The sequence below is a fragment of the Polyodon spathula genome, chromosome 1 (genome assembly GCF_017654505.1).
Source record: "Polyodon spathula isolate WHYD16114869_AA chromosome 1, ASM1765450v1, whole genome shotgun sequence".
Taxonomy (NCBI): Eukaryota; Metazoa; Chordata; class Actinopteri; order Acipenseriformes; family Polyodontidae; genus Polyodon; species Polyodon spathula.
In genome coordinates this window covers 20,288,818-20,360,906 of record NC_054534.1, presented here as the reverse complement: position 1 = coordinate 20,360,906, position 72,089 = coordinate 20,288,818, and the positions used below count along the sequence as shown (strand labels likewise).

Here is a 72,089-nt window from a genome sequence, read left to right as displayed (position 1 = left end):
TAGCAGTGATAGCGGAGTACTTAGACAAATAAGAAAGTTGTAACAATGTGTTAAAGCAAATAAAAACAATAAAATCTGAGAACCATATGTATCAAATGCTTGCGTTATAAGTACTTTATTTGTGCAAAGATTTTTCAAATGATCTCTCATTGAGCCTTTGCACACACAATTGGTGCAATAAATCTCAATGCCACATGCCTTGCTTTGTTAAGTGATATTAGTGATATACATTTGTAGCTCAATAATCAACCATGAGGTAAACACCAGTTAAATATGTGGGGTGTTTAGTTAATTGCAATATTGATTGAAAGCTGTAGTTTTTGTTTTAAGACTGTAATGTTTTGTGCAACAAAAAATAAGTTAATACAATTATAGCGCTGATATATCTTTTCTTGTTGACAATAATACAGTGATTAACAGTTCTATGACCGGAACTGTAAAGTGGTAAGAGAAAAGCCCTTACAAAACATATTTCTAGTCCTTGGCCATCAGCTGAAATTGTTAGGATGGTCACCAACTGAGAAAAAGTTAATATATTGCCTTTTGCCTTTGTGACTAACCCTTTTGTTTAAAAACTTACACATTTTAATTATTACCTACATTCATGGATATAATTAGAACTTTGAACGATTCACCAAAATGTATCCTAACAACGATTAAATAATTATGTTACTTAGCAATTATCAGTGGCCAACTTGTTATGACAATGCAATTTGTTGCAGTGGGATCAGCAGAAACCAAGAGACAACACAGAAACCCTGACATGAACTGTTAGAAATCTATCAAACATAACATATGCTCTTCACAGACCAGTGCACTGTAACTGCAGCTTGTGTTCAGTCAGAGAAAAACCACTATCAGTCATGGAGCACAGACTTCAGGTTCAGCAACCTTATTGAAATAATCAATGTGCAGCACACACATCTTTCAGGTCAGACATTTAGAATGCACTGTACTAGGGGCCAGTGTAACATTTATTTTCAACACCACTAACCCCCGCCAATCCTTGCCACAAAGGAGACCTGAACTGAATTTCATGCCTCTCACACATCATCAGCAGAAACTGTCAGGCTTCAAAATTATTGCTAAAAGAAAAAGCAGTAAAATGAGATCTACAAAAATGGACAAGCAAGAATGGTTTCCCCATAACAGTTCATTTCACGCCATGCCAGCTCCTTTTTATAGTACAGCTAAGAATTTTTTAAAACAGTTTATAAAACTATAAAGCAAATAATGTAACTAATGAACAAGAATTATTCTTTTTAATTGTGATGACATAAAATTTTTCCTCTCGCATGCCAAATCAGTTTGTCTTTATTGTGCAGTTACACAGCGCTTCCTCCAGTTTCACCTGATGAAAATGCAGCCAAAACAAAGCGAATGAGACAAGCTAGGGTAATGGAACAGTTCATCAATAGACAGTTTTAGATACTGTGATGTTTTTTTTTTTTTTTTTTTTTTTTTTTTTTAATCTGCGACTTTAGTTGTTTTTGTTCATTTTCATTTGTAAGTGAACTGTGACATTAGGGCCTTATCAAGCACTATATTCTACAAATTTGAATACTGACTTTGGATACTGTTTTAATTCTGGAAATTCTTTTATTTTCAATCTTTTGCTAAATTGCATTGTCTTTTATGTTGTACGCCGTTCTGTGCATGGGCAACATTTTGAATTCATGTTGCTGTTGGGTCGTTAATGTGGAATTTTCCATACTGCTACAATACGTACTGGATTTAAAAGTATGTACTGTATTACAGCCCATGTGTCGTCTGTTTTGGCAAGTGATATTTTCAGAATCATATCGTTCTGAATTAAAATGATTTTTCTGTTGAAAACAAAACCAATACAGTACATCTAGGTGGAAGCCTGCCTTTTTTTTAAAGAACCATCCTTTCACAGCTATGTATCTTTTTATTTTTGATATTGTATCTTTTTTTTATCCCTGAAAAATGGACAAGGGTTGGAATGGGCCAAAACAAAATGATCAGATATGCGTCACACATGTTTAACCATCACTGAAGTCAAAATTTTATAGGGTCAGATATGTGAGTGCAGATGGTAGTCATGTTGGGATACGCCCCCTGTACTGTATATCTTCCATCCTTGATCTAATCTGTGTTAAATCTGCTAATACAAATATAAAAAAAAACAACCATTGTTTAGTTTTTTTCCCCAATTACTGTATTCCTTTTCTTCTTAAAAACAGCATGCATCTTAAATGAGAGGCCGAAAGAAGCCAGGAGAAGCCGAAAAAAAGGAGGCAGATCTGAACAATACACATAGTCCCTTCACCACAGACACAACACGAGCATAAACAAACAAGATAGTTGCTTCCACATCCAGTGCTCAAAGAATGTCACAGACATTTGCCAAGCATTTTGAGATGTTATATTAATAAAATAAAGACTTGGGTAGCATTATTGAGGAGTTTGGTGATAAATCGAGTGATCAGGGGATGATTTATCAGTATGCACTACTATGAAGTGATATGTGATATATACAGTGAACAAGAAATGGGGCAGGGCTGGAGATGCAGTACTGAGTGTCCTTTTGACATGCAGTGCCTTTTAAACCTGCTTTACTGTGAATAAAATTACATTTAAACAGTGAATGTAAAATAAACAGTACAGTACATTTGCACCTTTGTTATCTTTGTGTTTGGTCATCGATAGCTGATAGACTTTTCTGTCGCTTACTAATGATATGCAATTAATTGAACACTAGCCTTAGGCAGCATCTATCATGGGTACCTTACCAAGGGGAAAACAGTTCACGTTTGTACCATAAAATGTATTAAATTAGCAAAGCTGAGGGGTCCCCCGAGTGGCTCATCCAGCGCACGATGAGTCACACAGCTTGGACAGAACTTTGCTGGGGACTCTAAAGGGGGCGTCACATTGGCTCTGACACTCCAAGGGGTGGGGATACTGGATTGCTCAGCGTGAAAACGATTCTGGCTTAAGGCTTGTGAGATCCCGAGTGGCCCATCCAGCGCACGATGAGTCACACAGCTTGGACAGAACTTTGTTGGGGACTCTAAAGGGGGCGTCACATTGGCTCTGACACTCCAAGGGGTGGGGATACTGGATTGCTCAGCGTGAAAACGATTCTGGCTTAAGGCTTGTGAGATGGGAGGATGCTCATATGAATGTCTGTGCTGTGTAGGGACTCGCTGTGGTAAGGAGAGAAAAACATAACTCAACGTTTCAAATTGGGGGAAAATAAATAAACAAAAATAATAATTGGTCACCCTGAATAAAAAAAAAAAAAAGAATAGCTGGGAATTGGTGCCAGTGGTCTCCTGTATTATTGCTGCGGGTTACCAACTGCACCAGGCTTGAGCGACCACTTAAGGTTGAAGTAAAAAACAAAATATGGACTACCGGTATACAAGATCCTCAATAACAACAACAACAACAACAACAACAGAAATATATAACCACATTCTGGTGAGAGCCTTACACTGTCCCTGCAGAATTCAGATTCAGGTATTTATTATTATTATTATTATTATTAGAAGAAGAAGAAGAAGAAGAAGAAGAAGAAGAAGAAGAAGAAGAAGAAGAAGCATATAATATAGTGGGAAATGTGGAAGAGTATAGTAGCCTATAGTAGATTTACTACCATATTTAAAAAATGTACTGTACCAAACATGAAAAGTGCTAGGTATTTTAGCTCAATTTGTAGACTACCATAAAGATCAGAACTGCTAAAGATTTATTTAAATTTTTCCATGGAAACCGTGCCATTGGATTCTCATCAAAACAATCTTGACTGTTTTTTTTAGATTAAAGGCATTAGGTTCCACCGTATCTTTGCAAATGGACGATTTAAGTAAATAATTATACAAGCACTCAATGGTAGACAAAGTAGTCATGCTAAAAGATGCATATAAAATTGTTAGACAAATGTTTCAACCATGTTTTTCTCAATGTCTTCAACAGACATTTATTTTGAATTACTATCAGGAACTGAACAATTAAATTGTACAATACCCATGTGTCACTTCAGATAAGTTTTTTTTCATCAGGCCACTTCATTTTACAATTGCAGTAGATTACAATTGAAACTGTTCTACATTCATCTACATCCCCCCCCCCCCCCCCCCCCCTCCATGATCTTAGAAGTTTCATTTCTAGTTTCCAGCCTCAGGATGAATTGATTATATTATATTTCATAATTGTCTTCTGAGACTACAGTGAGCATTTACATGTAGCATAAATCAATTGATTTCTGCTCCAATTAATACTTCAAGGCTAACTATTCTTTCTGCTGATGTTGCCACTACATCAAATTCAACTCTGGGGTAATAATTCTACTTTGTCAGATTTCTATGCTTTCAGATATTAATATACTGGACTATTTAACTGTTAAAGTAGGCAAGATCCTCCCATTAAAACAAAGTCAGGTCATACCCTGTAACGATCTCCACTCCATGACATTCATACATCTACTAACTGACACTGCCTCCTCTTTAATGACTCTATCAACCGCTGTCTAAGATAATGGATCACTGAATCGTCTCTACTCACGTTACATATGCTATGAAATTTAAAAAAAAAAAGTTAAATGCCCTCCATTACCACAGCTGTTTACTCTGATTGTTTAAATGGTTTTTCATCAGCTTTTTCTTTAACAAAAATTGTAAAAATTGCACCCTTGAGTAAGACATTAAAAATGAGGATAGCTGGCTATCTGTGTCAGGCTTATGGCATTACTAGAATAGATCACCAGTGTTTCCTTTGAGGAATGACTTTAATCATATTGTAGCCATATAGTCATTTACAGCAGCACTTTCAAGTAGGCCTCTGGACTTTTCTTCACTTATCTCTTGAACCCTATAGCACTCCTTATATATAAGGTCCTACACAAAACTCCCCAAGTCCTTATCACCCTTGTCATTCCTATTAGCTGTAAGCCATTACAATAAATTAATTTATTATGCCTATTTTATCTGGTCTTGTATAGAATCTTTGATATTCTCTAGCAATCAGTCTTGTATATGTTTATATTTTCCTTGATCTGCAGCATTGCCTTAATGATTAATTCCTCTCCATGTCTTGATTAACTTCTGCTTAAAATGTTAATTAATTAAGGGATGTTAAAGGATTAATTTAAAAAGCCCAGGGTACACATGATTGCCCTATATATATATATATATAATAAAAAAAAATAATAATTACCGTCTGTGGCAGTGCGATTGCCCTGCACAGTGGTAAATTAGTGTTGGTGTGGTTTATATGTGGGAATGGGTTTATTGTGTATTGTTTTGGAGTTGATTAGTTTGATTGTATTATTGTTTACAGACGGGCGCTCGATTGAGACTTGCTGCCTGCTATGTTTGGTTGAGGGAAGGGCAGCAAGTGATTGGCTGTGCTGGTCCTCAATCAGCACGTGGGCGGGTCTCGACCGAGTGTCCGTCAGTTTAAAAACATCTGCGGGAGATTGCTCGGGGCTGCTGCAAGGCCTGCCGTTTTCACGGCACCTTTTGAGTTATAGTTTGGGGTATTGTGTTTTATTTTGCACTTTTTGTACGGTTTACTGTATTTGTCCTCTGTGCGTTACCATCGCTGGTAACGTCACATGACCACCTTTATTTTACTTTCGTTTTCTGTTTGTTGTTAATAAATCCTGCGCGACTGTGCCGGCGTGTCAACACCACCTCAGTCTCTCTGTATGCTTGAACAGCGGCGACCCACATGCGTGACTCGAGGAAGACCCTGTCACACCGTCATTTTGTGTGCAATTCTCTTTTGTCCCTGTGGCAAAGTGGGTTGCAATGCGCAGGTGTCAAGTAAAGACAAAACACGTAAGTTCACAGTCCAAGCAATGTTTAATTTGATACCATTTATAATCCAGGTCATAATGACCGCAGATGATAATATCAGGCAATGGAAGCAATGTGTATTGCATTGTTAATACGGATTACAGTCCCGAAATAATAAAGACAGTATTAAACACACACAAGACACACACACGATCACAAGTCCACAGTGAGTGCTAGTGGTGAAATACAATGTATTTGTGCACAGTGGTGAAGTGTTGTCTGGGTTTGGTGCTGGCCTTAAGCGACAACTCCAGATCGTGTTAGCCGTCTACCAAGAACAAACAAGTATAATTAGACACAATAAACAAACAAAACACTAAACTCTCACAGTACGTTTTTGGTTCTCCTATTGGTTTGCTTGCAACCATAACAAAGCAACAGATTGCTTAACTACATCCCCTTTTGAACTATCAATCACGCCCCCTTGGTTAATGAGTGCATCTGTTTCTCCTCCGATCTGCGGTTGCCACATCACTTCCCTTCTGGGCCATGATATGGTGTACCGTAGCTCCACACCGCTTCTAGATGGCCTACTTGCACCTTTCCCTGGAATGAATTGTCAGACCATCCAGTTCGGGGCACTCTGTTCCCTTTGCACAGTGCCCTCACAGGTCAAGAGGGAGATTTGTAATCAAGATTCATTCTTTCTCTGTATGTGCTGTATATAAAAATCAATGGCTCATGTGTAGATATGAGGTTAGATAAAAAAAAAAAAAAAAAGATGCTGCTTGAAGATAGTTATTTGTTCATTCCATAGGATTTGAAAGGTTATCATGGAGCTGTTTTAGCCACCCAGAACAGAAACATATGGAGAAAACTGAAACAGCAATTTTCACTCAATCTCAGTGCTTCTAAAGCAGATTTAAAAAAAGCCTAAAAAAGTATAGTGTTTGTGGTGTTACGCTGACCGAATGTTTTCAACAAGTTGTTAATTGCAGATAGGGAAGGAGACAGTTTTATTTTTAAAGTTTGAACAATATTCCTAGAAAACAAAACATAGCATTTGAATGGACAAAATGAATAGTCATTTTCATATGCAGCAGGTGGTAATACTGCTCACTAAGTGCTAATATGATGGTCCCTAGAAACCATGTTGTGTAGTATAATACTTAATACCTGACAAATATTATGGATTATCACACCTGCTGTTTCTTATTGCAGTTAATACAGAGCCTCTGTGTGCTAGTTTTAGTACAACAATATCACTGATTGTGCTTTATTAAAAAATATTTCAGTCAGTGGATAAAAATGAATGTTACAAATTTGAGGACGGCACTGAAATGTTCTGAATTCAGTTGAATGTTTCCTTTTCCACAGTGTAATTTAATATGGAACATTGATATACAGTGCAATGCAAAATAATTAACAGTGGTATGTCATTCTACATACTAACATATTTTCATTTAATTTGTGTGAATTCACAAAAAAATTAAGAACAATCCATTATTAAGTTAAGTTTAATGAATAAGAATTGTGAATTATTCCTTTCCATTTCAACACTGCCTACATGCAGGATAGGATGCCATAACACTTCAACCTTGTGAATAAATACATACAGATAAATGTATTAGATTACATATAGATAGATTATATATCTACAGAATAGTAATTATTACTGCATATCAAGTCTGTTACTTTGTCTTTGTACCACAAGTATAGATTATATAATTATTAAGAGTTGAAAGGCATCCTCCAAACAGCTTTTCTCCTGAGTTTGAATCTTTTTTTGTAATCCATCAATTAGCCAAAAACAGGAAGTTGTATATTGGTTCTATTGTGGAATCTGACTTCTTAAAGCAGTGGCAATTATATTTCCTTTATATCTAACTGGTTCTAATTTACAATGGCGCAACACCTGAATGCTGAGAAAACCATGAACATCTAAATGCTCTGTGAGGTATTGGCAGCTTCTTGTATAATCTGTAATTTCCCAATCCACACTGTTTTCAGACTAAATTGATGCCATTCTTTTGGGGATGATGGCAATTGAACTTTGTATGATGTGAACATGTTTACACACATTCTCTAGTGGAAAGGTGGAAGTCGTTATGTAAACTGTTTTGGTTTTTTCTGTTTAGACCACACCAAATCCAAAGATCATTTGTCTTTGGTGTGCAAAAAGTCATTGTAAGCAGTCCAAGCAAACTCATAAGTTAATATTGTAAAGTTACAAAATGGAGTCCATGTTTGATGACCAGTTTACATGTCTCTGCAGATATCTGGCACTCCATCCATTTCTCATAGTAATTATTATTAAAAAAATGATTCCAAGACTTCTAGATGATGAATGTCTTATTTAAAACACTGTGCATTGTGATTTCCCAAATCAAAATACAGAACTGCTAGTTTTTGAGCAAGTATATTTCATAAATATTGTTGTCTTTCAGAGTAAGGTAAAATATCTGAACTCCCTTAAGAAAAAACATCTTGTTCAAAATACAGCTGCATATCTACAACTAACTTCAAGGAATAGCAGAGTGCTTTTTTCTGTTTTACAAGGTCACTTCAAGAGCTTGTATTGATGGTAGCCAGATCAGGGATCTTAAATAAAACGAGACAGACGATCAGATTACAAGTGTTGAATGTCAGACTGGATAGTTTAAGGGCCTGTAATAGCCTTGTCCACCTTGCCTAACAGGAAGGACATATCAGTAAGTAAAGAGCAGGAAGACATGCCAGCACACAAAGAGAATAGAAAGGACACGCTGTGACTGCATAATTTCTAAAACCATCCTGAATTACACGTTTTATGATCAGTATCTGCAATGAAACATTTTTAAGAACAACTATGCTGTTCCCAAAACTGGGGTCACAAAGTGTATTCTACCCTTTTTGGTAGATGGTCCAGCGACATACACTAAGAAAAATAAATATGCATAACAAGATACTGTGATGCTATCTACTGTTCATTGATGTGAGAGATGTGGGTGGCATGTGAAAATCTTTGTTGCTTTTGTAACACACTCACTGGCAGAAATAGTAGAAATGGAGTTAAATAATAATCACATTTTGACTATGCCAAACCCTAATTACAGTAAGAGTAGAACACTGAATAGATTATACAGATTTTAAAGATGAAGTTGCAACAAAGGTATATGTTTTCTGGTCAGGGAGAATCATACAGAAAACATTTAAACTATCAGTTTTGGTCACCAAATCACCTTACACAGCAGAGTGATAGATATACTCAGTTTATACAGCAAGGTGATAACACCGTGTAACAATTTTTTTTTTTTTTTTTGTTCCTGGGTAGTAAGTATTATTTCCTAATTGCTTATGCCTCAAAAGTATAGAAAATGGCTATTATTGCCCACAAACTTTGCTTTTGTGACCAGGACAATGATATTTCAAAATATCACTATTTCCAATGGGAAAACGGGCAAATGTGTGTCTTTTCGTTCACATAAAGTCAGAAAAAAACAACATATGAATCCAAATTAACATGTATTTATACTAAAGTAATACAAAAATGACTACAAAAGATTTAGAAGTGAGTAGGTTTTCGAGATTTACGATTATACTGTAAATACAGTATATTTGTTGTTTTGTTGTCATATGTTGTTTTTTTCTGACTTTATGTGAACGAAAAGACACACATTTGCCCGTTTTCCCATTGGAAATAGTGATATTTTGAAATATCACTGTCCTGGTCACAAAAGCAAAGTTTGTGGGGAATAATAGCCATTTTCTATACTTTTGAGGCATAAGCAATTAAGAAATAACACTTACTACCCAGGAACAAAAATTGTGTTACATAGTGTAATCTATCAGTATAGTTTAATTTACAACAGGATGTGGAGACTATCAGAAGTTTAGCCCTTTACCAGTCTTTTGTACAACTCATATTGTGTAACTCCAGGACCTCCATTCTCCTGACAAAACAGTACTTACCATCCCAGCTTTACCGGGAAGTCTAGCAAGAACCGTGCTTTAGAAAAAAACAAATCTTCATTGTTCCTTGCATGCAATCATTCTGAAACAGTGGGCTCTAGGTAGCTCTGTGCTGAATGCTAGCCTTTGGGGGTCAAAACTAAGGTAACTCATGAAATAACGAATTTGATTAAAAACTTTCCCAACAGAGGAACTTGCTCATGTTCTGTGTCCAACAAAGTGGACTATGAAAGGGAAGTCACTCAAGAGTGTTTTGGATAATTATGATGCACTTCAGAACACATGATTTGTCAATGAAGATCAAGCTCCAAACCCAGAAACTAAAAGCAGAATGTTGGGTGTTTCTTCTCTAATGAAGACCTTTGACTTCCTATTTTGGTGCTGCCCTTGGAGAGGTTTTATTTCGACAATGTGAAAACCTCAGCACAGCTCTGCAATCTCCAGAAAGATTATGATTCTTCACATCCACAAGACCGTAACAGACAACTTGAACTTAGTGAAAGTTGCCAATGAGTTTGTAGAAGGCTCGCAGCACCGCCGATGTCTTTGGCAAATTCACTGCTGAAGATATCAAGTAGGCTATGAAAGAATACGTTCATGTACCGTGGACTAGACAAACTAATTGGGTAAGTACCCGATTTGCATTAAAGTTTCAATTTCTATTTAAATAGTTTTAGAGTGATATTTTATTTTGTATGAAAGTAATTTGATGTGCAGCGCTTTGTGATGCTTCCTCTTGAAAGGCACTATATAAAATAAAGGTTGTTTTGAATTGTGATTTCTGCTTATTTATTTCTCTTTCCTTATTGACATTTACTGCGACAAAATCAAGATTAAAAAAAGGAGTTCGTCAAGGAGATACAATTTCCCCAAAGCTCTTCACGGCAACCCTAGAAGACATTTTCAAAATACTGGATTGGGAAAATAACATGGTGCATTCACAGAAAATTAAAAAATTTTTTCACTATATGTGCATTATAGAGAGGGAGTTATTTTATTTTGTATTTTAGTCACGTGTGTTGTTATGTGACCTGCGGTGCCCCCACCCCCTCCCCTGTTTATAACGCCTTGCACTGATCCATGCGGAATTCAGGTTCAGTATTATTATGATGATGATGATGATGATGATGTAGTGGGAAATGTGGTCAAGTACTGTAGCCTATTGTCGATTTACTACCAGTATTTTGAAAATGCACTCTACTAAACATTTTGACCGGATCATTTTTATATCATTAGCCTAGATTTTAGCTCTGTTTGTAGACTGCCATGAGGATCAGAATTGCTGAAACTAAGGATTGGTAGGAAAACTTGAATTTAGTATATATGTACGTGTATAATACGGTTATAAGTACATATTTAGTCAAAAAATACATGGATACTGCACAGCACTTTGTCAGTAGTCACACAAGGCCACATTAGAAAGCAGCAAATATACCCTCCTGTATTTTAACATTAAATTAGGTCATTTGCATTTGGAAGGAGAATTTTGCTGTTATGGAAACTACTATCATGCAGGGAGACTGCTCTCCCACCAGCGAGTAGAAGCCAAATGGAAATGAAAAATAATGAGAATATCTATTTTGTGAATAATGTGTAAACTTAATTTAAAGTTGTGCATTTTGTCATGCAGAATGTACACGTATTTAGAACACTTCACATATAAAATGCTGATTTACAATTATCTGGCGTGTGGGTAAAAATCGGAAGAAACGCTTCAAAAATAAATAATTAAACTCCACTAGTCATTTACCCTCATTCGGGGGGGATATTTTGATATTTTACAGTTTACTATATACAACTCTTAATAAAACTCAAATTTTGGTTAAAAAGAATATATATATATATATATATATATATATATATATATATATATATATATATATATATATATATCATAAGCCATCTATCTACATTGGTTAGAATTTATTTTCTTATCTTGACATCTACATTTTATGTATTTTATCATGTAAAATTGCAGACTATAAACAAATACGTTTGTAGTGTCATTTGTGTTTGTAGTTGTTAGTTATATTATACGTGTATACCATGTATGTAACACTTCATTATAGATTTATTAAGCTTTTAAAATTACGATACGACTCCTGGCCTAACCCAATACACAAATGTGTTTATAAATGAACTCAACATGTTTACAGTATTATAAGAAAATTGTATATGCATACAAATGTGAGAAGTTGAAAGTGTACATTGTACATAACGTGTGAGGGGAGTCAGACAACATTAGAAATACATGTAGGCAAAATCCATGTCAATGATCACATTCCTGCTGGATCTGTGTCCTTATACGCATGTTCTTTGTGCGTATGTTAAAAACCAAGGACTCATTGCAAATCCACAATTACCCAAGGAAACTTAATTGTAATATCTAATATGTTGTTTTCTATACCAAGATTTCAGTTGTATAATTCAAATTAAATCTAAAGTAGAGGTCAGTTGTGATTTGTTTGCAGAATTCAAATAGGATACAGTTGCTTTAATAATTTCTTATATAGGAGACACTTTTTTACACAGAGAATTGTGAGGGTCTGGAATCAACTCCCCAGTAATGTTGTTGAAGCTGACACCCTGGGATCCTTCAAGAAGCTGCTTGATGAGATTTTGGGATCAATATGCTACTAACAACCAAACGAGCAAGATGGGCCGAATGGCCTCCTCTCGTTTGTAAACTTTCTTATGTTCTTATTACACTGGGTGCAAATAACGGTATATCATTTTAGCAATACAACAAACATTCCGTTAGGTTACAAATGTTAAATCAAGTGAATAAAGCTCATTCATAACCGCTAGTATAAAAAAAGGCAAAATATTTTTCATAACCACAAATATTGAATTATCTATGTAATCTGCAAGAAATTAACTCTGGTCCTGTGTACTCACTCTCACTCTCTCTCACTCGCTTGTTGGTCTGTTAAATTTGTTTCAAGGTGAGTTATATACTCTCCTTAATTAAAACCCTTCTTGTGTGGTTAATTGAATAGAGGTTGATTTGCAATGTGATTGGTTTACACACAGCTTTTATCGATCTAGTTAGTATAATAGACAGCTAGCCTATTTGTGTACAGTATGAAGCACCAGCCAACCGAAGAGCCTCTCTACAAAAGAGCTGGGTGTCTGGCAGTGGGAATCCAGCCAGGAGAGACCTGGGAGGAGAGGCTTTTGGAGAAAATACAAACTTAGCAGCACTCTGGAAAATGCAAACTACTAGACTGCTCTGCACCTTCCCCCCAACTGCTCCTGCTCCCACTACTGCTGTACCTATCTGTCTCACCTGTCCTGCTATGACTGTCTCTCACATCGCTGTTATTCTGTCCTCTCTCCGCCACTGCTCCCCTAACCTCATCCCTCTGCCTCTCTCCACTCCCACTCCCACTCTCTCTCCTCCCGCACTCTCTCTGTTGCCCTCTACAACTGTCACTCTTCTGCCTTTGCCTTCCACCTCTCTCGATTTCCTAGTTCTCAGAAACCTGGCTCTCTCCTGATAACACTATAACTCCTGCTGCCCTGTCCTCTCTCTCCATCCTGTCCCATATGCCGCATCTCACTGGACGAGGAGGTGGGACTGATCTTCTCCTCTCTTCCTCCTTACTCTTTTTTGTCCCCTCTGACCTCTCCTCACTCTCTGTTAGCACCTTTGAATTTCACGCTGTCCAACTAACCTCTCCCTGTCAACTCCTGCTAATTGTACTGTACTGTCCCCCTGGACCTCTCACTCACTTTCTCGATGAGCTCGACTATCTCCTCTCCTCTCCCCTCTCTGTCTACCCCAACTGTCCTGTTAGGTGATTTCAATATCCATCTCTCCAACCCCATCCACTCTGCTAGATTCCTTCCAATCCTTCAGTCCATTTTCTCTCTCTCTCCACCCCCTTCTACCCACAAAGCTGGCCGTCAACTGGACCTCACCTTCTCAAGGGCCTGCTGCCCCTCCACCCTGTCTGTCACCCCTCCGGACCTCTGATCACTAATTCATCTCTTTTTCTCTGTCATTTTCTCTCTTCCTATTCCACCTACTCCTGCTGTAACCTCCACTCTCTCCCCCTCTGTCCTTGCCTCCACCGCTCTCTCTCACATTCCTCCTATTGACTCCTCTTCCCAACACTGTACTCTGCTACCTCCACCCTCTTCTCCTCCCTCACCTCTCTCTGTTCCCTCCCCTCCCCAACTCTGGCTCTCCTCTGTGCTCCACGAAGCAAGAACCAACTGTGCTCTGCTGAAAAGAAATGGAACCAAACTCCCTGCTACCCTAGACCTCTACTGATCCATCCTCTCCTCCTTCTTCTCTACTCTATTCTGCTGAACGCTCCTATTTCCAATCTATTATCCAATCCTCCACTAACAACCTCCAGAAGCTATTTTCTACCTTCTCCTCCCTCTGACAACTTTGCTTCTTTCTTCTCTAAAATCTCTGATATCCGCAAACTATTTAACACCTCTCCCTCCCGCACCAACCCCAACACCCTTTTCTCCCCTACTAACTCACCCTCCTTCTCCTGCTCCCTCCTCCAGGGCCACAAACCCACCATGTGTGCCCTGGACCCCCTCCCCACTTCATCTCTTTCAAGCTGCTGCTCCTGCTCTACTCCCCTTCATCTCCTCCCTTCACAACACCTCCCCCCTCTTTGGCCTCTTTCCCTCTGCCTTCAAACAAGCCTCTAACACCTTCTCCTCAAGAAACCTACCCTCGACCCCACCTCAATCCATAACTGCTGCTACTACTACCTGTTTCCCTCTTACCCTTCCTCTCTAAAACCCTCGAGCGGGCAATACACTGCCAGCTCTCTGCTCGACCCTCTCCAATCTGGTTTCTGCTCTGCTCACTGCGCTGAAACTGCTCTCCTGTCTTTCACTAACTTGCTAAACTCTGCCCATGCTGCCTGTCTCTGCTCTGTCCTAATTCTCCTTGATTTGCTGCCTTTGACACTGTCGATCACTCTATTCTCCTGTCCTCTCTCACTGACCTGGGAATCTCTGGCACTGCTCTGGCCTGGTTCTCCTCCTACCTGTCCAACCGCACCTACCAAGTAACCTGATGCTGCTCAACCTCCACACCTCATCATCTCTCAACAGGATTCCCCCAAGGATCAGTGTGGGTCCTCTCCTGTTCTCTCTCTACACCTGCTCCCTGGGCCCCCTCATCACATCCTATGGTTTCTCATACCTTTTCTATGCGGCTGATGCTCAAATATTCCTCTCCTTCCCTACTCTGACCCCGCCATCCCCTACCGTATCTCTACTTGTCTGTCTGCTATCTCCACCTCCCTGCGTCCACCAACCGTCCGCTCATACAGAACTCCGCCGCTCACCTGGTGTTCTCTCTTCCTCGCTTCTCCCTAGCTACTCCATTGCTCCGCTCATTCCAGTGGCTCCCGATCACCGATTGCATCCAGCTCAAGACTCTTGTACTCGTCTACCGATGCCTTGGCCAGACTGCATCCAGCTCCCTACACCCCTACCCAACCTCTCTGCTCCACCAGCACTAGAAGACTGGCTGTACCTCCGTTACGCACTCCTGCCTTCAAAGCCTGCTCCTTCTCCACCCTCGCCCCGCAGTGGTGGAACAACTTCCATATGGATGTCAGGACTGCCCAGAACTACCTCTTTAGACAACACCTGTAAAACTGAACTCTTCCTTTCTGGACAATATAACATTTACAACATTATATTACAACTTGAATACACTTTAACATTATTAAACAACTTTAATACACTTTAACCTGCACTTATCTGCTCCCTATTTTACTGTATTTAATCCTGCATTTAACCCAATCTGTAGTATTTTGTATTTAACCTGCACTCGTATCTAACCCTGATGTAACTATCAACACTTTTATCTGCACTTGAACTGCCCCGATATCAAATCATACTGTGTTTTGTTTTAGCTCTTATTAGGACTGAAGTTATTGTATTTTGCATCTTGCTCTTAATGGTACTGTAATTCTTGATATGTATTTTTTGTATACAACTGTAAGTCATCCTGGGTAAAGGCATCTGCTAAGAAAAAAAAAAAAATATATATATATATATATATATATATATATATATATATATATACACACACACACACACACCACACACACACACACACACACACACACACACACACACACACACACAATAAACTTTTTCCATTTTGTACGACACAAAAAAAAAAGAAAAAGGTAGTGAAGGTACATGAAAATGTGAATAGTAATAAAAAAAAAAAAAAAACTATAACGTCAGGAAGTTGCATGCTACAAGTCCTTCAAGGTTTCAATGATTAACAAAAATGTATTTATTTCAAGGCGTGTTGGACATTGTCATGATAGAATTAAAAAAATAAATAAATAAATAAAATCTTCCAAAACATTAACGCATTAATCTGCAGAAGTTAACTGTGACTGATTGGCAGCCCTAATTATTACCCATCTACAAAAATCCCCTCCCCACCCGAAACAAAATCCTGGCTCCAAAACTGCCTGAAGGATATATGGATATGTTTATTCATGGAGCGCATTGCAGCTTCTGACAGAAACAATGCTCATGGGAACAGATTTACAACGTGCAGAGCTGTTACATTTGTATCCAATTGAGAATTCATTGCATTGAGTTCATACATGTAAAGATAGCTGGTGGTGGGGAAGAAGGTGCAGCTGTATATTGAAATTGTATTTCTTCCAATTCAAACTAACATCTTCAAGAATCAAGTGAATATATCAAAAGAGAAATGTTTTGAAGTTGCAGCTCAATGCCAGCAAAACTCTGACTGCCTTTAAATAAGCATTTATCTTAATATCTGAAGGGGGACTGATCCCCTTAGGGTTTTGGTAGAAAAGTGAAATTTTGTGAAGTAACTTACTGTGTCTATGGTACCTTGATATCAAACATGGAAAATGCTTCTATTTTTCACTTTATATATTTTTACAGTGCATGAGACAATTCCCTTGAGTACTCAAAGTCATTTATTTTTATGAACATTAGGTCACAATGTTCATTTACATATGTAATGCTATGACTGTCTTACCTTTTTAAAGGGATGAGTAATCTTTAAGCTACAATTTGAAAGTTGAGTTTATTAAATCATCTCTGCTAATGTCTACACATCTTGCCTGAACCTTTGCTTGTTTTGTCTTTATATTTGCAGACTGCTTGCTCATATTTTTCACACCTTTTTAATGTTTATTACTGGTGTCATTTATACACAAGTGGTGTAATACGTGTATTCTTCTTGTCATGAAAATACATGTTTTTGCTCTAAAACGCTATCTGCACCAAGGAACTATATGCAAACCTTTCACATAGATATGCCTATTAGTATAGTAGATAACAGTTTACTTTTCTGCTCTTGAGTAGAGTTTCTTGTTGAATGAGTTTGAAGAGTTGTAAGCAGATTATACCTTTGATTTGTGCTTTAATACAGTCTTTTTACACATGAAGATCCAGTGGTTTATCCTCAGAAGAAATACATGTCTACTGTCAGTTGAACAGCTTAGAAGATCACAAACACTGATTTAGTACATTGTCACATTACTGTATCTCGGCTCACTTTATAAGCTCTTGCTTCATGCTTGTGTTACACCAATACTTCTCTATAATCATCAGTGACAAAGACATTCTTTGAAACAATATTGGACTCGGCAACGCTGCAATCTCTTATCAAGAACATAGCTGCAATATCTAGTCAAGTGATTTACTCTTCAAAGTATTGAAAACAGATAAAGAACGTAAAAATATTGGTTGTAAAATGGCCTTTGTATTTTTCATGGCCTACATACAGTTAGACAAATACATAAATAAGGTTTTTTAGACAAAATACCATAAACGTTTTTTATTATGCAGTCAATTTATATATATATATATATATATATATATATATATATATATATATATATATATATATATATATATATATATATATCATTTATCTCATTTTGGCTGCAAATGAACAAAAAAATGAATGTTAAAAATTGATATTGTGATCTGTGTACCTACTCTAAATATCTGTTTCATCAATATGGCAAGGGTTGCTGTTTTTTTTTTTTTTTTTTTTTAACTGGACAACACTGGTAATGGTAAAATCAAATAATACAGCTGTGTGTCACAGGTCAAAGTGAGTAGGATTTGCAAATTCATACAAGCTCCTTTCACTGGAATGCTGAAGAGTTGATTTCCTCTTCATGCAAGTTCTTATTGGTATCTGTAGCCTTTGTGAAACAAACTATGATATTGGCCAGTTTTTGATTGGGTAAATAATCAAATTACTATTGAAATATATGTATATGGAACAGTCCGTTAGCCTTAAATTAATTGTCTTTTAGTTCTGCTAAAGCTCTGAACAGGACTATTATCATAAGAGATGGGCTGAGTTGATGGAAACTGCTGGGAAGACCATCAAAACCTGTTGAGAAGAGATTAGACCTCCTCTGTCGAGAAGAAATTAGATCCCAAAGGAGTTATCCTTTCAAGATCACCAAACTTATCTTTAAACCACACAAGTCTCATGTGTAAATTATCTGGACGAGGCACTAACACACCTAGGTGCTAGGAATATGACATACACTGTACTTGATGTCAAGTTTTAAAAGGTATGTGTTGCTACCTTTCAAAAACACTTCAAATTTATCAATACATAATACACAGAATGTAATGAGGAAACTGGAATTTAAAGAAAGATGTTGGAGTTTTAATTATTTATTTCTCCATGTTGGTGCAAATTGGCTGCCAGACTTTTTGCATTTTAATTGTATTCCATGAGCATTATGACAACAACAAAATACAAAATTGTCCAACTATAATATGTAAATTGGACTACAAGCAACATCTACATTGTACAGAGGTCCAAAATTATTAATACTGTATTACTTAAATTTGGCGTTGTGGTGTTTATTTTGAATTGATCAAAATGACTGCAGTGCTTAAAAGAGGGTGCCGATTATATGAGGGCGACCTTTATTGATAATACTATGATTTTCAAACGCTGCACTATTTTATTACATGATTTATTACATTTTAGAAGTATTGCCGTTGCTTATTTTTTGTAATACGGTAGCCTACCTGTATGTAGCAGCGTGTGTGGCTAACCTACTTTGACTAAAGTACATTTATCGGTGACAGTTACCAAAAGCCTATTAGATGGGAGTTGGAAGGTCAGGAGAGTACTGTACCAGAGAATCAGAAGTGTGTATTGGTTGTTAAGGGGCAGGACAATGCTGGTCTGGCAGTTAAATCCAAGAGTGTGACATACATGTTTTTCTGCCCCAAAAATTACCTCAGAATATCAGTTTGATTTCTGTAAAAACTACTACTCCCCCCCCACTGTAACTTGCTTGTTTGTAATTTCTCTGATAAGAGAAACCGAAACTAAATATTCTCATAGGTAGTAAGCATATTGTTTTTATTTGTACAAGATTGAGTATGTGAATTACAACTGAACTAAAAACAAAACCACCTATAAGAACTTCAGAAGGACTGCTGTTCTGGATGTATTTATCTTGCATTATCTTTCAAAACTGTACTACCTTAAAATAAAATGTGCTTACTATGTGTGTCCGCATTAGTTTGTAATTTACATGCTAGATTGAGGCTCCTGTCTCTTCAGTGAGTTACATGTACATAGTCAGTGTTGCATGTTTGTTTGTTTACTGTGTGTGTGTTTTTTTTAGTAGGGTGAGAAAAAATACCTTAATGTTTCTAGAGCCGTTTATTTGAGGGCGGCCTCTATTATGAAGCTGATATATGACTGCGGCATCAATATGAGGGCGTCTTTAATACGAGGGTTGGGCCAAATTGAAGTAATACTGTATATTCAATCTTTAAATTCACTCACAATTGTAGATTATCAGACCTAAACCTTTTTGTTTATGAGGGCCTTTATTTACAGTTATGACATTTTCAATTAAAGGTTTACAATAACAAAAGGAAAGTAATGCTGTCCTTTCTGAAACGGTTAGTCAAGCTGATCATCCTGGTTGGTTACAGTGCATTTAACAAGTATAAACACAAACCCATCTGACTTGTTTCATTCAAGAAAACAAAAGGCAGGTGAGTTTTTTGCTAGCATCCGTAAGCAGTGGTCACAATGTAGTCTCACAGTTTTGCATAGTCTTTCAAGATGGTCTCCAGTTTTTGGCTCAGCATTATATTACCTTTCACTTTCAACTTTCCTGCAAAGAATGCCTGCGGAATAAAAATGCAGTGCTGTTTAACAAGAATCTTTAATGGTTTCAAATGTTTTTTTTTTTTTTTTAATGTAACATATTACATAATTTGGGTGTAAAATCAAAATAATAAAAACTAAGTGTGTTGCCAAGTCTTAAGCTAAAATGCTACATTTTCATATATTTACATTTATTTATACATATATGTATATCAGATCTCTTTAGAATTAAAATGAATCCTGTTAAAACATAATTCTGCTAAGAACGTATTCAAGTGGTAGACCCCTGTACGTGTGTTTCAATTGGAAGCTCTTCTTGTTAAAATGATTAAATTATAAAACTACACACCATGTAAAATACTGCACGTTTCTGGTCCACAACAGACATTTGCTGCAAATAACACCTTTATAAAATAGCAAAGAGGCAGCAATCTCATTGGCTAACAAGTGTTTCAACCTGTGCAGAAATCAGCGTAGCTTGGAACTTTCAAAACATTCTACCTGATTCACCTGACTTGGCCTTAAACATACGGTTACAAAACCCTGTACTGCGCTGTCAGAACTGCTGAACTAGTGTGTTAAGCAAAGTGACTTTTTGCATTATTCTGATCTTCAGATTGTGCCTCAAGAAAAGCTATTACTCATTATTGTGAATGGGAGTGAGAGGCTTGCTCTGTGCTTAAAACAACCTCCTACACTCAAATGAATCATCTTGGTGTAGTTTGACATGTAAAAGTTAAGCTTTATTACACAGAAAAGGTTCTGTTGTGTATGCAGAACACTGCAGAATACAGTATTGTACCTAAACGGAATGTATTTCAGTACTATTGAAAGTCCCATAATTAAAGTGTCTGATGGGTTTGAAGGGCTCCCTCTACTCAGATCCCCCTGGGCTTGCTGTAAAAAGCATTCTTCTGGAAACAGAACAATACCCTTATGGGCTATCATATCTGCAGCCCAATAGACACAAGCCTATATACAATATATTGAGTTAGTATCTTAAGATTTGTAATTTTAGATCACAAGACCAACAACAGCAGCAACAAGAACAACTAGAAATAAGATCGTTTGATAACAAACCATCCCAGGGGAATAATGCAAGGAGAACGGCATATCTGATCTAAGGATTGAAAAAGTAAAATTGATCTATGAAACATATCTCATTTATAAAATATATCATCTTCTGAAATTATCAGCACCTGAAATAATTAATGACATTTTAGCAGTTTATGTAGTGGAATGTGAATGCTGAATAAATACTGATAATTAGCCATCATCTAAGTTTAAGAAACACACGTATAATGTCAACCAAGGAAACAATCTACTGCCATAACAAACTACAATGTGGTTTCTACAATACCTTAATTCAAAACGTTACCAAAGCAAATCATTTTAAAAAAACAGCTTCTTTACCTTCTGCGGATTGAGCTTGCCCAGAACAACTTCCATGAAATCTTCATCGGAAAGGCTAAAAGTAAAATCAGCTTCTTCTTCAGCTTCTTCAGATCGATAGCTACCAAAGGAATACATGGCATTATGTTACATTTACAGTAAATGTTATAAATTAAGCTTACAGTATAACAAAACTTAAAAATTGACACAGACATTCACCTTTCTTACAACAAGGCAGGATACACTTATCCTGCCTTTAGCTTGGCATTTGGCACAGTGGCATGGATCAAAGGTGAGTGAGACTATTTTTAAACAGTCATATAATTTGCATACACAATAATGCAATGTATTTCATGCACTATGTTTAACATGTTTAGGCTTTGTTCCACTGCATACTTCACAAAGTCATAATAAACTGTTATAATAATTTTAGAAAAGAAACAAGGAGCTTGTAGAAGGAATATGTTCTGGACCTTGCAGTAAAAAAAATAAAAATAAAAATAATAATAATAATATTCCAAAAACTACAATTAAGAATTATCAAAAGAAAATGCAATCAATTCTAGTAAAAGCCAGGAAGCTAAGGCAGTGGAGTTATTCCATTGCCACAGCCATACAGTAGTTAAGATAAATGTTTTATATCACTCTTGATTATTCATTTGAAAGTCATTAACTTAGTGATTGAAAAAAATTCAAAACAGTTAAAGCAGTGGCATCCAGCAGGTATGTAAGATTTGACATCAAGATAGTCATTGCTGGCCTCTGCTTAGCATTCTGCAGAATTAAATCTGAATTTTAAGTAAATTGTAAAATTGTTGAGATACTTGGGTTGGAATATTGTTTCAAAATTGTATAATGCAACAAAAATATATCAAAAGGGTTAAAGCACGACCGACGGTTTCTCACTGAATTTACCCTTTCTCAGTATCTAGAAAGCTTAGAGGGAATGCTGGACCACATGATCTCAATACGGTTTTCTTAGTGAAATATTTTAAATAAAAATAAGCTCTCTCTTCAGAACTTCACACTCGCAACACATGAACAGTCTGTGGGTTGTAACCCTTTGTTTGTCCAGTGCAAGCAGAGCACGGGTTACAACAGGGGCCAGGATATTTCTGCAATAATGCACTGCCTGATTCTGTCATCCGTCAAACTGAAGAAGTACCTAGTCAGAGGTGTCAGGTATTCAGACTGAACAAATAAAACACTCTTGGCAGACATAATGAATAATATATGTGGAACCTCAAGGTGTTGCTGCTTTGTGACCTTCACAGAAAAATTAAATTTTACACCTTGTCAAATTGTTTATGAATTCTACACTTATATAGCCTAATGATGACGACTGCTACTGCATATCTCTCAATAAAACTATGCAGTAGACACATGCCTCAGACTGAATACAACCCAGTGCTACAGCAGAGTAGCTGAAACTCCTTTTCCCAAATCTATGGTACTGCTACAATTTGTACAAAATCCTCCAAAACAGACACTTTGCAGTTTCTTAAAGTATTCTCTTTCAGAATACACCCACCCCTTGTTATATCGCCCTTCACTATACTGTGGATTCGGATATATCGTGGTCCTGGAGTTGGCTCCCCATTTTTACTGTCTAACTGTGTATGCTTTAGCTGTAATATACATAGGTACTTAGAATTACTGTGCATTTTATTTGGTACTGTTCATCACAAACACAAATATACCAAACAAAGCATTATTAACAGTTATCATATACACATGTATTGCAAAATAACACAAAGCAAGTTACATAAAGTATCTACTTGCTGAGGCGGTTTTTATTTTAGCCAACAAAGTGTTCATGTGATGTCAGCTCCCTAGCAACAAGCCTCCTATGTTGTGAATGGATTCTTTCAAAGCAGCAGGTTTGGGCATTTGAGAAAGGAGAGATGGATTCATGAAATTTAATTGGAGACTGTTGATGAGAAGCAATTACCCAAAAAATGAAAAAGTGGGTTGCGTAGAGGACTTATCTTGGACCCTGACACCCCTTAGAAAACAGGGGAGTGGTTGTACAGCATTTGTTAGCCTATTTGTTTTTCTATGGGTCTCTCACCATATCGCGGCCCTCGATATACCGCGTATTTATATTGGACCCCGACACCCGCGATATATTGAGTGGCTGGTGTATTAAGCTTATTTTGAAAAGCTTAGGTGGCACAGTAAAAAAAATCTAAATCTAATCAAAAAAAGCCTCAAGCACATAATGGCTGATCAATGCTTTGTTGAGCTCACCGAGATGCTTTAGTGCCTAACAATCACTGTATCATTTGAAAATACAGCCATTGCTTTGTAATGGAACAGTCAAAACATTTGCCATTTCATTGTTTTATTCTCAATAAAGTGTTGTGGACCATTAAAGAGCGTGCAGTGAAGACCTTTGTTATCAATTGATCCTCCCATTCACCCGTTTAACTACCTGGATGAGTGCTGCTTTGTTCTTGTGTTATTTTTAATTTAAAAATTCCAAGTAATTTCATCTCACCGAAATGCTTCAGCAAGAAATGCAATTTCATATGATCAGTGACTTTGAGCCACAAGGCAAACTGTTGTAATAATTTTAATTTAAAAACACTTTTTTCTTCCACCATGCACATCTGTTTGATCTGCACTTCTTTTTTTGCAATGGCATCTGATAAACACCTGTCCGGAGCCCTCCGAGATGTCTGTCATGCCATTAGAGAGAGGTATTTTATTTGCTACTGCAACTGAGTGGATTTGTTAAATCGTTGACTGTATGTTTCCTCTGTATACATCCGAGATTGCAATGATCACACCCACCCCTGGGCTCAATACAAGTTTTAATTGTGGTGTCTGGTGGAATCTGCACACTCTGTTAGCAAAATGGATCAGATGTTTATGTACATGTATATGTGCATTTGAATGCAGAACTGTAAATGTGAGTCAGGTTTGATTCTTGACCTTTAAAACCCTCTTCGGTGCAGGAAATACTAGCCGAAGGAATGCATGCATGGATTTTCTGAAGTAAAAAGACGTGTTTTACACATCTAAAAACCCTCCTGAATATATATTGTGTCTCGGTAGACTCGAGTAAGTCAAGGGAATGTGCTATTTAAAGAGGGACTGCAACAGCATTACACTCAGGTCAGCTAATGCGCAGCATGGTCCAAAAAATAAAAATCTTTACAGTGGTGTTAATCAAACAATAGTGAATGTCAGTGTACAGTTTACTGCCTTCCTGCCAGCTGAAATTGAACTGGGATTTTTACTGCAAGGAAGCCAATTTGAACAGGCAAAAATAATAAACATTTTAAAGATATAACAAAATAAAAACTTTAATGTTGTAGGGTAGAATTTTATATATTTATTTATTTTTAAGCAATGTAAAACAATGCATCAAACTTACTTTTTTTTTAGGTGGATACTCACATATTCATAGATTACATAAATCTCAATGTCCGCCTATCTACAACACTTCCAACTACAGATGCACTCACATGCATTTTTATATGTTGTACACTAAGTATATTATTTTTTCACTCCACGGTTTTTTCTTCAAATGAACCCTCTAAATTGTCAGATTTAAGCATTCAACCAATACGTAAACTTGGACTTGAATTAGTTTTGAAAATGCACATAAGGTACCATACTCCACACTGTTAAGGGGAAAAAAGTTTTTATGAGAAAAAAAATTATATATTAAAAATATAAAACTGAAAGATCATAATTGGATGAGTCTCCACCCCCCTGAGTTAATACTTGGTGGAAGCACCTAAGGCAGCAATTACAGCTGTGAATCTGTTGGGATAGGTCTCAAACAACTTTGCACACCTAGATTTGCCAATATTTGACCATTCTTCTTTACAAAACTGTTCAAGCTCTGTCAAGTTCCTTGGGGAGCGTTGATGGACAACAATCTTCAAGTCATGCCACAAATGTTCGGACACTCAAGGACATTTACCTTTTTGGCCACTCCAGTGTAGCTTTGGCTATGTGCTTTGGGTCGTTGTCATGCTGAAAGGTGAACTTCCATCCCAATTTCTGCTTTCTTACAGAAGGCAGCAGGTTTTCCTCAGCGACTTCTCTGTACTTTGCTCCATTAATTTTCTCTTCTATCCTGACAAGTGCCCCAGTCCCTGCCAATGAGAAACATCCCCATAACAAGATGCTGCCACCACCATGCTTTACAGTAGGGAGGGTGTTCTTTGGGTGATGCGCTGTTAGGTTTGCGCCAAACATAACGCTTTGCATTTAGGCCAAAAGGTTAAATTTTAGTTTCGTCAGAGTGTTTTTTTTTTCCATACTTCAAAACAGGATTCAAGGTGGGCTTTCTTAAGTAATGGCTTCCTTCATTCCACCCTACCATCCAGGCCAGATTTGTGGAGTGCTTGGGATATTATTGTGACATGCACACTTTGACCATAAAAGCCTGTAGTTGCCATTGGCCTCTTGGTAGCCTCTCTGATCAGTCTCCTTCTTGCTTGGTCATCCAGTTTGGAGGGACATCTAGGCAGGGTTTTGGTGGTGCCATACTCCTTCCACTTCTTAATAATCGTCTTGCAGTGCTCCAAGGGATATTCAAGGCCTTTGACATTTTTTCATACCCATCCCCTGATCTGTGCCTTTCAACAACTTTGTCATGGAGTTCTTTTGAAAGTGCCTTCATGCTCATGGTTGAGTCTTTGGTTTGAAATGCACTACCCAGAAGAGGAAACCTACAGGAACTGCTGAATTTATCCTGAAATCACGCGAATCACTACAATTTAACATAGGTGGAAGCCACTTAACTTGGTGTGTGATTTTGAAGGCAATTGGTTACACCGGAGCTAATTTAGGATTGTTTTGTAGACACTTATCCAACCAAGCTACTTCAGTTTTTATTTTTAATTACATTTCTACAAATGTCTAGAATATATTTTTCACTTGGAAGTTGTGGGGTAGGATTTGTAGATAAATGAAGAAACAAAAATCCAGGCTATAAGGCAACAAAAGGTGAAAAACTTGAAAGGGGATGTAGTCTTTCTATAGGCAATGTACATTTATAACTTACTTTTTTGGCATACTATAGCCATGAGTTGAGTTAATCATTGATATTTCTCCAACATTTAGTGATTGTAATAAGAGGCGAAGTGCATTACCCCTGGCAAAACAAAAAAGGACAAATCATTTGCATCTCATGTGGTTTAGATTATTATTATTATTATTATTATTATTATTATTATATTATTATTATTATTATTATTATTATTATTAATTTTTTTTGTTATCCTTTCTTGGTTGGCTTTTTAATTGACACCATGCTCAAGGATATTACCTGGAGGTGCCAGAGATGTACATGACTGGAATAAGCTAAAACTTACTCAGATTATTCCTGGGCCTATCAATTTGGGAGATACTGCAGATTTATCAACTTGTTACGATTTGTATGTATTTTAATATTTAATTATCACGTTCTACTTTCAACGTTTACCAAACAACTGTTAAACTCTGTCAGCCCCACTTACTCAACCTGAGCTAGCCCAGTTGGAAGGCCATTTTGTCACATGATTTGTATGGCATGAAGACAGCAGTTCAGCACAGGACCTAAGAATTCCCTGTGTGCAAACCCTTAAAATTGACTGCAGACTAGAAAATGCCATCAAAAAGTAAAGAAATGTAAATGTGAACAATTAGATGACATTCACGCTGCTTACTTTAAATGTATATATTATATGAATAACATGGACATTTGTAAAATATGCTCCTTGTACAGTAATCCAGTTCAATAATAATCTTAACAGAATATATTTAGACTTTATATAAAACATGTACATCAACAGTTTTGAATTAATTACTCCACTGTGCTGCATTATTTCCATCTTTCGTGATTTCCCATTCAAAGACAGCATTGACTGTCTTTACCAAATCTTTACCAACACCTTTAATGCGGCGGCCAATCTCTGCAAAGACAAGGTCACTCTGGAGACCCCTAGCCTGCTAAACACAGGAAATAAAAGGCATACATAAAATAATATAGGACTGTCAAGCAATAAAACAAAAAGAATTGCAATTAATCTTGAGATTTAAAAAAAAAAAATACACAGTTAATCTTTGTTTTAATCGCATATTTCATTGATTCAATTACTGCACTAATCTCATATACGTTTGTTTTATTATTATTATTACTATTATTATTATTATTATTATTATTATTAATTAATTAATAATAATAATAACCAAGCATAAAAATCCTGTTTTCCTATTTCTGGATCCTCTATAATTTTATATTTTTTTACAATCCAGCTTTGGTAAACAGTTTGAACCAACTGCTAAATCACAATGGATTCAGTTTATTATTCACTTTACTATTATCAGTTACTCATAAACTGATGTTTTTCATTGTTGTTTTAATAATAATAATAATCTTTATTTTATTAATAGCTTGAAATTGCCTAAATAAAACAAAACATTCAACATTCATAACATTATATCCTCCATAATTGTAAATAATACTGTTTAAAAATAAATGTGGTTACTGAAATAAAACAAAGATCCAATGTTAACGGGGCTGCCGTTGGTAGCTATCGAGTTTGCAACAGCACTGGTTATAGTATCGGATTTAGCTTGATTCATGGGTTTGCAGCGATACTGAATTACTAAAAGAGTATTCTGTTGAAACTGACAGATTTGATTTATTGTATTGTTGTTGTCTGTAGCAGAAGAACTACTAGAATATTTTGAGAAGTGAAAACATGTTTAGCACGCAGGTCGTACAGCAGGATAGATGCACTTCTCTGGTACTGGAACTCACTTGGACAGTGGATACAAGAAAACCTCTTAAACTTTCCATTTTCATCCTTCTGCTTAAGTGGTTTGCTACATAATGCGGTCTGTGACTAATTTTACATTCAAACGAGACTACACTCATTCAATCCTGGCATGCACTGGAGTGCATTAACCCTTTGCAGTCAGTTTATTCAGTGCTTCACAAGCGTTGTTTATTTTACATGCACAGTTTCATTTTTAATTCCACCCCCCAGCCCCCCCCGAGTAAAACAGGTTTAAAAGACACTGCATGGCAAAATGACATCAGTACTGCATCTCCAGCCAAGTTCCACCCCTTGTTTGCTGTATTTTTCACATACCTTTTTACAGACGTGCATACTGATAAATCCTCTCCTGATCACTCGTTTCATCACCAAACTCCTCAATGATGCGATCCAAGTCATATTTTATTACTATAACACCACTAAAAGCTCTGCAAATGTGTGTGATATTCTTATAGTACATATAGCATATATAGTGTGCTGTGACGGAAATATAATGCTTTCTGGTTGGAAATCTTCCTCCCGACCTGTGAGGGTACTAAGTAGCGAAAGGGAGGAAGCCAAGTCTTTGGACGGGCTGGCCTGACAATTCTTTTCCAGGGTCGGGAAGTCGATCAGCCTGGAAGAAAGTGAGACTTCATTGCAGGAAAGCATTGACCTGGAAGGTAAATGAGGTAGTAGCAGCAAGCAATAAAGGCAGCTGCAATAATTTACCAAAGGGTCACGCGTGATAGCATATATGGGCTGGAGAATCGTAATCTTCTCCTTCATTTTGGTTACGAGATATAACCCGGAATGACCCGTGCAGTAGCCTATAAAAACATTGTAAGTGTTTGTTTTGTTCATCTTGTCTATAGTTGTTACGTGTGTTTTATAGACGGCTTACAGGTTCCGGAGCTGTCGCTAATGGCCAGCATTAAACCCGGGACAGCACACCATTGTCACGCTATAAACTGTATCACCCACCACGAGCACTACAGCGCGAACCCAGGACTGGTGACAGTGCTTGTATATTATGGGAGAGATACCTGTGTTTATTGTTTAGGGCTGCAAACCGCTGTTACTGATTCTAGAAATTTGTAGACAACTAATTAAAAATATAAACTGAAATAGCTTGGATCCAAATCCTAAATTAGCTCAGGTGGATGGTATAAAAAAATATCAAAGCCCTTGAATATCCCTTGGAGCACGGTCAAAACGATTATTAAGAAGTAGAAGGTGTATGGCACCACCAAGACCCTGCCTAGATCAGGCTGTCCCTCTAAACTGGATGACCGAGCAAGAAAAAGACTGATCAGAGAGGCTACCAAGAGGCCAATGGCAACTTTGCAAGAGCTACAGGCTTTTATGGCCAAGACTGGTCAAACTGTGCATGTGACAACAATATCCCAAGCACTCCACAAATCTGGCCTGTATGGTAAGGTGGCAAGAAGGAAGCCATTACTCAAGAAAGCCCACCTTGAATCCCGTTTGAAGTATGCAAAAAAAAATTTTGTGGTCTGACGAAACTAAAATTGAACTTTTTGGCTTAAATGCAAAGCGTTATGCTTGGCGCAAACCCAACAGAGCGTATCACCCAAAGAACACCGTCCCTACTGTGAAGCATGGTGGTGGAAGCATCATGTTATGGGGATGTTTCTCATTGGTAGGGACTGGGGCACTTGTCAGGATAGAAGGGAAAATGAATGAAGCAAAGTACAGAGAAGTCCTTGAGGAAAACCTGCTGCCTCGGCAAGAAAGCTGAAACTGGGATGGACGTTCACCTTTCAGCATGGCAACGACCCAAAGCACATAGCCAAAGCTACACTGGAATGGCTAAGGAACAGTGGCCCAGTCAGAGTCCCGACCTTGTGGCATGACTTGAAGATTGATGTCCATCAGCGCTCCCCAAGGAACTTGACAGAGCTTGAAAAGCTTTATAAAGAATGGTAAAATATTGCCAAATCTAGGTGTGCAATTAAATCTAGCTATAATTGCTGCCAAAGGTGCTTCCACCAAGTATTAACTCAGGGGGTGGAAACTTATCCAATTATGATCTTTCAGGTTTATATTTTTAATATATATATATTTTTTTAAATAAAAACTTTTTCCCCTTAACAGTGTTGATACAAAAAACTTATCTGAAGTAATATATTTTATAAACATTGTTAAGAAAACAGAAAAAAATAGAATAATATGTTGGGACAATAAAGAAAAAAGTACAAAGAAAGTTAAAATTGTCACAGCGGAAACTGAAAAAAACAACAACCACCCTTCCCAGTAAATGAATTAAATAAAGTACCATGTATAGTTTCATTTAGACCATGAAACTACAACTTGAAAAATACCTACCCAGTGCAGCTGTAAGGAAGGGGAAGATCACAGGTGATCAGGTACCTCCATTTTTACAATTAAGAAAGAAAAGTTTTAGATAAAATACAAAAAATGTTATGTTGCTTATGCACATGTCCAATGCCCTTCACAACAATGGGAGATTCATTTGGACAGTTTGCACGGTGGATTATTGGGTTATCTTGTCACCTTTTTGGGGTGACAATGTTTCCGATCGGGCTACATAGCGGGTGGAACAGACAAACCTCTCCTCACTGGAGAGTGGAATCTATAAGCATGGAATCGAGCATTCAGCTACGAAAAGCTTTTTTGTCCTATTGTGGTTTTTGAAGCAATAATTGCACGTTTTCAATCAATTTTTGGTTTCTTTTCATTGTTCAAATACAAAGACTTAATTACATATACAGTTCTGGTTGTGTGGGATTATAAATAAGTTATCAGAAATAAGTCAAAAGCATGAACAATGTTCACACAGAACAGGTAATCATGTCCTACCACAAATGGTTCCTTAGCTGCAGTTTTATCCAGAGTGCCTTTCAGATCTACATATGCTCCTGCTAAAACAACATCTCCAGTCTCTTTAACCTACAGAAAAAAAAAAAAAAAAAAAAAAAAACTCTATATTGTATAGTAGTGTAATGTTTGGAAAAGTGCAATGGTATATAACATCATTATACAATAACTATGCAACACCTGTTTACTCTACAATACATTCACATAGTATTTATACAGATATAAGAGACAAAAATGAATCATTATTTTATTTTAATGTGAAATACAAATATGGATGTGAAATGACTCAATACCATGAATACATTTTACTTTCTACTAACTTAATAATAGTTAGATAAACTTTCTACTAACTTTTGTTTGAATGTGGATTCTGTTTCCTTCTTTCCACATTTCAGTCTGCAGTGATTGTCCTGGAATGACTGGTTTTACAAAGCGTACCTAAAAAGTTCAAGCCCAGACTGGTAAAAATGTACACACACTTTAGAATAATATAGCATTAGATGCAATGCATTTTCTTTTTAAAGCAAGTACAAAAGTAGCTTCACACATATTGGGAAATTACATTATACTACATATCATATTACACCTATTTTAATACAAATCTGTTTCATCTTCAGATATATATTTAGAGTGAGTTCAGCAGTAAAACGAATTCTGGAAAGGTGGTTACTCGAGGGACTGGGTAGAATTTAATTATGTTTTTTAAAAAAAACATATATATAACTATTTATATATATATATAATATATAATATATTCATATATATATATATATATATATAATATATATATATATATATTGATGTGAAGTCCCCAAATACATTCACTTTCATGGCTAAATGGGAAAGCAAGGACATGGATATTGCATTGTATTTACTGTGCGTACTTGAAACTTGTCCTTAGTTCACCTCCTGATTTGTATCTTAAGCTAGGTAACGTTATAAAACAGTTCAGCAATAATGTTATAAATATGTTATCAGACAGAATACCTAGCTTATTGGATGAGATTGAAAAACAAAATCAGTACTTTAATAGTTATAAAGGTTTATAACAGCTATAAAAGGGTGGTCAAGTATGAGACAGAAATGTCCTCTAATCAGGGTTCGTGATAGCATATAGCAAAGCATGTGGTTTTAACACTCTGCTGCTGATTAACTATGGTCCTTACCTTAATTGCCTTGAATTGTAGTATATCATTGTCTGCATATTGCTTCAAAACATGTCTAGCAGCAAATCCAAAGGAACACAGCCCATGCAATATAGGCTTTTTGAACCCTAAAAGAAAAATTTCTTAGGCTTTACAAATCATTGTAAAAAAAAAAATATGATAACAGAAAAATCAAAAGAGGCTACTCTACATTGGGGGACTTTGTCTCTGAGGAAATTGACCTTTGAACCCTAGGCCCCATCCGTTGCGATCGTGATCATGTTAGAGTAAAATATATGACCCACTTTTCAGCAATGAAAGGTAACAAAAGCCTAGTGCGGGCTGGTAGGAGCCCATGATTTGTAATCCTGTTCCATCTACAGACTGAATTACTTTAATAAATGAAATGTGGCATCCAGATTCAGCTAGCCTGTATAATTATTTCTTTCAGGACAAAACAAAAATGACAATTCAACAGCCACAATTGAATCAGGTCACTGATCTGTTTTTTTTTTTTTTCAGCAGAGAAACAAGTCAAAAGTAATTTTCTGTGGCTGAAGTTATTTTTTAAAGCCCAATATAATAAAGCTATTGTTGCAGTGGTATGAATGTTATATGATTTCCTCATATCAACCTTCAACTTGTCATTCCAATTACTGCATATTTGTGACTGAGGTAAATTTCATGAACCTCCCCCACCCCCCATTTCCAAAGCAGTCATTCAACAAAATGGGCACTTAATTGATGGATCTGGGCTCACAGACTGTTAAAGTGGAAATGTAATGCAAATGCCACCAGTGACTTCTCACTCAAAGCAGTACATTCATCTTACCTCCCATTGCTGCAAAACTGGGATCAATGTGCAGGGGGTTCCAATCCCCGCTGAGCCGATATAAAGCAGCCTGTTGAGGGAAATAACATAATGAGCCTTCACTTTTCTTTTAATTACAAGGCATGCACACAGCTGAGCAAGAGTGAGTCATAATGAGCCTGTCATACAACCCAATTAATTAATGTTTTATTTTAATAAACAACTGACGGCAAACACAACTGTGCAGAATGAAAGTTCTGTTCGCAACACCTGCTGCTACAATCTGCAGGTCTAAATCAAAACCACAAGGAAATCATCTATTTAGGCTTTGCAAAGCAAATCCAGAATGTAAATTGTGAAGTTCAGAATTACTTATTTATTATTTAAAACAGGACCACCTTCTAAACTTCAGGTGAATGTAAAATAAATGCTACTAAAGCTCATTATGAAGCTGTTAAACAACATTACAATTCAAGTGGTCCAGAGGGCTGCTGAACTTATTTTGTAGGGAACAAATGGTGACACACTAGATGAAATAGAGACATTGCTCAATTTATAAATACGTATTATCTTGTAAAAAAAAGAAACAAACAGCTTAGAGATACGTTTTTATCTTGTAGTATCTGTGCAAGAACAGTCTCTAATAAACAGATTGACTATATGAAGTAGCAGTAACACAATGTTACAATAAGGCATATTTTATACTTACAAATTTGAAAAAATTACTAAAAATAGCTGAGGATCTCCGTGGTAATTGCCGGGGGCTATGGAAAAGAGTTTTGTGGTGTAGCGATCCCCATATGAATCAGCTCATTAGCATGTAATGTGATGGAGTTTAGCCAATCACGCATTGTGATTTTTAAACGCCTCACTACATGTGAGGCATGAGGCCAAAGCTCTGATCATTTTATGAGCAGCAATACCTTTAGGTAATGCTATTCATTCTACAGCTGGATTTTTAATCCAGAGCCACTTTTGGGTTTTGTGAATTTGGTTACTGAAAACCATGATTTGACTGTCAAAATAAATAAATAGCACAATATCAATCTGTGTTTTCATTAAACAGATTTGACTTGAAGGTTTTCCACAGATGCTGAAATCCCTAAGATATCATGGTTTGAAGTGCTGAAAATGTGCACTCAGGTGCAATAATTCAAATTCCCCTGCAAGAGGTTTCAAACTAATGCATGAGCTTCTATGTAGATGTTAACTAAGCTGGCTTATCAGAGGTGACAGGAGGACTGCTGTCCCTGGGGCAAGGAGAGGTGGATTTTAAAATATTCACAAAGGTTAAGGAAAAGCACACTTGTGCTTTGGGACCAGCCACAGTGGGTGAATTTTCAGTTTGTTCATTACCAAGCAGATAATACAGGATAAACTGACCATTACCATAGCTGGTGCACAGTACCCATTATATTGGCAACAAATAAAATGCTACTACCCTGAAAGAAAGAATCGCACATCACAATGTGTTCAGTGAACTTAATTTAGCACAATGGATTTGTAAATTTGGTGCAAAAACTTTCCTAATGCCATAAAGAACTGGGTATGATAAACAACAGTGGCTTTTTTTAGTGTTAGTATGCTTGCATATGCTTGTTTATTATTATTATTATTATTATTATTATTATTATTATTATTATTATTATTATTATTATTATTATAAATGTAACTGATGGTCAGCTGCTGATTTGTGGAACATTCTTGATTTAAATCTTCTGTCCCAAGTAAACATTTTTTACTGCCTGACTTGATGTGGGAGCCACGCTATCTCACAGTGAACAGCAGCGTGGAACAGGGAAATAACCAGAGCAAGTGCAGCTAGAATATGAAATGTGTTTTTCAAAATAAATAAATGACAAGGGCAGAAATGCAGAGTTTAAAGTTACTATGAGACTCTACCAACTGTCAAGAGTTCAGTACTTAACAGTGAAGAAAGCTTACATCCTTACAGTCAGCAAGGAGGAAAGAGTGAGATAAGAAAAGCAACTGAGGCACATCATACATACGTAAATGGGAGAATGACATACTGAATGCTGGAGAACTACGTCAGAAAGGTGGGGTAACTGGCTGGACATAGATCATTAAATTGTTCACGAAGTATACACGACCATTGCTCAACAATTACTGCGGTCAAGTCTGTTCTTTATCCCAGGCCAAATGCTTCATGTATAAGTTAAATAGAGAAGCACTTATCAAGCCAGCTCTAACAATCAGTCCTCTCTCAAAGCCAGTCAGACCTTCAGCAGTGCATGTGGATTTTATATTACAGAATACATATAGGGGGGTGCAAGGTATGTCCCCTTTTTTGTCTAACATCTGTACAAAGAATGTGAAGGGGCTTTTCAGTTTCTCCTCATTCACTAGAAAACACAGATATACTTAACTAAATATATCTACTTGTTCTTGACCAGTTACTCATCAGTATAGGATAAAGGTGAATGCTCTGAACTCCCAACCACGCTGCAGAAAAGCACTTTGCTCCACTGACAAGTACTCTAAACTGAAAATATTAATCCCTTAGGTTTGTGGATAAGCTCCTTCACCACTTTGGATTGAAATGGTCAGGTATGCCTACCACTGGTAACTTGTGGAGTACCACAAGAATCAGTACTAGGTCCTCTGTTATTCATAAGCTTCATTAATGATATAGATTCTGGTATAATAAACAAACTTGTTAAATTTACAGACGAGCCAAAAATAGAAGGAGTGGAGTGGTAAACACAGTGGCAGCAGCAAAGGTCATTCAAAATGATCTAGACAGCATTAGTATGACCTCATATAGAATACTGTGTTCAGTCCTGGTCACCTTGCTACAAAAAGGATATTGCTGCTTCAGAAAGAGTGAAAAGAAGAGCGACCAGAATTATTAGGCATGTCATATGCAGACAGGCTAAAAGAATTGAATATATTCAGTCTTGAACAAAGAAGTCTACGCAGCGACCTGATTCAAGCATTCAAAATTCTAAAAGGTATTGACAATGTCGTCCCAAGGGACTTTTTCAAACTGAAAAAGAAACAAGGACCAGGGTCACAAATGGAGATTAGATAAAGGGGCATTCAGAACAGAAAATAGGAGGCACCTTTTTACCAGAAAATTCTGGGAGTCTGGAACCAACTTCCCAGTAATGTTGTTGAAGCTGACACCCTGGGATCCTTCAAGAAGCTGCTTGATGAGATTCTGGGATCAATAAGCTATTAACAACCAAACAAGCACGATGGGCCGAATGGCCTCCTCTCGTTTATAAACTTTCTTATGTTCTAATATAAAAGTACTTTATTATTATTATTTTTATTTTTCAATCCAATGGGATTTTGATGTTCACCATTTTAAATAGATTATTTTACATTTAATATATGGCATGGGAAAAAACAAAAAAATATTTTTAGTATTGAACACTAACAAGAAATTATTTTTTTGCTGTCTTTTGTTGCTATACCTTTACCCCTAGGGTGGATTGCCCTCCAATGTGTATTTTTTAAAATGATTTTTCTTAAACTGACAGTGCTTTTTACAATAAATCACACACTAGAAAATCACTTTGCAGCCCCTTTACTTTCATAGAATCGCAGACTTCTCCTTATTGCTGTGTGTACAAGAAAGGAAATCAAATACAAATGTTCACTACTGCTCTAGAGTTCACCGACCTGTACAGTATATGGGCTTATACCAGCTAAATGGGTAAATACTAATGAAAAGACTGTGAACACTCTACCTGATCCCTGCTTGTCTCATCAGTCATCACAGCATCTGGTGGTCTGTTCGGTGGATTTACCGTGCCCTGGAGGAAGATACAGAGCAATGATTTAAAACCAGAACAGTAAAATCTCAGTCTGGCTATTTATTAGGATTGTTATGGCCGCAATGTGGAGCACTGTAAAGATACAGTTTTAGACAAGAACACAGCAGCTTAAACTATATATATACACACACACACACATATATATATATGTGTATATATATATATATATATATATATATATATATATATATATATGTTATATATTATATATATATATATATATCACATATATATATATATATAATATATAGAATATAATATATATATATATATATATAGGATCTCACATACACACACTCAGCAGGACAATGCTCCATGCCACACAGCCAGGTCAATCAAGGTGTGGATGGAGGACCACCAGATCAAGACCCTGTCATGGCCAGCCCAATCTCCAGACCTGAACCCCATTGAAAACCTCTGGAATGTGATCAAGAGGAAGATGGATGGTCACAAGCCATCAAACAAAGCCGAGCTGCTTGAATTTTTGCGCCAGGAGTGGCATAAAGTCACCCAAAATCAATGTGAAAGACTGGTGGAGAGCATGCCAAGACGCATGAAAGCTGTGATTGAAAATCAGGGTTATTCCACCAAATATTGATTTCTGAACTCTTCCTAAGTTAAAACATTAGTATTGTGTTGTTTAAAAATGAATATGAACTTATTTTCTTTGCATTATTCGAGGTCTGACAACACTGCATCTTTTTTGTTATTTTGACCAGTTGTCATTTTCTGCAAATAAATGCTCTAAATGACAATATTTTTATTTGGAATTTGGGAGAAATGTTGTCAGTAGTTTATAGAATAAAACAAAAATGTTCATTTTACCCAAACACATACCTATAAATAGTAAAACCAGAGAAACTGATAATTTTGCAGTGGTCTCTTAATTTTTTCCAGAGCCGTGTGTGTGTGTGTGTGTGTGTGTGTGTGTGTGTGTGTGTGTGTATATATATATTATAATATATATATATATATATATATATAGATATATATATATATATTTTTTAATTAATTAAAATTAAAATTGTTGTATTTTACATGTTTCTCCTAATTTTGGAGTGATGTACTATGGATTTATTTTTATTAAACAGTTTGATGTTATTATATTTTAATAAGGCTTTTAGTGTTCTCTAGTAATGCTATTAGATGTTGTTTTGTGGGTTACTGGTACTCCAATATATAGAAGCTGGTTGTTCAATCCATATCAGGCGCACCTTCATTCTTTAAGGCACAAGGCAATATCAGCTATCTGTGACAGATAAACAATCCATCTCTGGAACCAGAAATCACAAACTTGTCCCTTTAAGTGGGTTTTCAGACAGTTCTTTATTTGAATACAAAACCTGAACTATTTTAATTTAACCACTTAAAGAAGTCTCCGTTAGATACACATTATAACTAGATTTAGTATATGAAAATGTGCAAGACTACGTTATAAAGGTAAATCTGGTTGAAACTACAGAAACCACTTTTAAACACATTTTGGTGTCCAGATATTTTTTCTGTCTAATTTGGTAATATACCATGTGTTTCTTGTGATATATTTGTAGATGTATCTCCTTATGTTTGGAAGACATTTGGTTGAAATTGGACAGGGTACTTTTATAGAACATATTGCCATATGTAGCTGGGCATTTAATCGCATGAAGTGATGCTCATCATATATATATAATATATATATATATATATATATATATATATATAAGATTAGCGCTATATAATCTATAGTATAAAAGTCTGGCTCAATTAAAACTGTAAAATATCTTAGCTTCGTAAATGGGGTACTTAGATTTTTATAAATCGAAAACTTTATAAAAAAGCCAAGTTATTTTTCAAGTAATTTGTAGGTACAGAAACCTTAATATGTATAAGCTATGTTAGGATACAGTGCATTTATCACTGAAGCTTCAACACTGGTGAACAAGTCTTGTGTCTTCCTGCAAGCATTATATATTACCAGAGTTAGCACATCAATGATTGAATTAAACTGTTGACAGGCCATTTCCCACTGTAGCATGCAAGACTAGTGCTGTTGGCTATTGTGGTTTTAGGTTGACCTTTAGATTGGCTGTCATCCAAAAGAGAGTTGTTACTGTGGCTCTTGGTCCCAAGTGTCCTCTGCTACCTTAGTTGATGCATTGCACCACAACCAATGAGCTTTTACCACTTAATGCATTAATTCTTAATTTTAAAAAGCTGGGACTTCAACATTTGGCAAAGAAAGTAAATATAATAGGTCGTACATAACTAGAAAATACTCAATGGTAGTCCTAGTAATACTAAAAGAAGCTTATAAAACTCTTAGTTTTGGACAAGAAGTCCTTTTTATGTATCTGGAACATTTTTCAAAAGAACTGTATTGTCTATTTCAACAAGAACGTTTAATACAATTTTGTTAATATCTAAAAAGTTATCTCCCTCTGTCAACTTTCCACAGGCTCTTACTGGAACAGGATAAACTCAAGTTTTTATACTAAGGTATAAAGCACGACGGGTCGTGCGGTTTCCATGAAATGTATACACGCCTAGGCGAAGCAAAGGGCCTTTAAGCACCCAGAAGTGTGTATGTTTCATGGGAACCGCAAGGCTCGAAGTGGTTTATACCGCTTATAATACGACTATTTCATATGGTCAAGTGATGCTGTTTAACTAATCAGAGGTTGTTATTTAAAGCCATTTTATAAATTCAAATACAAGCAGCCCTCGCACTTATGACACAATTCATTCCTGGAAGTCGCGTTGTAAGTCTAAGCGTCATAAGTCAAAGCACATATTCCCATAGGAACAATTTTATAAATTGGGTACGTTCCTGATTCTTCAGCCAGATAATATAGTTTTACAAAATCTACCCGTTATAGTGTACTCATGCAAATATTTATTTAACTCTTTACACCCAGTGATTATGTGCATATTACACAGACAACAACCTGACTTGTTTAAAAGTACAGACTCGGGGCTTTCCAATGACGTGCAGTGTGTGTATGTGGTACTCCTAGTAGGAAATACGATCGTCTGAAGTTAAGCCCCTCATCATGTGACAGAGTTCACAGCTTAGGTATCATTTTGAGTCAACTGCTCTTATTAGACATTGTTAACGGCAAATACATTTTAAAAAAAAAGTTACATACATAAAAAAAAAACAAAAAAAAAAAAAAAAAAGCGCTAGACTAAGTCAGGGCGACCACGACAGGTACAGCGGTTCGGACACCGAGCATGCGCACATGATGCATGGCTCAGGTCTCTCAGTGTCGTAAATGCCATATTGATGTCGTAAAGTCGAAGCAGGTTAATAATACAAAAGATTCGTAAGTGCCATGCATTGTAAGTCGAATCGTCGTAAGTCGAGGATCGCCTGTATATAATATGTCTAAAAGATATAGGCCATGTTTAAAAACATTAGGTTATTATCATAACCTTGGTTCCCTGAAATAAAAATGTAACCATTACCAAATGGGTTTTAACTTCTTTAAGACCCAAAACCTGAATATAATATATCAAAGCAGGTCGCAGAGCGTCTGTGATGCAGTCATGCTCACCCCTGAGGGCATAAAAGGACTGCAAGCACAGAACATGCATTATTTTTCCTTAAAGCCTGCTGCAATCATGGACACAGAGAACTTGATGGTTAATGGTTATATTTCTACTTCAGGGAACCAGGATTATAATAATAACCTAAAGTTCTCTTTCAAGTACGAAATGTAACTATTACCGAATGGGTCAGTATACCCAAGCTGTTGCAAGGGCAAGATTGCTGTACGACCAGAATGCTACAAGGCTAAGCCGAGGCTGCCTTGGGTGTTACCATTCGGGACACCAGTAAGAAGTAGCCTGGGTTGTTCTCGGAAGGGTGGACTCGGAAACTGCCCTTAACACTAGGTCCAAAGCCAGGGTTTGAGGATTCATGACATTTAGTCTGTAGAACCTAGTAAAGGTACCGGTTCAGTTTATAGCGGCACAGCTCTGGTGCGGTAACCTCAGTCCCGGTTTGGTACGGCATGGTACCGGGTTGGTCGGTGACCTTGGTACAGGTTCACGCAGTTTGCAGTTTACAGGGATGCCCACCTGTACAGGCTACTGGCAAAACCACTCGGTTAGTACTTACACAAGTAAACTAACAGCCCTCATTATGGTGATGTGAAAGCTGCCACCAAAACGGCATCGAGATGCTGTGGGAGGGATTTCCGAAGCAGCCTCCTGGTCCTGCCAGCGCCACTGAGCCCAGCAGGTGCTCTCACTACACGTGGGCCGCAGCACGTGATGCAGGAAAATATAATGAGAAAAGAAAAATATTTCGCTCACACAATAATACAATTAAATTATACAACTGTCTTGGAATATTAGACAAAGCCAAAACGAGAATAAAATAACTCCAGCCGGAGTTTTTGTAGCGTGGGGGGAGAGCACAAAGTCACCAGACTTATGTTGCTTGATACCTGGGAAGGGGCAACTCAAGCCACTGTCTTCACACGGAGCACAAGGTTGTAGCGGGATGTAACAAACAACAGGCTGTAGTGCAAATACGTGGAATTAGTAAAACTAAAACAGTGATTATTTTTAAGTAAATACACAAACGGTTCTTGTGTGACACACATGTAAAGGAAATGGGATTGCAGTGAGGAGGAGGGGGGGTTGCAGAGCTTAGTGAAAAACTGAGATTTGCATCGCAACTGAAAATAAAGTAAGCCGCAGATGCTTAAAGGCAGTGGTATTTCTGACACTAAAATACTGAACTATAATGTAATTTTTATTCAAAAGCCATTACACGCAATACCGCACGGCAGTTAAACCAGGCACCCTCACAAGATGATAGCTTCCAGTATATTGTAGTAAAATAAGATTCTGCAGCCATGAGTAAATATAATCGTGTTTGTTTTGATGTATTGTCCCCAGTGATTGAGCACCAAAGACATTTCTATATTGTATTTAAGCTGCTGATGCGTGGAGGTCCATTTGCTAATTGTAATGTGACGTAGCCAAGGGCAGTGTAAGTGATCAGGCTTGAGTCGTGATTTACAGTTTAAAACCAGTGTTTTTTTGTTTTTTTTTAATCTTTCTTACAATGCGGTGGGAAAACAACTGTAATAAAACAAAACAAACAAAATAAGCCTAGCTCTCATCTGGAGCACTAACTGAATAATACTTTGTGTGGTCCCTGTCTGATGTCAGGATGGATAAGCCCTTTACCAAACTAAACAAATACAAATCAAAACTGTTCATATGTTCCCTCCGGAACTACAAACATTCTGTGACTATTTTACTTATTTGAACAGTGTAGCACTGGAACAGACAGATCTCTCACTCCTTGGTTTTGGTTTCTTTCTCTTTCTTCTGCAATGCACGCATGCTTCCACTTCCTTACTCATTACCCATATAACAAAGCTATTGGATAAGCCCTTTTTATCGAGGTGTCATTAACTGTAACAAGAAGTTAACCAATTGACCATTATCCTTGATTTGTTAAGGAAACAACTATGGGATTTTCCGGAGGTGTGCATACATGCGGGAACCCATGGCATCTAGTGGTCAACCCATTACCTTCAGGGAACAAAGCTCTTTTTCTCAAACTATCATACTGATTCTGCAGCACTTCACCACAGTAATCATATCGGTCTGCTTTTAAGAATCAACCACTTATAAGAATCAAATCATCTGGGACGGATGTGATTCTTATAAAACGGAGTGCAAAGTATTTTATTTTATTCAGGTTTTGGGTCTTTGAGGTAAATACCCATTTTGGTAATGGTTACATTTCGTACTTGAAAGGGAACTGTGTGTCTTCTAAAAAAAATAAAAACAAACACACACACACACATTGAAATTCTATGCTGGTTTAAAAATAATATTTATAAAGAATTGTTTTTATACTATACCCTGACAGTTCCTCCTTTATTTTTAACAGTCTGAACTACGACATCTAGTACACCACAATATAAGGTCCAATTTTATTCTACTTCAACATCACTGCCAGCAAACACCAATCAGATCTAACAACGTGCTACATTCTCATCATTAGTCTATCCGAGCATCTAAACTTGCAACAATTGAATGCAAAGGTATTTCTCTTTAGGCGATCACATAAAATGCCGTCACTTTTAAAATATAACATGCACCCTGTGTATAAAGAACATCTCTTGTTGGGTAACATCCCTTGTAAATTATGCAATAAAAAATACCATAGAAAATTATTTAAATAATACTGCACATATCATATTTAACATGCAACCTCTATATAACACAAAACATTCTTACAAAATGTGAAAAACTGTTGTAGATTCTGAAAACTAAGATTCATACTACAATCACAACACTAAAAACATGGAGCAATTTTTGTTATGTACAGAACAGTTTTGTTTCTTATACCAAAGAAACAATATTAACCATTTGCTACCCAGTGTCCAATAAATAGGCGTGGCAACATACCCAGAACAATAAAGGGTCAATGCAGTAATGTAAGGAAGGTCAATGAATTAATCATACTGGTTACTGTACTCCACAGATAATTGCACAAGGTATGAGTAATCACAACTGGTAATGAAAAGCATCACATAACTGTAATGTTCTGCGAGACAGCAGCCGGCCGCAAACTGCCTCCATACGTCATTTTTTTATATGAGTAACTGATGATGCATCTTTGTAAATGCACCTTTATGTGACGTTTTATTTTTTCCTCACATTGAGGGTGGGAAATGTGGACTGCATCTTAAATTCAGAGGAATATGGTATTTCTAAATAAAAGCAACATTCTATTGATAGATCATCAAATTATGGCCGGACTACAAGGCAAATCTGAAGATATGGGCTACACCTAGTGGTGGCTTCTGCGCGTCCCAAAATAAGTACATCCTCACTGGTTCAAATGACAGGAAGTATTCCCACTTATAATCTATTACGCTGCTCTGCCTTTGATTTTTTTTTCTTATATATAGTACTTGAGCAGTTTTAATATTTCTAAGATAGCCGCCTTTTTCTCTATCAAAAAATGAACCTATGCAGTCGCTGAAGACACCAGTAAATATATTCAGATAATTACACCTAACAGAGGATGTGACTGTTTTTCAAGAGCACTATTAAATCTATAGCAATTCTACAGAAATAAATTGATTATCCAAACAAATCAATATTACACTACCTGGTCCAAATTAAAGAGATTTAATAATACATACATACACACATACACACTTAATATATGTCATATTTAAATATTAAATAATATTATATATATATATATATATATATATATATACACACACACACACACACACACACACACACACACACACACACACACACACACACACACACACACACTTAATATATACAGTATATTTTTAAATTTACTCTTAAACATCATCTTTCAGGACCAACAAAGAGATGGGTTATAAACAGAATGTCTGAGAGTGGAAAAACATGCCTTTAATGCACTGCAGTTCACTGTCAAATCACATCACGAGTGTATTTGCAAAACACAATTACTGTACACCATTTGAGATTCAAAATTGACAAGGCAGTGTTTAAATGTATGTTAAATGAGCTTTGCCCATGCCTGATCAGCAGTGTTTTTTTTTTTTTTTTTTCCACAATAGTAAAATACATCCGGTTCAATGACCTGAAGAAAATATCTCCATGAAGACAAACCACACAGAACGGTATAAAAGAGCACACTTGTCAATAGCCATGACCTTCCTGTTTTTTTTTTTTTATACTTTAGCAGCTGAAAAGCATTAATGTTACTACTGACACTACAAAAACTAAAGGTTTTAAGATGAAAAAATGCAGCTCTACAAAGCAATGTCTAAATGGGATATGATGCATTTAACCTCCTGTAAAAAACACTTGAACCAGAAATTTACTAATTTCTCATGTGCTGTGATCTAGGTAGATAGTATGTACTCATTTCTCATGTGCTGTGATCTACAGTTCCTAAGACTTAGCCTACACTAGTCCAAACATATAATTAAAACACCCAGTCAAAGCACTGCCACTGGGAGCGCAGGATGAGTCACACAGCTTGGACGGTGCCAGTTCATGTCCAGGCTGTGCAAAGAGGCCGAACTTTGTTGGGGACCCAGAGGTGGGCGTCATACTGGGTCTGACGCTCCCAGGGTGGGGGATGGGAAACTGGCAGGGATTACTTCTCCTCATCGCACAACAGCGAACCCTACTGGCCAGACACGGTTGGGCGTCATACTGGGTCTGACCGCTCCCACTGGACTCTGAACACCAATTCGGAGTGGATAAGAGAGGACAGGCTGGTCTCTGTTCTCCTGGATCGGTAGCCCGCCCGCCCACCTCTGTTCTGGATTGCTCTGTGTAAAAGCGATTCTGGCTTTAGGCTTGATTTAACATGTAACATACACATAAGAAATATATATATATATATATATATATATATATATATATATATATATATATATATATATATATATATATATATATATATATATATATATATACACACACATACATACACACACACACACACAAAATATATACAGTATATTTTTAAATTTACTCTTAAACATCATCTTTCAGGATCAACAGAGAGATGGGTTATAAACAGAATGTCTGAGAGTGGAAAAACATGCTTTTAATGCACTGTCAAATCACATCACGAGTGTATTTGCAAAACATAATTACTGTACACCATTTGAGATTCAGAATTGACAAGGCAGTGTTTAAACGTATGTTAAATGAGCTTTGCCCATGCCTGATCAGCAGTGTTTTTATTTTTTTATTTTCACAATAGTAAAATACATCCGGTTCAATGACCTGAAGAAAATATCTCTATGAAGACAAACCACATAGAACGGTATAAAAGAGCACACTTGTCAATAGCCATGACCTTCCTGTTTTCTTTTTTTTTTATAATTTAGCAGCTGAAAAGCATTAATGTTATTACTGACACTACAAAAACTAAAGGTTTTAAGATGAAAAAACGCAGCTCTACAAAGCAATGTCTAAATGGGATATGATGCATTTAACCTCCTGTAAAAACCACTTGAACCAGAAATTTACTAAATTCTCATGTGTTGTGATCTAGGTAGATAGTATGTACTCATTTCTCATGTGCTGTTATCTAGGTAGATAGTATGTACTGATTTCTCATGTGCTGTGATCTAGGTAGATAGTATGTACTAATTTCTCATGTGCTGTGATCTAGGTAGATAGTATGTTCAATAGCTCATTATAACAACACACATGAAAAAATCCAAGCAAATAGTTACCCAGATATTCCCTTCACTGTCTTCAGAGTCTGATCCTTAGGCATTTCTGGCAAAGAATGTGTCCAGCATACAGGTACAAGGATTAACAACAGTTCAATGAGTGGTTCATTTGGGCTGACAGATCACAATCTACTTTCACAGCATGTTAAATAACTTGACACAAATGCACATGCAAAGTGTTAAAAGTTCCTAAGACTTAGCCTACACTAGTCCAAACATATAATTACACCACTGCCACTGGGAGCGCAGGATGAGTCACACAGCTTGGACGGTGCCAGTTCATGTCCAGGCTGTGTAAAGAGGCCGAACTTTGTTGGGGACCCAGAGGTGGGCGTCATACTGGGTCTGACGCTCCCAGGGTGGGGGATGGGAAACTGGCAGGGATTACGTCTCCTCACCGCACAACAGCGAACCCTACTGGCCAGACACTGAGCACATTCGGAGTGGATAAGAGACAGGGCTGGTCTCTGTTCTCCTGGATCGGTAGCCTGCCCGACCACCTCTGTTCTGGATTGCTCTGTGTAAAAGTCATTCAGTCAGTCAGTGGCAGAGGTGGGATTTGAAACAGTGACCTTCTGGTTATATGCCCTGGACTTCAACCACTGGACCACACTGCCTCCTAAAGCAGGGATGTTAATAAAAGCTGGGAGCTGAGAAGAATCCATGGCTACTTTTATCAAACGCTATTTTTGAGATGTTACTGGAAAAACATAAACTCTTCTTAACTGTCTTCTGTCTCTCTGGGAAGACAAGCATATGAGCAGTTCTTTGATTGATTGCTGGATATTAGGCAAATTCAACTGGCTATCTCCGTTAACATTTAATGTTCCGCAAGTTTCAGTGGTGGCAAGAAGCATGTCAACATGTAATGAAAGCAGAAAATTAAAAATGAGAATGACATGCTTTTTTTTACCTTGTTTAAATTAGGAATATTTTAATCTGTCTGATGTTGTGTCATCAAAAATGCAGACTTTTTAGAACTAAGCTATTTGGTACCTGCTTTTTTATAGTTCTGATATTTCTATATTATTTTAACTTGTCTTTTTTTTCTTAATTTAGTCGTCTCCAATTTTATTTTACCCTGATTTTTCTCTCCAGTTTAGTGTGCCCAATTATTATCTGTATCTTCGGCTCACCACTTGAAATACTCCCGCCGACTCGGGGAACGGAGGCTGGAGCACACCTTCTCCAAAACGTGCTCCTACAAATCCGTCATTTTTCGCACTGCAGATCCATAGCAAGGCCAACAGACCTATAGCGCCAGAGGATCTGGAGGCTCCACTGAAGAACCCGGCCACAGGGGTCGCTGATGCATGGTGAGCCATGGATTCCCCTGCCGACCTAAGCCCTCCCATCCCGGGCTGCGCTCGGCCAATTGTGCGCCAGCCCCTAGGAACTCCCAGTCACGGTCAGCTATTGTAAATTACCTGCCCAAATTTTGTGTTTACGATCACAAAAACAGTATTGAACAGCAAAAAATTAGGTTGTCTTGAAGAGCTTCACACAGACCTTTCCAGACCCCCAGGCCTAGAAAAATGGTTTTGCCTATGCTCAGCAGAGGTTTCCACTTTCTCCTTGCCCCCCTCCCTTCATCTTCTTTCAATCTCAAAGCACAGCTCATAACTTTTTGGAAAGGAGGGAAAAAGATATGATGAAAACAGATATGAGGAGAGCAGAGAAGTACTAATTAGTCACACAGGATGATGTGACACCTTGAGGGAAATAAGACTGCTGTAATGTAGCCTCTGCTCGTTCAGGAGGGATTCATGTCTTATTGAGTGAATGAAGTAATCCTGGTATGACTCACACACAGGGGGCTGAAATTGGGAAAGTGACGGACTGCCTGTCAATGGCAGCATCTGCTAACATAGCCAGTGCCATGAGGAAGCATCTCTGAAACATGTTCTGTCATCCAGTTTGATTCGCTCATTTATAAAAGTGTGCTATAAGAGGAAGCAAATAATGCCATTGTCAATACATAAGCAAGAGCATGTATGCACTTAACCAATTCAGGGTCGTCTGCTGTATCACCATAAAAAGTAAATTCACAATTTATTAAAAAAATTATTAATTTTCAGACTAAACAACAATTACGTATTTACATAATCTGTAAGAAAACACACAAGGTACCAGAAACAGTGGCTTACAAATATGCAGGCTGCATGCAAAAAATGTGGCTGTCTGCAAAGTGATGTTCATGCATTGATTTATTTACTACATTGAGAAATCTGTAAACAATATTTTACTTGTATGTACTGTACTCTAGAAGCCTCGCCCCAGCTTGTCAATCACTGTGTGTAAATAATATGTATGTCAAGCCTGCTGGAAGAGAACCAGAGCCAAATAAAGAAGGGTTGTTATTGATTATCACAGTTAATTTAATGATGGAAGCCAACACACCAACATGTTTAAAATCAAGTTTGGCTTAAATGGATTTTGTTTTTTTTTGCATTAAGCACTTTCCCCAAGTTCTTGCTACGAGTCACAAATCAAGTATTCAGGGAATATCACAAATCTCATTTTAAAAGACCAACAATACATCAGTTTAGGATCACCATCACAGATGAAGATGGCAACATCAAATCTGTCAGTCAATGCAGCAATGATAAGATCTACTGCCTTTTTTTAAGGTGATACATGTTTCCAGCTGTTATGTATAGCAATTGACTTTGGTAAATGATTATAAGTTGTTCAGTAAAAAAAAATATATATATATATATATTGTGAGCCAGCTCACAAGTTTACCACCAGGAGTCATTCATGGCAGGTTTGGTGTGAGCCCACAGAGGTTGCCAGAAATGATTAGATGGACCTGTGGGCAGCATACATGCCTGCCATGATGTCAAGGAGTTAACGGACCGACAGGCTGCAGGTGTGGTTAGGTAGGCAATTAGGGTTTGACTATTGTTAGACTATCATTGGCCTTAATTGGCCCACACCTGTAGCCTGTAATGGCCAAATGCCTGGCTGGTAAAAGGGAGCATGTGCCGCTAGTCTGTTGGGTTGTTTGTTTTGTTTGCCTGCCTGAGAACTTCTGAGGATTATCTACAATAAGATCGGAACGGGATAACGTGGTGGTCCTTTGCATCTGCAATTCCCTGTTCTCTGCAGGGGCTATGAGGAACGGCCTGTCCGCTGCTGAGATTCGCAAAGGGACTGGACTGCGGAATAAGGGTAGGAGAAGGGTTCCTAAAGAAGAAACCTAAAACCCAGGTGGAATTACCTATTCACCAACTGGACGGGGTTATTGGTCCGGTTGGTTTACATCAGCAATTTTGCTTTGGTGATTTGGTTTTTTTGTTTGAAACCTTGTTTGAACTGTTTATTTTCTTTTGGACATTGCAATATAAGAGCCAGCTGTATAGAATACTGGAATAAAGACTTGCTTTGTTTTGGAAACTACTGCCTGTTTTCTTCGTGTGCACCTACCCGCCCACAAGTGGTACCAGAAGTGGGGCCCTTTGTTGCACACAGTGGTCAGGATGTTTCCAGTGAACACCCATGATAAGGAAGATGCTGCTTGGCCAGCGGGAGCCAACGGAGCTGCGGCAGGAGTCGCTAGTGAGCTCACCGCTACAGTGCAGCAGTTGCTGACAGCTATGCAGCATCAACAGCTACAGTTCCAGGAACTCGTCCTGAAAACCCTGGGGACTCATCGACAAACTGGACCCAGCCAGGTGCTATCCAAGATGACCCCCGACGACGACATAGAAGGCTACTTAAGGGTCTTTGAGCGAACCGCCGAGCGTGAGAAATGGGCCCCAGCAGAGTGGGCGATCATACTAGCGCCGTTCCTGTGTGGGGAGGCGCAGAAAGCCTATGTTGACCTAGACAGAGAAGCGGCTTGCAACTATCCAAAGTTAAAAGCAGAGATCCTGGCCCGACTGGGGGTGACTACAGTAGTTCGAGCTCGGCGGTTCTATGACTGGCAGTACAACCCTGAGCGGCCGGGGCGTTCCCAGCTATTTGACCTGCTACACCTGGCGAAGAAATGGCTTAACCCCGAGCTCAATTCACCCGGACGGGTGGTCGAGTTGATGGTAATGGACAGGTTCATCCGGAGCCTTCCCACGGCAGCCAGAGAGCGAGTAGCAGAAACAGACCCCAGCACCCTGGATGACACCATAGCTGCGTTGGAACGCTACATCGCAGCACAGGTTCTGGGGCATGCGGACCGGCAGGTCCAGGAGAAGAGAGGGACCACTATAGGCAAGTCACTTGTCCGCTTGGACCCAAAACCGGCGCCTGGAGACGATCGCCATAGCGAACCACGAGGACCACACCGACACCTTCTAGGGAAGCAAGAGGCCCCTGCCGCTGCCACCAATCAGCAGGAATCTATCCAGTGTTTTCGATGTGGCACTAGGGGGCATATTGCCAGGCAGTGCAGGAGGCATTCACCGGAGAGAATGGATGTTGGACACAGCCAAAGTATACCATGTCTCCAAACCAGCTCGGTGAGTACCGATCCTTTTTTTGTTAAAGTGAAGTTGGAGGGTCAAGAAGTGGTTGCTCTGATAGATTCGGGGAGTTCAGAGACTTTAGTTACCAGGGACTTGGTACCATTGGAGAAGTATACTCAAGATAGTAAGGATGTGTACATACGATGTATTCATGGGGACATTAAACCATATCCCACAGTAGTGATCGAGGTGGAGGTAGTGGGTCATAATTTTTTTGTAAAGGTTGGTGTAGTTCCTGCCCTGCCCTTTTCGATGATCATAGGGAAAAACTGCCCACAGTTTTTAGAGTTGGTTAAAGTAGGGGTGGGTCTATGGGGACAGGGTGAGGGGACGCAGCCGTCCACCTCCAATCCAAATACAGAGGTAGGGAGGGAGGAGGAATCCCAACCTTCCACCTCATTGCAGAAACCGGAAGCTGAGACAGAACTGTTTCCCTTTCATAATGAGGATATAGCGCCCTCTGTGGGGGAAAAGAAAACTAGATCTCAAAAAAAAAGGGAAGGGGGAAAGTTTTTAGCTAAGCAGAAACACGCAGATAGACCACCCACACAGGCCAGTAATCCTCCGAGGAGCCCCAGCTTGCCAGAATTAAGCCAACCAGAGGATTTTCTTAGTCAGGCCGTTGAGCTAGACAGAGAAAACTTTAAACAAGCTCAAATTGAGGACAGCAACTTAAAAACAGCTTTTGAACAGGCAATGGTGGCGGATGAGGAGTACTGGAAAAATGCAGAAGAAAGGCATACACCCCATTTTTTATTAAACCAAGGGTTACTGTATCGGGTAATACGGGGGGTTATTCCGGGGGAACACATCCATCAGTTGGTAATACCGCACTCCCAGAGGAAGACTGTATTAAATCTAGCACATGTACACTTGCTTGGGGGACATCTGGGGGCAGATAAAACGAGGGCCAGGATTCTGCATAGGTTTTACTGGTTAGGGGTGTGGCGCGATGTGGTTGAGTTTTGTGAGTCCTGTCCTGAGTGTCAGCGAGTGACCAGTAAGAAGCCCCCTAAAGCCCCGCTTGTTCCCATGCCCATTATAGAGGTCCCGTTTGAAAGGATTGGGATTGATTTAGTGGGGCCCCTGCCAAAAACTAAGTCTGGATTTGAATATGTGTTAGTGATGGTAGATTATGCCACTCGGTACCCAGAGGTAGTGGCTCTGAGGAATACCTCGGCTAAAGTTATAGCCCAGTCATTGCTGCATATCTTTTGTAGAGTGGGGTTACCTAAGGAGGTCTTGACCGACCAGGGTACCCCTTTTATGTCACTTATCTTCAAGGAGCTCTGTGCGCTCCTGAAGGTTAAAACCCTGCGCACTTCTATTTACCATCCACAGACGGATGGCCTAGTTGAGCGTTTCAATAAAACATTAAAACAGATGTTGCGAAGGGTCACTATTAACCAGCCACGTGAGTGGGATGTGTTTTTACCGTACCTGATGTTCGCATATCGCGAAGTTCCACAGGCGTCCACCGGGTTTAGCCCATTTGAACTTTTGTTTGGACGACAACCCCGGGGCCTTCTTGATGTATTGCGTGAAGCATGGGAGGCAGAACCAGCCCGGGGCAGAGCAGTTCCCGAGTACATTACGTTACTCCAGAGTAGGCTAGCAGAGATGGCGGACCTGGTGTCCAGCAATCTCCAGGAGGTACAGGGAGTGCAGCAGCGCCAGTATAACCAAGGGGCTCGAGTCCGAGAGTTTCAGGTGGGGGATAGGGTAATGGTGCTTGTCCCGTCCGACCCCCATAAGTTTTTAGCCCAGTGGAGAGGACCCGTGGAAGTCATAGAGAAAGTGGGCCCAGTTAACTACAAGGTACATCAACCAGGGAGGCGGAAGACCCACCAGATTTATCATATTAATTTGTTGAAGCCCTGGAAAGACCGGGATTGTTTTTTTTTCAGGCAGCCAGATCTAGAAGGGAGGGAGAATCGACCAGGTGGTTCCCTGACAGTAGCTATGGGCGGTCAGCTGAATAAGCAACAGCAAGCCGAGTTAGACCGACTTGTCCAGGAAAATGGAGCAGTCTTCTCAGACATCCCAGGGTCCACACACCTTACACAACACCATATCGAGACCGAACCAGGAGTTAAAGTACAGCAAAGGTACATTAGGGTGCCAGAGGCTAGAAGGGAGGTCATGCGTGAGGAGGTACGTAAAATGTTGGAGTTGGGGGTCATCCGGGAGTCACGCAGTGAGTGGTGTAGCCCGGTGGTTATGGTGGCTAAACCAGACGGGTCAATTCGATTCTGTATAGATTTCAGGAAATTAAATACTGTGTCTAAGTTTGATGCTTATCCCATGCCCAGGGTGGATGAGTTACTGGAGCGGTTGGGAACTGCCAAGTATATCTCCACCCTGGATTTAACTAAAGGATACTGGCAGGTGCCGTTGACCCCAAGCTCCTGCGAAAAGACGGCTTTTGCCACCCCAGATGGCTTGTTTGAATTTGTGGTTCTGCCTTTTGGTCTACACGGGGCACCTGCAACCTTTCAGAGGTTAATGGATCAGGTGCTACGTCCTCACACCTCCTATGCCGGGGCGTATTTGGATGATGTTGTTATATTCAGTGATGACTGGCAGACCCACTTACAAAGACTGCAGGCAGTGCTAGACTCGATCAGGGAGGCAGGTTTAACTGCAAATCCAAAGAAGTGCAGGTTAGCCTTCTCCGAGACACAATATCTAGGGTATACTATGGGGCAGGGGTGGTTGAAGCCCCAGGAAAAAAAGGTGGAGGTCCTTCACAATTACCCTCGTCCAAAAACCCAGAAGCAGGTTAGGGCATTTTTGGGACTGGCGGGGTATTATAGGAGATTTATCCCGCAGTTCTCCACTCGTGCTACACCCCTCACAGAGCTCACAAAAGGGAGAAGGAATCAACCTATTTTCTGGTCAGACCAATGTGAAGCGGCGTTTCAGGATCTAAAACAGGCTTTGTCCTCTCGCCCCGTGTTGCGTAACCCAGATTTTTCTAAACCATTTGTTTTACAGACTGATGCGTCAGGTGTTGGATTGGGTGCAGTTTTAGCGCAAGAGGTTGGGGGTGAGGAGCATCCGATTATGTACTTGAGTAGGAAGCTCCTTCCCCGAGAGCGTAATTACGCCACTATTGAAAAAGAGTGCTTGGCCATAAGATGGGCCGTGGAAAGTCTTAGGTATTACTTATGGGGCCGCCGTTTCACACTTGTCACCGACCATGCCCCTATTAAGTGGCTGTATAGCCAGAAGGATAGCAACCCACGTCTTACACGTTGGTTCTTGACCCTCCAGCCTTACTGTTTCAATGTAAAACACCGGGCTGGTAAGGAACATGGAAATGCTGATGTGCTATCAAGGCTGCATGATGACTCTGTTTTCTTTTCCAGGGATATGCAGCTGCATAGGGGGAGGGAATGTGAGCCAGCTCACAAGTTTACCACCAGGAGTCATTCATGGCAGGTTTGGTGTGAGCCCACAGAGGTTGCCAGAAATGATCAGATGGACCTGTGGGCAGCATACATGCCTGCCATGATGTCAAGGAGTTAACGGACCGACAGGCTGCAGGTGTGGTTAGGTAGGCAATTAGGGTTTGACTATTGTTAGACTATCATTGGCCTTAATTGGCCCACACCTGTAGCCTGTAATGGCCAAATGCCTGGCTGGTAAAAGGGAGCATGTGCCGCTAGTCTGTTGGGTTGTTTGTTTGGTTTGCCTGCCTGAGAACTTCTGAGGACTATCTACAATAAGATCGGAACGGGATAACGTGGTGGTCTTTTGCATCTGCAATTCCCTGTTCTCTGCAGGGGCTATGAGGAACGGCCTGTCCGCTGCTGAGATTCGCAAAGGGACTGGACTGCGGAATAAGGGTAGGAGAAGGGTTCCTAAAGAAGAAACCTAAAACCCAGGTGGAATTACCTATTCACCAACTGGACGGGGTTATTGGTCCGGTTGGTTTACATCAGCAATTTTGCTTTGGTGATTTGGTTTTTTTGTTTGAAACCTTGTTTGAACTGTTTATTTTCTTTTGGTCATTGCAATATAAGAGCCAGCTGTATAGAATACTGGAATAAAGACTTGCTTTGTTTTGGAAACTACTGCCTGTTTTCTTCGTGTGCACCTACCCGCCCACAATATATATATATAGACACACACACACACACACTTGAAACTAGGATATCTTAGACTCAGTGTCCGGCTAAGTGAGTCAGATGTTGTTATTAAAGATCAATATTACAAAGAAAACACCAGGAAACAAACCCCCACCCAGTTCAGATGCTTTACCTTTGCTTTTTCTGATGTCCTCTTTCCTCCAAATCCTCCAGCCCCCACTACAAACAAGGAGAACTGACTGTAGCACAGCAGGTCCTTCTCATCGTATGTGTGTACTGGCAAAAAAAAAAAAAAAAAGTATGCTGTTTCGCAACCCAGAAAAACATAAACACAAACACATACTGTACTGTACTTTTTTGTGGGGAAATAACACTTTTGGTAGAAGCTATGTGTATAATATACAGGTGGCACACTATGGAAAAGATGCACAATACACTTACTGTAGGCAATACTACTCAGTAGATAGCATTTAGGGATGTTTTTGATAGGGTATAGAATAGCTGTGTATTATACAAAGGATGTAAACCAAGATTGCGCAGTCAAGCACATTATACACAGAATAGGCTTTTGTGCAAAGTGGGATTTGTCATTTGTTAAGGTATAGTGTTGGTGTGTTTACAAGGAACACATGACTTTACCTTAGATAAATGGAATGCAAAACAGACAGATAACTTAAAAAAAGCTCAATATACTGAACCACAATAAGTATTTTTTATTAAACTGTGTTTGATTCATTTGTAAATGTATTGTATATGGAAAATGTATTTGTGAAACTATATACCCAAATCTATCCTTTGTTAATCTATCCTAAAAACATTTTGCCTTCACTAACAAAGAGATTATTATCAAAGTAGTAGTGTATTTGCTGTTTGTGAATGCCTCCGAATAGAAAGCAAACTTAAATCTGCTTTTCAAGCTGTTACAGTTTTTACACGGCCCTCTGAAAGACTGAGAAACTTTTCCAGTTATCACATCTTAAATATCCATTGTTTTCCCAATAAAATTATATTTCTGAACACAATTTAAGAGACTCTAGAGTTCACCTAAGGTTGCTTCTTGCAAGTTTGTAATAACCACTTATGTGTTTTCCCTTTCACAACTAAATTGTGTAAATTGCTTCCAGGAGTACAAAGCCTTGGATAAATAGGGACCACAGAATCAGAGCTGCACGATAAATCTGCAGTGGTCTGGCAACTGTAGACACTTTGAGGATCTGAAATAACAGGACTTGAAAAAAATAAAGGTTTCATGAAATCAAAAACCTACTGAAAAAAGCAAGCCATGGTTTAATTTGTAGACAATATCCCACCTACTGGAAAAGCTTACCATCTAAGAGTATGACAGCTCCAGAGCCCTTATCTAGCACATCTGAAATCGCAGCTTGAGATGTCAGTTTGCCTGTGACAAAACATGGGAAATATTTTGAAATTCACATTATTTCAGAGCATTTCTGGACATAGCATTAAAGGATATGGACATAGCATTCATAGCATTCAGGGTTAGAAACTAACCCTCTCCCGTTTGCCCGAGGTGAATTAAAACTGATGAGGACTAGTTGATGTCTCAGTATTCCTGTAGACGAGTGCCTAAAAGAAAATACAGATAGAGTCTCACGTTCACAGGCTTGCCTTTAAAAAATGCAGGAAAAGACACATTTTTAAAGGGGTGTAGCAGTGGTGAATAAACATTTATGATGCTTACAAAACAAGTCACTCAGAACTGAAACGTACTTTCATCGCCCCTTGTCATGCTGAATTTTCCATTATGCGTCAGCGTTTCATTGAATTTTGTCCGTGCGATTACTTCCACTATCCATTTATTCATCAGTGTGGTTTAACTGAACATTCGGCCTGAGCAAAATGTACTTTTTAGATACCAAAACAGCCATTTTCACAAATTATGTTTCATTTTTCAATTATGTATTTTTTTTTTCTTTTTTGAACACAAGACGTTTATTTGGTAGGTCGATCTTTAAAATCAGTGTAAAATATTAAATATTTAAAACTATATAGATTTTACGGATGATTGCTTAACTATGTCTTACTACTAACGTATTTGTATTACAAGACTTAGTGTAAAATATTAGAACAACAATTTCATATAACCTATTTCAAAGAAACATAATGTGAAGAAATGGCTATTCACTACTTTTTGTTTAGATGTTTTGAGATCTAAAAAGTAGATTTAGTTTATAATAACGAAAGTTTACATTTAAACCACGGAAATGAATACAATTAACATGTTGCATCATTGAAGCGACTGTAAAGTAATTTTACAAAAATGTGGAGTTTTAGACCAGGTTGCAACACCCCACCACAAAAGCAAAAAAAGAACCTGGCTTTCACAATTTGACTGGCTGCAGGAAGTCTACGCCTTCAGAAAATAAGATGTAATGCAAGGTTTTGTGTCCAGTATGACAAAAGTCTCAAAAGGTACTAGTCCTTAGGACTAGCACCATAATTTTGTTAGTTTCTAACCCTGATAACATTTATCAATATTTTTACACCAAAATGCAATTTGCACCATTTTTGTAAATGGAAAATGGAATCACCTTAGTCATTCCGTTAACTTGTTTTAAGCAGTTTGTTAAAATATTATTGTAACTTGTTACCAACGTTATAAAATTGGCCAGTTGAATTTTCCATATCCATATCTTGTGCTTTATACCTGAAGTTGGTAACAGTTTATACAGCTCCAGGTATTGCTCCCCATGCAAAAGCTATCGGGAGAAAAAAAAAAAAAAAAAAAAACACATTACAAATGCTTGACAGATATAAAATATCTTTCAAACATACTCAAATCAAGTTTCCTCCCTTCACACTTTCTTCCTTTGGTAAAATATATTTTTACATTTCAAAGCATCTGTCAATATCTATCTTGTTATATAAAGATAAAGGGGCTTGACAGATGCGCAAAAGGCTGTCCTTCACATGATTAATTTATTTAATGTTGTGAAATGGGAACAGCGACATGTATTTTGCAGTGTGTAAATCTGCATCTTTCTATTGTAAGTGAGTTTCAATCATGATGGCCAGATGACATCTGATCACCTTTGATAGAGGACAGAAGACACCCAGTTAAGGAATGGGACTGCATCCATCCAAATCAAGTTATAAATACCTTGCTGAATTGTCACATCAAACCACTGCTGACCTGGCTGGCCACAGTCAGTGGCTCTGGAACAATTTGTAAAATGGAGATGTTGAAAGCCATCGAACAAAACTGTAACCCCTATTTATGATGTAAGCTACGCAAAATCAGCGCTGCAAAGCCAATGCTGCCACATCCCAGCGCCCCTGGCCACACTGACTCTACACCTTATTAATGTTTTTCTTCCATGTAGGCACAAACAAAAAAAATACTGCCCACAAGAATTCATTCACACTTACCCTGGTAAAATCAAAATTTAATCCAGGTACAGCAGCTAGCCCACCATCCATCATGGAGGCCTGGCACGGAATGACTCCAAAAGTAGGCAAGCAGCTAAATTCTTCATGCCCTTCAAAAAGAAACTTCATGTGATCTGGGTCTTTGGTTGACATGCCAACTCCAAGGGCATATAGAATACACTGAGTTTGTGAATAGGTGAAGACCATCTCCGGTAACTTTTGACCGACTGCCTGGGCCTGTGAAATCAGAAAACATGCACTTCATTTTAACAGACAAATAACATTGCAATTGCCTGGCAACTGGATTTGCAAAGACTTTGCTTTCTAAACAAGGAACTAGATTTTGAGGATAGTTACCCTACTAGAAAGATACAGACAGAATACCATATAAAAATAGTAACACACACCAGTACAATGTATTTGGCAAAGAATAGTGTTTCTAGGCACCTGTGTAGCATCAGGAAACTGGCTGAAAACAGCATTGTCTGCAACGTTAGAAATCAACTCTCTATGCAGTTTGCACTGAAAACATCAAAGGTTATGGTGTCATTATGTTACTGTATGTGAATTAATGTTATTCATTCCCCCTTCTCAAAGCCATAGTACTAAGAAGTAAGAATATTTCTCCCACTCCATCTGCAGACAAGCTAAATAGAAAAAGGGCAAAAGCACTCAATAATGTTTTTATACCATGAATAAAAAAGTCCTACTTGTATATTATAAGAACAAAAAAATCCTGCTAGCCATAGGTACCATGGGACTGTTGCTAAATGAATGTCTCAGAATTTGATTGGTGTTCCAGGTTTGATTTTTAGTGTGCATTGCTAAGGCAAAATAGAGAAAATTAAATGGTAAGAAAAAAGTACAAAAAGGAGTGCATGACGACCTTTTAAAAATTAGCCATCTTGGGGGAAAAAAGTGACACGGCTCAGAATCACCATTTTAGAACCACCACATCTTTATTTCCCTGGTACTTAAACTAAATGTTCATGAACTGCTTCTACACTGAATTTACTGTCATCAGGGGAAAGGTGAGATAGCCTTGATTTTATCTTGTATAAGCTTGAAATAGAAATGGGTAGGCAATTCTCGTTACTGCGTGGGGCGGAATTTAGAAATAATGCAATATTGATTGCTAATCAAAGGTTTTTTGTATTCCTTTATCAACACTTGCATGACATGTCCTTCAAAGTAATGTACATAGTCTTCATGTAATACTTTGTTATGTTCCGAGTGCATTTCAACTTGCTTGAAAGAAAGAGCCCTAATTTGACCCTTTTTTTTGTAATTCATTTTTCTGCATTTATATTTTTTAATATAGCACTTACTGGATCAATGCCTGTGGTGCTGGTGGACGCAATGGCGCTAGTATGATTAGCTGAAAGGTTTTCAGTGTCAACTCTCGAAAGCACATCAACCAGAGTAGCTATTGACTCTTTAAAGGGAAAATAAGCAACAGATAGACAAGTCATATATTTTTTTAATTGATATGTATTACCACAAAAACACAATTACATTTTTCATGCTTTAAATCAGTTTGGTGAACCATTTCCTACGTAAACCAGCTTGTTGAGAAACACAGTGCCCTCAAATGATTACAAAGCCTGGTCACCTTTTGTTCATTAGGTCACTAATGAAGTTTAGTCCATAGCTTTTTTTTCACTAAGATCTGCAGTGAGTCAAGAATACCTTCTGAAAAGAAAACATGCTGTAGAGGGATGGTCAAATTTACTTCAGTCCTTTCCTAGTGACTAAACTGAAGCAGCCATACGTTGCCAGAACAAGCTGTATTTTTTCACTTCATATCCGAGAAAAAGCTACCAATTTGATGTAAAAAGCAAATAGCCAGAAATCTGGATCACCTGTATTTTCTCTAAGCAACGAATGCTATTACAACATTTTAGTTTCAAACCTTCCAAAGAAAGGACCTCGTTTCATGTGCAGTACAGTAAAATCTAGTTACAAGAAACGAGTATCATTATACTTCTATTGAGGTGAAACGGAACTTTTCATTAAAACCCAGTTTGATAGTAGATATATAACTCCCATGACAGGGTGTCGAGGAAATTTTCTGATCGTTTACGTAAAAGGTTTTTTTGTTAGTTTAAAGAAAGAATTACAAAAGGGAGCTTACCGTCATCATTTTTAATACTCCCATTACTTCTGAACAATTCATTTTGGTTAGTATATGCAATTTTTTTTTTTTTTAAATCTCTATTAAATAAATGTAAACAAAATAGCCACATAAAGCATGACTGTGCAAAGTGTCCTATTCCGGTATCTTGCTGACCACATTAAATACAGTGACTGTGTTTATGATTCCTCTTAAGAACATTATCCAAGTCTTAATTAAAACAGGAGCATGGTATGTATGTTGACAGCAAGCATCCTGCAGGTAGTAATGCCATCTTATATTAAAAGTACTACACAGGCAAGTTTCTAAACATTATTTTTTTATGCAAGCAGCTCTGGTAGGCGTCACCGTCAAATTAATTATTTGCACATCCCAAACCATTCAAAGTACCGTAAAATATTCATATTTGGTATTTAAATAATGGCTACTATAAAAGAACAGGAATTGCACAAGGCCTTTACTGTACGGGCCTGAAAGGATGGTTAATAACCTCTATGGAACCCGAGTTTTGTGCACGCCCAACTGATCGCTATAGAGTCAGTTTGCACGTGAGCACTACAGCTCTGCTTCTGGTCTGCAAAATATTACATCACACTAAGCCATGCTATATGGGGATATCTTGTTTACAGTCTTTTAGGAAGGATGCTTAATTATTTTATTGCTAAAACTGCATATAAATGTTGAAATAAATTAATAAAAAATAATGAGTATATTAAACAAAAGTAAGCTGTTTTGTTAAACTTCCATGCCTATAAGCACCCATTTTAATGAAAACAAATCAGTATTATACAGTTTTACACATTCAATTAAGTACATGCTTCTCCTTTTATAACATCTGCATTGTAAAAAAAATCCAAAAAAAAAACATGTTTTCTTAAATCCAGGGCTCTTTTTCAATCAGTCAGAGTACACTTTAATTAAGGATTGCTCCAAAAAACAGATCTCTCACACATCATGGAAGTATGGAAGTGCACTAACCCCATTTCAGAAGATTGTAAATTTGACAGATATCTGAATCCAGCTAGTGAGGCAGTACATTCACTGACTAATCTGGGTCACTGCTGGTATATCCAGTACAAGTTAATAAGAGGTAAATACAAGAATAAGGATGGCAATGCACGAGGGACAGAGACAATTATAAATGTGGCACTCAAGGAATTGAAATTACTTCTTATGTTAGCAGAAGGGATATGTCTCAAAGAAAAGAAAATGCATTGTAGTCTTCAATAATATTCTCATATTAAAATAAAATAAACATTACTTTGTCGCTGTAAATATTGTATTTTCTTTTCACTAGCATCTGCCATGAGGGAGGACAGAAGATGCTTACTCAATGGACGTATAGTTGTACCGGTATCAGGAAGGAAAATGAAATGACAGAGAATTCAAATGGAAAACAATGCAAGTTATTTTTATTTACCTGGGATATCTTGGGGTTTGTTTGCATTTTTTAAATCACAGACCGCCTCCCAATTATCTCGCACTGCCTCAGGAGTCATTTCCTGGTTCTTGTGCCTTGCAATGGCACCCTGTGTTCTCTCCCAGCGCACTAACAACAAGACAAAGGATGGGAAATGTTCACTGATATCACAGAAACCAGAGATTCAGAAACCAATGTTTTCCACAGAACCACAAAATATAATGTATCTGTGCTTAATGAGGGAAACACTGCTGTGCTCATAGAAAACTAAAATAATGTGAAATTTGTTATTGTTAGCTCTATTTTTAATTTATTTACAGCCATGGAGTGGTAAGTATGTTCCTTTCCCTGTCATTATAATAAAACCTAGAGCACTGTGACCAACATCCACCATATGTATGTATGTATGTATGTATGTATGTATGTATGTATGGCATTCTTACGTATGGAACGACAGACCGACTTAATCCTCCTTGTCCCAGTAAAATATGATTATTTATTTATTAAATGTTTTCTACATTGTTTAGCAATAATTCAACGAGATACTGTATTTTTTAGTTTTTAAATGAAGTACTTACATTTACCAATCCAGCCTGCACCTGCCTATTGAGAGACAGAGGAAGAAGAAAATATATATATTTTTAAGCAGTTTTCATTTAAATGACACTGAAGAAATGGCATTTTTGTTTTACACAACACCGACTCAGTGTTAGGAACAGTAAATCCCAGATGTCTAATAACATGCATGATTCAAAGTGTTCCGTGCTCTTTGTAGCCAAGGAGATATAAAGATCACACAGCACAGCATAAAGAAAGCTGTTTTTAGACTTCTGATACAAGTGCAATTCTGAACACACTAGGTGGTTTAGATAAACTCTTCTTTTATACTCTGGAGGCAAAAAAGGAGAATACATATTTTCTGAAGTTTAGGTTTTGAAGATAATGGTCTAGTTCCTTAATTTTGTATCATGTACATACCCTGGCATTTTTTTTTAATTTTATTATTTTAGTATGTATTTATTAAAATGGGCTTCACAATTGTTATTTTAGTGCAAATAAATTAATACAAATTCTGAACAGGTAATTAAGATGTCTACCGTAGCCCACACTAATGAATAAACATACCTTTTTTGCAGTTATAGGGGGAGCTTGTTCTGTTTCTATGCCCCATGCTTGAGCCTTTTTGTATATACATACTGTAAAACTTTAAATGAACGCCAGTAGCCTCGGCGCCTATTGGAGACTGGGGACTATTTGAGACTCGGCGTTTATTATGTAAGATACTTCAGATGCAATCATGAAAAAGCTGCCTGCACACAACCTTATAGAAATGACATATGTAAATTACAACATTCCAGCAACGTCATTAAAGGTTGTGTCAGTCTGTAAAAACAGTTTGTAATTTAATAATAATAAAAACAGTAAAATCCAGTAAAGACAGACCTGTAAATATCGGAACACAAGCGTGTAATAAGGTATACCTTATTATATTTTTTATAGGCTTGCTAGCATCTATAAAGGCTTCCAAAGAAAACATGGTTCAGTCATCACAAATGATCGCTGATACAGCTCAGTATGTTTCCTCTAATTAGTTAATAGGTACTTAAATTGTATCGTGTGCACAGCATAATCTTACGCTGAAGTTTAAGTGCACTGATCTGTGTTAGATACAGATGAGGAGCTATAGGCCAATTTGTCAGTTTTGAACCTTAGCAGTGGTCAAAGGTTATGGGTGATGACATTTTTTATAGAGCACATATGACTTCCTATAAGTGTTCAATATAAGTGATTGCTGTATCTACGCTTCTCAATCTTTCTTTTATTTTTACCAGAAATATTCATTTTTGACCCTTAGCAGAGGTCAATGGTCATGGGTAATGACATTTTTTATAGAGCACATCATACTTCCTATGTGTGTTCCATATGAACCATGACTATCTGTGATCCCTGAGGAGCATGGTCAGTTTTTAGTTTGACCTTTTGGAGAGGTCAAAGGTCGTGGATGATGACATTTTTTTCATAGAGCACATATGACTTCCTATACGTGTTCCGTTATAACTATGACCCTATCGGCACGCCCTAGGAGATAGAATTTAAACGTTAATTCCAATATGGCAGCCAAACCATGTGACCAATCTGCTTTCTATGTTAGTGGTTACTGTTTTATTATGGGCCGCACATCCGTACCAACTTTGAAGATCATACGTGCAACATTGTCCTTGTTATGGGTCATAAAAGTAATTTTTTCAATTATCAATATGGCCACCAAATCATGTGATCAAAACATGCCATTTTGAAATCGACAGCAATTCACATTATCTTCTTTATCATACTCAGTTTCATGTCTCTAGTGTATTGCAGTATGGATTTATACTTTAATATATGAAATACAACACTCGTGAAATTGTTCTTTTGCTCGCTGCATCCACGTTTTTTAACGAAAAAGATGGGATTTTACAAAACTTAGAAAGGACCTTCTCATGAGCAAACATGACAATTTTGGTGCCGATCAACACTGCAGTTTCAGATAAGAAGATCTTTGAATATTTTGCCAATGCAGCGGGCAAACCAACCATTCAATTGATTCTGTTTCAACGTTTTTAGTTTTTTTTTTTTTATAGGCCATTCGTCGCTACCTGCTGACATTGTCAGATCTCCATCTTAAGGCATTTTTGTCGACAAGAGTTTTGAAGATTGTCCAATATTTTCACAAAATGTAGCCTTGTGGCCAAAATGTGAACTTTTTCACCAAAGGACCACCAGTCTTGTACTCTGCCGATAGGCATCTACCTACGTATGTGTTTTCATAACTCTGCGACAAACTTTTGGAGGAATAATAATAATAATAATAATAATAATAATAATAATAATAATAATAAACACAGCAATAACAATAGGCTTCCCCATGCTCAAAAAAGCTTCACAATTGGTTTTAAAATGAACCTTTTAAAATCAATTAAATTCAGTTTTTTTTCATCCTGAGCCTCAGGGTCTCTACATTGCTGTTCAAAAATATACTTGGTAAGCTCACCGTACAGCCATGTGTGTGTATTGGCTGGAACATTCAGTATGATGTGCATTATATTATTATTCATAACCCAGCGTTTAAAAGAGACCAGGCATCTACTGACATTTTTCCTAACAGCCCTGGTACCTGCACAGTTGGTTGGTCTATGGCGGTTTTATGATGTGGAATACTAAGCACTCCGACTGATGTTAATAAATCAAACTAATTAATGCAAAAAAACTAAAATCTACTTTGGAATTGTGCTGGGTTTTTTTTTTTTTTTCCTTACCTCAAACAAGCTACCATTTTCCTCACAGCTTTCATGGCACAACCACAGAACAAGAGGAGCTATATACTCTGCTTTAAGGGACTCCAACAGATCTAGGATATAAAACAGACATATAAATATCTTACTGTGGCAGAGCAAAGCTCTGCCCTTTTTAAATTGGCAGGGATGGGGTTAATTTCCCCTACCTGCCTGGATTTATTATGTTCAGGTGGCTGGGGTTGATTAGTTGATTAGGTTAATTAACGATCAATCAGCGCCGAGCCACCTGACATAAAAGGAGGCCTCTGCTTCTCATTTGGGAAGAGGGAGCTGAGGAAGCAGGTTTGTGTTTGTGGTTTTTTGTATTTGTGAATCCAGTGAAGGCATTGCCCAGCCTGGAAACCTTAATTTTGCAAGTCTTGTTTTTATATTGCTTTATTTGTGTTTAAATCCCTTTATTTTGCCCTTGTGCACATTTATTTTGTGTTTATTTATAATAAAATAGTTATTTTTTTGAACTGCAGTCTGTCTCTGGGCCTCTATACACTCACCAGCCTGCCACATTTACAATACAACAGTTCACAGTATATGATCATCAACATGTACAATTTTAGACACTTGCAGACCTAAAGAAGTACACTAACAGAAAAAACAAAAACCATAACTTGAACAATATAATCATAACACTTGAGTAAAACAAAGGAAATGTCTTTGTCTTAAACACTATTTGAAAAAAGCAGTATTTTCCATGTTTCACCTTTTATGTCAACTGAACATAAAAGTGCTTGCACACCATTTGTCTCTATTAGTTTGGTTTGGCTGTTGTATGAACAACCAAGTTCGCTTGGTGAACAAACTGCATTCAGAAAAAAAAAAAAGAAGTCAGAAAAAGGTAGTCTTGGTTTGTTTTGCAAACGAACCAAAAATTGACTCTTCAATTTACATTAGAATATTTAATCAAAGCCTGATCTAGCCTACATGATACACAGTATGACTAACGCTGGCAACAAGAACTGAAGTGCAGTTCATGTACTCATAGTCAAAGCTCCTTAACAATACTTACTCTGCATGGGTAAATACTGTAATCCTCAGGTTCATTTTGGAATTTTAGTTTTTGGATGATAGATTTTGCAATAGCTTTTTTAAGACAGTATAGTTTTGATGGGACAGTTTTTTATTTATGTATTTTTTTTTTACTGCACTTTAGACAAGTTGACAAAGCATCATTTTTTTCTGTATTAACTGTCAAACTAAGTAATGTGCAAATCAGACTGAAATACAGGTAAATATTTATCTGTAAGCTTAAATGGTTTCCAGTTCTGAGTGGTTGAGTTGTGTTGCAGGAACAGATGACCAGGTACAGCAACCGCACTTTCACTGGCATTCATCTATGGAGAACATCCATTCAGATCTAATGGTTTGTAAAAACGAAGTAACATAAAGGTTTGTAATATTGATATGTTCAGAGGTGGTAACAATGTGGCAGTGAGTAAACAGCTTTGAGAATATAGACCTCTGTCTGAAAGGGGGTGGTATGTATCAGTATAAAATAATATGGCATTAGAAGAGTTATTTTATACTGGACAAAATCCTGTAAAATCAAAGAATACAGCCACAGTTGTAGTGGTGGTGGTGGCGGCAGCAGATTTGGAAAATGGGAAAATAGGAAAGTGCAAAATGTTATATCATGGACCATTCATCTTCGAAGCCACAAACATGGTGCAAAATGTTGCAATTAAGGAGCTCCTTCCCTGTAGACTTGGCCTCTTCACCCCACAGTTATCTAACTGGATTGAAATCCAATTAGTGGAAGAGGGTCATTCCATGCCATCTCAACCAGAAAAGAGGCATTTCGTTGCCCGCCCGTCCGTCTCTTATTTTCCTAGAAAAATTCACCTGGGGGTTTTCAGACAAGCCGAGTTCAGAAATGATAGCCGTTATTTTTTTAAAATGTCCCCTTTGACCTGTGACCTTGCAAAGGTCAACCTAAAGTGAGAAAGGGACCTTGACCAGAAAATACACCCGTGGTGCAATTAAATGCTACCATCATGTTTAGCACCTTGTTCTACTCGTATTGAATAGAGCTTTCAGAAAAAAAAATACCAGGAGCACCCTACTCACTTATGGCAAACTGCCAGACAAGGGGTAACTGACGAGTTTTATTCGAACTTCAGCCTAACCCTTTAAGGGATGTAGGTCCTAAACTATAAGTATTCCTGTAAGAACCTTAGGAACCAGTTTTCCAAATTCAGTGAAAAACTTCTGGTTTCAAGTTCCACCACTGGTCAATAAAGCCCCTTGAAATTTCAAACCCCCTTGAAATTTGAATTTTTGCTATTTGTACCTAGTTTAGGTCGTAATAACTTGCGTGGATGTATATGTTTGGATTTATAGATGTTAATGATATCTACAAAATATTATGGTATCCGGGGATTTTTGATTTTTGAAGTTGCATTTGTCATGCATTCAAGCATTGCTTATGATCACTTTGGTGAGGCTAAAGTGCCACATCTTTCTAGCATGAGAATGCAGCAAATGGCTTTCACGAATGGTTGGTCAGTCAATAATTAATTAGGTAGGCACCACAACTTATTAATAAAACAATAAATAAATAAACATGTTATCATTTTTGTTTTTTAAAATCCAACTAAGTAAGGTTTTGGTAGATTCAAATGTGTCATCATAACAACGAAGTCCCAAGTCCCATATGCAAGTTCATAACCCCTCATCTCCAAGCTAGTATCATTAGAAGCCCACATTGTTACTTTTTACTCTAGGTCAAGCCTCAGAGAATGCACAATTGAAGAAACGGCCAGTTTGGATAGAACTAAGTGGTACTTTAACCTCAAAATCCCCAGATGCCAATATATTTTGCTTGATGCTTATAGATATCTTTAACATCTATCCAAACATATCTTTGGGTGATTTTCTGGAGTCCCCCCATGCAAGTTATTACAGCCTAAACTTGGTACAAATAACAAAAAAATTCAAATTTCAAGGGGGTTTAATGACCAGTGGTGGAACAAAAGTTCCTAAGGTTCTTACAGCAATACTTACATTTTAGGACCCACATCCCCTATAGGGTAAAGGGTTAGGCTGAAGTTCGAATAAAACTAGTCAGTTACCCCTTGTCTTGCAATTTGCCAGAAGTGAGTAAGACAAGGTGCTACACTACACCCAGGGTGATCTTTCTGGTCAAGGTCCCTTTCTCACTTTAGGTTGACCTTTGGAAAGTCACAGGTCGAAGGGGAAATGAAAAAATAATAATAATAAGGGCCATCATTTCTGAACTGTCTGTGAACGGTGAAGTGTCTGAAAACCCAGAAGTGAATTTTTCTGGGAAAATCTGAGACGGACAGGCAACAGCACTGGTTGAGTTGGCATTGGGGGGGGGGGGTGTCGCAGGACCCGACTCCAGGCAAAAATTGGCTTGTCTCCAGTCCCCCATCCCCCATCCCTACCCCTGAGACAACTTTACTTTTGACATAATACTTTATGTTCAGTAGACATTTAGGATTACACATCTTTATATTATATAAATGTAGAGATATAAATAATGGTTTAAACATCATATGAGCCCATTCAACTGGGATTGGATAGAGATTAAGTTTGTTCCTTTTATTTTTTTTTATTAGGAATCTTCTTATCTGCATTTTAAAAGCAATACTACTTAGTTGACTGGAAAGTGTATTCGAATGATTTAAAAAATATATTCACTTCACTTAAGAGCAAAATGGCAGTATAAATCATTAAAAACTCCCATGAAAAATTGCTCTACACACTGATTGCTGCTCAGCTAGTGTCAATAGGTGAGCAATCTCACAGTGCAATACTCCATTAGGCTTGATGGCAAATGACACGATTAATAATTGTAAGCCCTGCTAAACCCTCCTTTATCAACCATAAATCAGCCATGATTAAACCACAAAATGTATTGTTGTGACAACAGCAGCCTAGATTTCTTTCTTTTTTTTTTTTATTAAATGCAAAACAAATGTAATACTGAATTTAATTTAATGATTTCCACTTCTAGGGAGGCCTATTTTGACTGCTTTTGCTTTCTTTTCACAGATTTACTTCAAATGCAACAAGAAGTAAATGTTGTACAACATTTTAATCCAACTGACTTAACTACTCCAACATTATCTACACTTACCATTTGATATTAGGTCTGGTATTCTAAGACCATTAGGAGCTTAAAAGGTCAAAGGTTTATCGTAATCCCTGCACTTCAATTAGTTTACTTTTGTGACAGTTACCTCCATATGAATTATATTACTTTGCATGACTGAAGATAAATACACAAACCAGGAAAAATAATTTGATTCTGTTTCAATCAATCTACAATATCCAACTCCAGAACTGCATGTTTGTGTTTAATTCCATTCTATAGGTTATCTAACACACAGTAGTAAAATGAAGAAGTATGTAGGCGTGCACTAAATAAAGAATAATTTCCAGAATTCAGGAAGAGGTCAGTACAAACGCACAGAAGATCACAGATGTGGCTACTGTTCACACAAGTTCTCTGGTGGCGTTCAAACTTTGATTATAAACAGGATAATTGAGTCTCTTGAATACCCAGAATATAACCAGAAGACATCGTTTAAATCTCATAAGATAGAACCTAAACCGCATTGGTTGGTTTTTGGTAGTAATTTAGGATTCCCTATAGGCAAAGCTCCGAGCTAAACTCCGGTGTGGGATGGTAAAAATCGCACTATTGTAAAGACGGAGATTTCATACAAAAATATATAAAATTACACATACAGCTGGTTGGAAATACAGAACAATAGAAAGGTTCCTAAATGAAAATAAAAATAAAATACTATTCAGTACAGGGACGGAAATAAGACTCCTATTGCATATCTGTTTCACCCATTCCACGTTTTACTATAAGCTTGAGTAGACACAGTGTATTGGTATGAAGCTCAGGTGTGTATTATTAAACTCATAGTAAAACCAGGAAAAGATCAGACTGCTATGCAAATAGCAGTCTTATTTCCATCCCTGAAGTAGCAGAACTATGTAGAAACATTTGCAAGATATTTTCAAGCAGAGCTAAATAGAAAATGACTGAAAGGATACAAATCTGTCACTTAGAAATTCTGAGCACTTAATACATTATCTGTAAATTATTTATATATTTACTGTATTAACTATTTTCACTAGTAAAGTGAAGGTATGTTTTCATATGATGTACTGTATATCTACTGTTATGTAAGCCCATGAAATGCATATTAAATACAGAACTGGTTTGAAACTAATCTACAGTAAATCCTAGAAATTGGATTTTATAATATTCACAAAAGATAACATGTGAGGGTAGCTACTTCTAAACTGGTTTTACTGTGGGAAAGGGGTAGTTAAGTTGAATTTTAGCACAACAACATTTCATGTCAAAAGCATGGAAATTCCCGTGTAATCCTGTCTAACTGCATTTCATTTGACACTTGAGTAGAATGTAATGAAGACAAATATATCCCTATAATATTGAGACCTTACCTCATATTCATAGTCACAGTCTGATACAGATAGAAGGTTAAGAGTGGGAACAGCAGATTGAGAAATAGTTTAGGATAATATTAAACCTGAGCGCTACATTAACCTACTTCATGTTTAAACTACTTATTATTTTATTCACAATGAAGTGCTTATTACTTTTATTAATGGACATTCAAATCACCTGACTATATGACCCTTCAGCTCTGGAGCTTTGGACCTTCAGCCAAGCTCTAAAGTATATATAATTAAATAATGGAGCTACAGAACCAAGAAACACCCAGAATGACTTGGAAATGTTTTATTTTGGAAATTTGAACATACCACATTTGAGGGCACACATTTATACTTACTGTTTGTCAAACTACAATAGTGCAATGTACCGAGGCATGAAATTCTCCTTGTACCAACCTGGGGGCATGACAGTCTGTGTCAGTCTGGATCCTGCAGTCGGTGCAATAGTGTTGCAGTGGATGTTGTACTTCTTTCCTTCAATGGCCAATGTGTTAGAAAGGCCTAAAAGCCCTAGTTTTGCTGCACTATAGTTTGCTTGACCAAAGTTGCCATATATCCCAGCTGCAGATGATGTCATAATAATTCTTAAAAAAAAAAAAAAAAAAAATTGCTTTAGTATCGTCAATGAACTACTAATGCCATTGAACAAAATACATCTGGAGTCTACAGGCACAAGAACGTTTTTTGAAAAAGCATTAACAGTTCATGGACTTAACGTGATATCTTAATAAATGTTTAAGACTTGAGAGAACGACCATAGCTAAAAATAATTTGTGAGGTTTTTTTTTTTTTGTACAATGCCAGAAGTCTGCAAATCAGTGGTGCAAAATAAGTGGGCTACCCTTAGGCTAAATACAGCTATTGCAATTACTCGCACAGTTCAAGCTGAAAAAGTCCTAAAAATGAAAGAAGCTTTTACTTCTTTGTATTTATAATCCCTCCATTAAACATGATTGAATCTCTCTGCTTAGACTGGAATCTATGGTTTCCCTGTATACCAGATTAAATTGTTCCCCACAATTGAAAGTTTTAAAATAGTACACCAGTAATCCATAACATTACCTTCCAAACTTCTGGCTTTTCATATGATTCCATGCAGCTCGTGTCACCATGAAAGATCCTCTCAGATGTACTCGGTGAATTAAATCTAAAATCGGAAGAAAACATTATGTAATAAATTGCGTGGAAATGTGTTAGAAAACACGCATGTCTGTTAAAGAACGAAGAGGGCAATGTTCTCAGAAAACTCTTACAAATAATTCAGTCAAAGAAATGGTAATCTTAGAAATGTCCACTAGGGGTCGGGAGGCACTGGAACACGTCTCTTACAGGGTTAATTAGCTCACTGTAGCTAAAGTTAAGCTGGCTCCAATTTGGTAAATCAAGGAACATATTTAAAGAGGTTCTTTGTTTGTGCTTGCTGTTGGCGAACTGGAGATGGTTTGGAGACCTGTGTGTCGACTGGGTGAAAGGGGAACGTTTACAATTGTGGAAAAGGATAACTATTTGTTTGGAAAAGTAACTGTATGAGTCCAAGCTGGCAGATAACCTGTGTAAATTGGAACAACATTTGTCACTTGGAAACCAGTATCAATCAGTGTGTGTGTGTGTGTGTTTTCTTTTTATTTGTGTTATGTTGGATAAACGGCTTAGCCGTTCCCACAGTCAGGGAAACTGTTTAGTTAGTACTCAGAGTGGTTTTTCTTTTGATACCAGCCGGGGCGTTGCTTGTTTTGGTTTATTTATTTACTTTAAATAATAAAGCACATGGTTTGTCTTGGAACAGCAACTTCAGCCTCTAGCACTTTATTTGGATTTCTGTACAACAAATACAGACAGCGTGTTATATGGCTGGAGCGAGGCCTAATCTTTCACTATCGATATATCGTTTTCCAAAAAAGCGGAGCTGTGGATTATTGTGTA

At 37.7% G+C, this 72,089-nt stretch overlaps 1 protein-coding gene across 1 annotated transcript; it reads right to left on the bottom strand.

The window, feature by feature from the left end:
* Window positions 1-19,461: 19,461 nt before the first annotated feature.
* LOC121316706 (peroxisomal multifunctional enzyme type 2-like) lies at window positions 19,462-71,313 on the bottom strand. The gene is made up of 18 exons (XM_041251841.1): window positions 71,229-71,313; window positions 70,563-70,750; window positions 64,671-64,762; window positions 61,953-61,977; window positions 61,375-61,503; window positions 59,149-59,255; window positions 57,821-58,057; window positions 57,099-57,150; window positions 55,758-55,829; window positions 54,603-54,706; window positions 36,563-36,628; window positions 32,868-32,937; window positions 32,057-32,163; window positions 31,242-31,328; window positions 30,876-30,962; window positions 27,075-27,213; window positions 21,286-21,413; window positions 19,462-19,892 (listed from the first exon to the last, which is right to left on the bottom strand). Exons 1-18 carry the CDS (start codon window positions 71,276-71,278, stop codon window positions 19,803-19,805), a joined length of 1,830 nt encoding a protein of 609 aa, XP_041107775.1. The 5' UTR covers window positions 71,279-71,313; the 3' UTR covers window positions 19,462-19,802.
* Window positions 71,314-72,089: the final 776 nt, after the last annotated feature.

What these genes read in the sequence shown, in the direction of transcription:
- LOC121316706 (XM_041251841.1), bottom strand. Translation starts at nt 71,278, where the DNA reads ATGGTGACACGAGCTGCATGGAATCATATGAAAAGCCAGAAGTTTGGA. An exon ending in AAAAGCCAGAAGTTTGGAAG is followed by an intron (nt 70,751 to 71,228) that starts GTAATGTTATGG and finishes TTTTTTTTTAAG; the next exon opens with AATTATTATGACATCATCTG. An exon ending in ATGAGACAAGCAGGGATCAG is followed by an intron (nt 32,938 to 36,562) that starts GTAGAGTGTTCA and finishes TTCCCTCAACAG; the next exon opens with GCTGCTTTATATCGGCTCAG.